The sequence below is a fragment of the Mixophyes fleayi genome, chromosome 8 (genome assembly GCF_038048845.1).
Source record: "Mixophyes fleayi isolate aMixFle1 chromosome 8, aMixFle1.hap1, whole genome shotgun sequence".
In the NCBI taxonomy this organism is placed as follows: Eukaryota; Metazoa; Chordata; class Amphibia; order Anura; family Limnodynastidae; genus Mixophyes; species Mixophyes fleayi.
The window spans coordinates 46,615,650-46,687,738 of NC_134409.1; the positions used below are offsets into that span (position 1 = coordinate 46,615,650).

Sequence of the window (72,089 nt, forward strand, 5' to 3'; positions counted from 1 at the left end):
GCTATATAAATAAATGATGATGATAATGATGATGATATCCTGATCTAGAGATAAAGGGAAACTCAATCACAGTGGTAACCTGATTCAGGGGTATCAGAACAGTTGTTATAGAGGACAGTGTAGAGGACAAGAGAGAGAGAGAGAGAGAGAGTGATTATCCCCAAGGTATGGAGTGTCAGCTTTTGGGCAACATATAAGAAACACTGTCAAGCTTCATTGTAACTACAAAGTATGTGCTGAAGGTATAAATATAAAAGTAGTCAAGAAATGGTCTAGCACCCATTTATGACAACTGAGCACTGTATTGATTTACATGTGATTTCATACTGTCTACCTGGTTTCAAACCTACATTTGCAATAAACTTTTCTACATGTTACCCACATAGCCCTGGAAAAAGAAGAGACTGAACTAATCTGATGGACTCCAGGAGATAGATGCACTGCCTATTTGTTCTCTCACACTTAAACCTTCGGAATAGAGCTATATAGTGTACAATCCAATCAGGGCCATACAGCCAACCTTTATATATTTGTACTTCGTGTATCTTTGTGTTTACGAGTGTCTGAGAAACTGAATTCTCAGAACCCAGTAATGCTGTGTATTTAAAGGTCCTAGCTCAGCAGCAGGGTTCCTCATTAGTGCAGGTCAGCTAAAATGACTGAGCAACACATTTGACACTTTGAAAGGCTGTAACGTGTGAGATTGCCGAGAATGGGATTGCATCTGGCTGTAAAATGGGTACATGTAAAGCTTGTTATCCATGTGTAAAAAAATAATGATAGCAGATTGAATTCTTTAACAGCTATTTAAGAATTATTTTCAAATTAAAGTAATTGACATAAAAATAAGTAATTCTGAGACTAATTCAGAATATTATAGAATATATAATGAATAATATAAATATCATATAGGAAATGAGGAAGCATATTTCACGCACTGAAATTAACATCCAGTCCTGTAATCCAAACAAACATACTCAGGGGACAAGAGAGAAAAAGATCCTTTGCAAACTCAGGCGCTAAATGAAAGTTCAAATGGACTTAAATGTACTTAATAGGAACAAACAGTCACTATTCTTGACCTCAAGTTCTTTCATGTTGGGACAAGCATCATTATCAACCAGGACTCATTGTAATATCCATGACAAATAATTCCTGGTTGGATTTTACCAGATGGCATTACTAGAACAGAGTCACAATTTTTCATACATGGAGTTTCACTGATTACATAATTTATGTTTATGTATATAGCGCCAATAAATATACAATCACTTTACAATATTATTTATAGTACAGGGAGATATATACATTACAATATAGGGAAATAAATTCATGTACATTGACAGACATTAATGACGTATAAGGAGGAGGTCACTGTCCCAACTGGCTCAAGGACATCTGTGACAGGTCCTCACATGGTAAGTGCAGGCATAAATGGGCACATGGATGTGAAGAGCCTTCGAAGATAGAAATCAGAGTTTGAGATGTGAGAGATTGTAATAAAGAATTGACAGATATGCTAACAATTTTTGTAAAAAATAATAATACTGATTTTTTGTTTTGACACCCAGCCGGTGCGGTGTGGACACACTATTGTTGAATGCCAGTTCCTATGACCCTACCGACTTCCAAGGAATATAGTAAACCTTGACCAGGCCCAGAAGTCAAAGTTTATGGGATCCCCATGATACACAGTGCTACATATAAATCGTGCAGTCACCAATGTAAGAGCTTTTCTAAGTGCATTTTGGTTCACATATGGGTGGTTTTCAGAATACATGAAGGAGTCACAATGTGAAAAAATAATGGTTACAGATACTAGAAAATAATAATTTTATGGTAGAATAAGTAGAAGTAATATATGGGTTAAAACATATGTTTGAAAAATTCATGGAACAATTTTAATGCTTGATGCATGGACACACTAGAAGGGTCAAGAGGTTGTTATTCATTATAAGTTCTTAAATTTGACACTTAATATATTATCATACATCTGTGCCCACATGGAATGCCTTTGAACAGACTCCTGGGGGTAAATGTATGAAACGCCGATTTCCGCAAGTCGCCGGAAATAATTTTTGCATAGACAGCTAAATGCAAACATCTCACCCTCACAAATAAAGCTCTCTCTAACTCCGCTGCTCCATATCTCTCCAACCTCATCTCCACTCATACTCCTTCTTGCCCTCTATGGTTTTCCAATGACCGCTGTCTCACCTCCCATCTGGTCACCACCTCTCATTCCTACATTCAAGACTTCTCCTGTGCTGCCCCCCTTCTCTGGAATGATCTCCTCCATCTATCAGGCTTTCCGCTAGCCTGCAAAACTTCAAATGCTCCCTTAAAACCCATCTGTTCAAGTTAGCCTACCCTTCCTCCACCTAAGCCTCCCCTCCTACAGTCCTCTTCTCTATCTTTCTTTACTTACCTTTCTATACCTTGCCCCTCCTACTTAATCCTGTGCTTCTCTCCCCCCAGTGTTCTCGTCCCTCACCCCATCTTGTCACTTTGTGTCTCCTGCCAGTCTCCCCTCACCTTTAGATTGTAAGCTGCCTTGAGCAGGGCCTCTTTACCTTTGCCTTCATTCCTTCAACACGTCTCCCCATTTTGTCACTTGACTCCTGCGCCTATCTTTCCTCTGCTCCATTGCCTCTGCTTCTCTATCTTTGCCCTGATCCTATAAGTGGTGCCCACTCTACTGGGCACATGGCACAGGCTCAATCCCTTATTCACTCTCCACCTGCCTTCTCTCCTTTTCTATCTGTACATATGAATTCACTTTTACCACGTTTCCCTGTGCACCTTTCCATGCCAAACTGGTACTTGCTTATGCCAATTGTACTTTGTTTATACTTATTGCACTTTGTTTACACTTATGACACTTTTACTGCACTTGTTTTAGTACTACCCTGTATGCCATGTATTTTTACCATGTACTTTTATCTTATGATCTATGTATGGCGTTGTGGACTCTTTGTGGCGTCTCATAAATAAAAGAAAATAATAATAACATCTCGACTTTTGGTTTATACCATTGTACTTAACATTTAGCAATATTCATAACTGTTGTAGTTATTATTATAAAGGTGCAAAATTCAGTACATGGCAAATAACAAGATAGCATTCTTTACAGATTAAGCTAAAACATAATACAGCAATTTGCTTTATAACCAAGAAGACAAATTGCTCTACTTCAGTTTTGCACACGTTATACCACTTTATACAGATAGTGGTAGAGTAACACGTTTATTGGTGTCTTAATAATTAGAAATATGACTTCAGTATCACTTTAATCATTTCTGTTGCTCTGGGAAATAGATCTGCAAAATAAACTGCATATTGGTGTCTGCTTTTCAATGAGCAAACACATTGTATTCCTTGCCAAAGAAAAGTTTCACAGCACCTTTGTTAATTGAAACTGAATCACACACCAAAAACATACTAGTAGGTTAATTGGCTGCTAACAAATTGACCCTAGTCTCTCTTTCTCTCTCTCTCTGTGTCTGTGTGTGTGTACGTTAGGGAATTTAGACTGTAAGCTCCAATGGGGCAGGGACTGATGTGAATGAGTTCTCTGTACAGCGCTGCGGAATTTGTGGCGCTATATAAATAAATGGTGGTGATGATGATGATGATGATGAAAAACCCCACTGGCATCCGGGCTCACAAGCAACCCCTGACCTTGATCGCCAAGAGCTGCATCCCTGTCCGCAGAGCACCCAGCACCCAGCACCCAGCCCACAAGCAATCCTCGACCAGGGTCACCAGAGGTGGCACGACGACAGCAAGGAAGGCAGTTCGAAACACAGGCAATCCTCATCATCATCAACATTTATTTATATAGCGCCAGCAAATTCCATAGCGCTTTACAATTGGGAACAAACACTGATAAGACAATACTGGGTAATACATACAAACAGAGAGGTAAGAGATCCCTGCTTGCAAACTTATCCCTGCTTACAATCTATAGGACAATGGGAGTTAGAAACACAAGGGCATGTGCTACATCATATTGCACAATGGACCAGCTAGAACGCAATGTTGCAATGTTGGTCAGAGGGTTGTTGTCTTGCGTTAGCAGTGTAGAGGATGGTAAAAGGGTAATCTAGGGAAATTAAGATGGTGGTTGAGGAATATCATAACCTTGTCTGAAGAGGTGGGTTTTCAGTGAACGCTTGAAAGTTTGAAGACTAGAGGAAAGTCTTATTGTGCGTGGGAGGGAATTCCACAAATTGGGTGCAATCACAGACACCTCAATATTCTGCAAGTACAAACCGTATGTGCTGAGAAACCCCAACGCGCCTCCGTGCCATAGAGCACCCCCACCAGAAGGGACGTCTGGTCTGGTGAACCAGAGAATGATCCACCCAAATTGAAACCAATCGGAAGCTGATCAAACAATCAAAACATTATATGTATAATAGAACACCCACATCGCACCAAACAACCAGAGTATGAGACTCCAAAAAATTACAACAATACAACAGTCTGTAAACAGGACCAATGGATCCCCCACAGAAACAAACAAATAAACACATTCAAGAGTAAGCAACACACAAGACAGTTAAGCACTACACACAAGATACACGTCCTCCACAACCACTCCACCAACCTCACACAAAGGTCCGATAAAGTGGCTGAGCAGATAAAGCACCATCCCAGAAAAATCAACAGTCCTGGGCCCAAGCCCCAGAAAAAAAACAAACAAATCCCAGGTCCCCAACTAGATACCTAACCCCCATAAACATCAGGGATCAAATACAACACATCCAATGACCCTATCTACAGGAGACTAGCCACCACACTGCACAAACAGCCACAATCCAAATCTGTGCATTTCACCTAAACCATCTGGCTCCAATGCACTAAAACGATGGATCTAACAAGTTCCATGAAGACAAAGGCACCGAAGTTTGCCACCCCCCCCCCCCAATGGCAGGAGGGACAGACTCCAAGCCAACCACTCTCAAAATGTGCATTATTTATTTTAATTAATGTTTAAAACATTTTTGTTTTCATATTAAAATTCTTTCCCTTTGGGAATGTGCAAGTGATTACTTTGCCACCGATACACAAATACAATCTGGTTCCATGGGACACACCCAGTGGGGGGGGGGGGCAGGACACACCCAGTAGGGGGGGGGGGGGGCAGGACACACCCAGTAGGGGAGGGGGGGCGGACACACCAAGTGGGCGGGGCAGGACACACCCAGTGGGCGGGGCAGGACACACCCAGTGGGCGGGGCAGGACACACCCAGTGGGCGGGGCAGGGCACACTAGTGTCTTTGTGATGTCATCGATGTTCTGCATTATAATGTCATACCTGCCAGGGTATAAATTGCTGTCTCCCTGCCCAGGGTTACTATTACCTGGGACAACCACCTAAGGAAATGGCTGGCATTTTCACAGAAAAATGGGAAAACAGACAATATTATTATGGAGATATACTTGTCGAGGAGACATCGGAAGAGCTTGGTGGCCCCATTTCAAGATGAGAAGAAGGAGACAGCAGACTGGAAAAACTGATAAAGAAATGCTCAGCATTATATTGTTAGAAAATATATTTTTTATTATATTATATTTTTTTATTTTATTTTATTTATATTATATTTATTTTTTATATTTACATTTTATTTATATATTTTTAGAAAGTATATTTCTTATATTATTTTTTTATTTTATATTATATTTATTATTTTATATTACATTTATTTTTTACATTTATATATTTTAAATATATTTTTTATTATATTATATATATATTTTTTTTTATTAAATTATTTTTTTATTTTATTTATATTATATTTATTTTTTACATTTATATTATATTTATATATTTTAACAAAGTATATTTTGGCCATTTAACTCTGCATAGCCTCTTAATGCCCAGAGGGAAGGGCGGTCCTCGCAGCCATGGTTCCCCAGAGGTTTCCTCCACAGGGGGTTTTTCCTCTCCTGAGTGCTGAAGGACGACTCTTTGTGAGTCCATAGGCTTCCACTTATAGGTCAAGTTTCTGAGAGCCACAGGGCAGTTTTATAATGCAGAGTACACAAAAATTATATTTTATTATTATATTATATATATTACTATATTTTACCAATAAAAAAACAAAACTAAAACATTGGTTGTCCTCAAGTTTTTGAAATTGTATTTAGCTGTGTGTTTAGATTATACAGTAAATGTGCTGTATACAGTATATATTGAGATGTGACATATAGCAGGTGATAGGATCATGGTAAAGGATCATGACTACATTGTTACCAGCTGTGTTCAGGGCCTGACTGAGGGTTCTGGATGCCCGTAGAGTGCCCCCATCCCCCACAACAAATGTATAGGCATATAGGAATACACCTGAATATTAATATGCAGGAGTATTCTCCAGCATTCAAATGTAGAAAATATATACGAGAAGGGGTATAGATGCGGGTACACCTGTTCGTGCATCCGCAAAGTTAATACTCCAAGCTCATACCCTAATGGCGCTACTGATTGGAATAAATAAATAAATAACCACAAGCTGCAGTCACAAAGGGCAGTGGGAATGACCAATTAAGAAGGAAAAAACAATGAGAAATAGGTGTCTGCGCCAAAAGCCACCACAACAAATGTAATGAGATAAAAAAAAAAGTCGCACTCCCATGTGTAGAATATACAATTGCATCCAACACTCCAAAACACAGACGCACAAAAACTCAATACAAAAACGTATCACAACAGTACAAAAGAACATATATAGAAATGAAAACAAAAGTATAACTAATAAAAGATATACAAATATCCAATAGCATCAAACAATATGTTGTCATCTAGAAGAAAGTTCAGACGTGCACACTTGCCAACAGAGTCCCGTTGCAGAACCTGCAAGTACAGAGCAGATGGAACAAGACACTACCTCCAACCATAGAGTTCAGCTGTGTACAGAAAAAGAGCACTCACCATAGTTGCACGCAGCCGCCACTCACAGCCACCGACGACCGGCAAAGCGCAGATGATCCGCGCCGATGCACCGAAGCAACCGGACAGAAGGGCCTCACAGACACGACGGCCGACCGAGCAGCCCTCCACCAAAACAAAGTCTGCAGATGCCCGCAACCGCTGCGACGTAAAGCAACGCAAAGATGCACAAGACCACACACATCCAGAATCAGCCAAACAAGCAGGCAAAAACATACTAATAGGTTAATTGGCTGCTATCAATTTGACCCTAGTCTTTTGCTGTCTCTCTGTCTGTGTGTGTTTGTATATGTTAGGGAATTTAGACTGTAAGCTCTAATGGGGCAGGGACTGATGTGAATGAGTTCTCTGTACAGCGCTGCGGAATCAGTGGCACTATATAAATAAATAATGATGACTCCAAAAACATGCTGGCAGGTTAATTGGCTGCTATCTAAATTGACCCTAGTCTCTCTCTCTCTCTCAGTCTGTCTGTTTGTGTATGTTAGGGAATTTAGACTGTAAGCTCCAATGGGGCAGGGACTGATGTGAGGGAGTTCTCTGTACAGCGCTGCGGAATCAGTGGCGCTATATAAATAAATGGTGATGATGATGATGATGGGTGGGAAATCACTTCACTTGTCAGTGGTTTTAATGTTGTGGCTAATTGGTGTATGTTTGCATTGATATGTGTTCAGTGGTAATGTGTGTTTGCGCACATAATATGAATTGGTGGGACACTACTGTGTGGCATAATAAGAATTGGGAGCACTACTGTGTTGCATAATAGGAACTGGAGGCACTACTGTGTGGCATAATAGGAACTGTGGGGGCACTTCTAGATACCCTAGGCGGTGCTAAACACGCCCTTCCAGTGGCAAGCTGCAGCGCAAAGAATGCCTCTCTGTGTTTCCCTGGGTGTACACCCTAATAAAATGTGCACAGCTATGTGGTCAGGTGCTGGGGCCACAGTTATCTATAAGCTAGGAATAAATATGAGTAATAAAATGATCGTGTGTGTAGTGGTATAAACTGGTAGAGCAAAATTGTCTGGGAAAGGATCTAATACTATTCAATGAGAACTCAAACATCCATTCCAAACATTCCATAAGCCTAGAGACAGCTTAAGAGCAGCTGACACAAAAACACATAGCTCAACAGCATACCCTTCAACCAATACAGACGCATGAGAAAGGAACTGCAAACACAACACTACCTATTTCAGTGGGTTGGAAACAGTAAATATTTAGACAGTCAGACTGCAGTCACCAAAATGACAACAGACAGACTGTCGGCAGATGCCTTCTGTCGACATGTTTAAAATGTTGACATTGTGACTGTTGACAACAATAATGTCGACATTCCAAGGGAAATGCCAGCGGACCCACCGGCATTACAGCTGGGTCCAGGAATTTAGTTGCTTCCCTGGCATTCAGAGTGGATAACACAAGAACGAGGCACTTCACTCAGAATTGAATCTCCCTCTTGGGAGTTTCTACTAACACCAATAAACATCAAAAAACGTATCAACAACATACCCAAGTAACGGGTGGCCCTCTAACTTTCAAAAGGGTCGCACATTACCCTTCGGCTCAGTAATAATTTAAAACAATTAATTTAATCACGAAGACGCCTATCTGTTAAAACATATCAGGAGGCATTTTAAAGAAATGACACTTGCTACTGTATAACAAACAAATCTGACAAAGCAGGAAGCTGCAAGTGATAGCTAGGGGGCTACCTGCTACCCATTACTGTCATATATGCTATGTTTACCATCCCTATCTCCGCAACTAACTGTAACTTAGAACACATCCATATACGGGGATGTACTAAAAGGATGATCACAGAAAGGGATGATCAGGATGATTACCTGCAGTTCACCCCCACAACACTGGGTGTCAGAATTCTGCACACTACAAGAAACATACAGCTTTTAACTATAAATCAGAATAAATTAAAAACTCTGTGAAGTACATTATCCTATATATTTTATATATATATATATTTTATATATATATATATATATATATATATATATATATTTATTTGTGGGGAGTTTGTTGTGTGTGGACCAGGCATATTATAATAAAATAATACAGCTAATCTGTATTTATAACAATCCTTAGTGTGTGATATTATGCTGTAGTGATATATTATTTGTTAATTGTATAAAAAAAAAAGCTTTCATATTTAAGTAGGATGATCACATTTTAAGCATAGATAAGTCCACTGTGGAGTGTTTTCTATGTGTTTCCAGTGGGAAGATGGCTATATCCTTTTTATTTACGTAGGATGATCACGTTTTAAGCATAGATATGTACAACTGGGAGTGTTTTCTTCGCGTTTCCAGTGGAAAGATTCCTATATATTTTTTACTTATGTGGGATGATCACGTTTTAAGCACTGCAGCTACTTATTCAAAATAATAAAAATGCTATCTGTGCCCACTTTGCCACCTGATTTTATGCCCAAAACAGTGTGGGGCCAGGCAAAAGACAGGTGCTTTATAAGTAACTGACCACCCTGTGTTGATTCCCACTGTCAAATTAGTGGCCCAATGCTCTTTAACCCTTGAAAACCGCACTTATTCAAAATTATAAGATATGGTAACTTTGCCCACTTTGTCCCCTGATCACATGGCCAAACCCTTGTTGGGTCAGGCTAAATACTATTGCAGTTTGTATAAGGGACCCCCTTTAGTGTTAATCTGATGTGAAATCGGTGATCCGACTTGATTTAATCCTTTAAAAATAAGCTTTTGTGAATAAGAAGCTGGAGCATGAATAAGAAGCTAGCTTTATGCCTCGTCTTTTCTGTGATCATCCGTTTAGTACATCCCTCCATATATCACATTATCACTGCACGTATACCACAAGCTTCATCCATTGCTAACCCTAATATTTTCATCATTTCAGTTTGAACACACATCACATATATCTACACCATGTCCAGGCCAGCTGAAACATTTAAACCACTCATCATCCCTCTACAACCAAATCCATTAAGCCATCTATCGGCCAAAGAAGAAAAAAAATATTATTATATTAAATTTAAATTATATATATATATATATATATATATATATATATATATATATATATATATATATACACACACATTTATTTGTATTATATGCAATTAATAAACCTTATACTATTTTATTATTGACTTTTATTTCATGCTATCATTGTTTGTTTTTTTATCTTAAATACATTCGGGATAGACATCCTACACAGTTCAACACAAGAAACCAATAAACCACTCTCACATCCAAACAGGTGACAACCCCTCCGTTCCCGGTTCTTCGACGCGAACACCATTGCAAACACACCCCATATCACAGCACACACCCCATATCACAGCACACACCCCATATCACAGCACACACCCCATATCACAGCACACACCACCCATCACACCCGCCAACCCTGTTCAGTTCAGCATAAGGTGCGCGCGCAACCTACCTCACTGCACACTTCAATAACATCAGAAAGCAGCCGCCATCTTCGTTAAGGGAAAGACGTAACCCGCATGCGTCCACCTCAAGCGCTGCCTTTTGACGTCACACATTTTTAAAAAGTGCCCGGTTAATAAACGCTCGTGCAAGAGACTGCGCCTGACAAGATAGTAGCGGTGATATATCGTGAGTAGCGTCAGGTCTTACCTGATCTAACTACTTAATTACCACAGTACATGTAACCAGACATGATACATTGGATTTTCTTCCCCGATCCACGTATATGAGGGACACGCGATGTTCCATATATACATAACGTGTAACAGAAAGCAACCTCCTGGATGCAGTTTATAACCTGTGACCAGGGATAAAGCACGTCTGTAATATACAGTTATTCTATGAGTTGTGCCTGACATCAGCCCCAAGCAGCTATTAATTTATGTTGTAGGAGAGTGTATAAATAGATGATGATGAGTGAAGCAAATATTAACTGCATAGAAATGACAGTTATGATTAGTGAGCAAGATAAATTATTTATTAATGAACATTTTTTAATCTTTAGAAGACAATATGGTTATGTTCTGTGTCAGTTTTGTTGGTAATACATTTTTAATTTCCTATTCTGAATACAATTTTGTATATTTTTTTGTGATATTTAGGGGTATAAATTGGTATGTTATTGCGTTCGCTTTTATGTGCATTAGTCAAAGGAAAACTTATAAAGTCATGAAAATGTAAACTTTTCTGTAATATGTCTGATTTACTTTTATATATTTTAGGCAATCCTAGAAAATTGCCATGGAATGTAATCAAATAACCTATTGAATTCTCTTCAGTTAGTCTTTCGGTCTCAACGCTCCACTGCGATTGTGTTGACTAATGTTGTCAATGATTTCATCACAACTAAAACCATTCTCTTCTAATTCTCCTGGATCTCTCTGTTGCATTTGACACTGTTGACTACTCTCTTCTCATACAAATGCTAAAATCCCTAGGTCTTCAAGACACCGTCCTATCCTGGTTCTCATCCTACCTTTCTAGTTGATCTTTCATTATTATTTTCTCTGGATCCACCTTTGCTCCGCTTCCTTTATCAGTTTGAGTACCGAAAGGCTCAGTACTAGGTCCTCTGCTGCTCTTTATCTGTACATCTTCTCTAGGAAAACTAATAAGTTCCTTTGGATTTCAGAATCAACTCTGTGTGGATGATACCCAAATTTATCTATCTTCTCGTGATCTGTCGCCACCTCTGTTGTCCCGTGTTACTGACTGTCTGCCATTTTATCTTGGATGGCTTCTCGCCAACTCAATCTTTCAAAAACAGAGTTAATAATAATCCTTGACTCGAAAGTAATATTTGTTCCCCACATCGACTCTATATGTAAATCACATTTTGTGTATTTAAAAACATTTCCAGAATACGCAAATATCTTACACATGACACTCCAAAAACTCTAGTTCATGCAGTCCTTATCCCTCGAATTGGCTATAGCAAGTCCACCCTTACTAGTCTAACCTGAAAACAGACTCTTACCCCTACAATCTATTTTTCACGCAGAGACTAGATTGATTTTCCTTTCAAATCATTCTTCATCTGCTGAATCACTCTGTTGCCTTTTTACCAAATCCAATATAAGATACTTCTATTAACCTACAAAACTGCACCAACATACATCTCCTCACTTGTCTCAAAATACCTCCCAAATCGATAACATCGTTCTGAACAAGATCTGCGTCTCTCTTCAACTCTCATGCCATCCTCCCATTCCCGTGTACAGGACTTTTTTCGAGCTGCACCCACTATGTGGATTTCCATCCCTCGCACAATAAGACTTTCCTCTGGTCTACAAACCTTCAAGCGTTCTCTGAAAACTCACCTCTTTAGGCAAGCTTATAATATTCCTCAACCACCCGCTTAACCTCAGTAAGTTACCTTATTGCCACCATTTACACAATTCACCCAAGACAACAACCCTCTGACCCCCCTGACCAACATTGCTGTGTGACTGGATCATATAGCATACAAATCACTTTATACCTTTGCAATCTGGATGGACCAAAATACAATATGTAGACTTAACCTCATGCATTCAACTCCCATTGTCCCATAGATGTAAGCTTGCGAGCTAGGCCTTCAGACCTCTCTGTCTCTATTACCCAGTATTGTCTAATACTATGTATGTCCCCAATTGTAAAGAGCTACAGAATTAGGTAGCACTATATAAATAAATGTTGATCATGATGATGCCTAGGTTGTTTCTTCACTTTTGCCAATAATAATTGTAAGTAGGTAAATAACACATCTTGTTTAGGTCCCTGGTTTTTGATGTTTATAACTTTTTTTTTTTTTTTTTTTGCATGAACTGATTTTTAAAATTGTCTTTTTCTAGGACCCAGCGTGATTCTTCCTTTTTCTGTCCACATCACTTACTGTCACAGATATGGATAAGCTGACATTTCCGATGTTTCCAGCAATAGAGCTGGTTAATTTTTTACGGCAGAATATTTTAACTGGTACCGAAGGTAAAAGCTTTACGAAAAATGATATCTATCCTAACCCGAAGGTAAGATGTGTTGCAGTCATTCTAATCTGGTTGGAATAGCCATCACCGATTTGTGTTGTAGGTTAAAATTCTAATCTTTAATTATACATTGTCATATTACTATAACAAGAATATAGTACACTACAGCATGTCGCAATACTATAGTAATCTATCAATGAGGTAGCTTCTGACCAGATCTTCTAGTATAATTTCCAAAGGTTTAGGATGAGTTTACTGTTTTATGTTTCTTGTTTTGTTTTTTTTTTTCACCCCCATTATGTAAAAGGATTATAATTAAAGAGGCATTGGCATTTTAGAATATGGTTGTAACCCAGATTTTGGAGGAAAAAAGGCAAAACCATTTAATGTTAGGGCAGGGAGCACCACATTTTGGACATTCGGTAGTTTGATCAGGTCTAAATTTAGCCAGTCTCCATGGAGTGAGGTAAGCTCTGTGGAGAATGTAAATCTGAATAGTAGTTGGTAGTTGCCTTTCGAGAACTACTGAGAAGTGTACTCTAGTCTTCATCTCGCAGGGGGCAACGGTCCTCTTCCCATTTCTCTCAAGCGTGTTAATTATAGTTATCATATTCACCTATTAAGTAGGAGTATGTGAAGGAGATGAGCCTTGAATATCCCAAGGGCTGCAATAACGTTTTCATAGGACTCCCTGTTCAAATTTGGTCAATATGACATGTTGACGTTTTAAATAGCAATAAATCACATCTTTGGGAAACCCAAATTTCTCTCTAAGGCTAGATACACACTGAAGAACTTTCCAAAGATGTGTTATCTATAACTATTGTACCTGCGACTGAAGGTCCGATCAGTCTGGCGATTCATGCATACACACTGACACAGATCTGTGTTCTTCATCTGGTCCTCCAGTCTTCAGAGAATGACGGCACAATATTCATTCATTCTTGTCACACTAATTAAAACAGCCTTGTTATAGCTATCCACATGTCCTAACAAATTTCGTTAGCTTCTGTGACCTTGAAACAAAACATTCTGTCTCAGAACGAACAATTGAATTATTCCTTCTACAGTACTCTCTACATTTATTCACCGGGACATTCATTGTTTGCATCGGCTGAAAAGAGCATGACTCTGTAATCTATGGAGATCGTAAAATATTAAACAGTACGAACAACCAAATGAGCCGACAATTGACACATTGGAACGTCTTTCGACCATCGTGTCACTATACACACTAACCCGACTTTGGTTGATTTGGATGATAATGCTCCAGTTTGTACCTAGCCTTAGTTATTCAAGGACTTGAGATGCTCATCAACATACAATTGCCCAGTGATAAAGGTACCATATTTAGAATCTAAAATATAATATAACATTTATTTATATAGCTATATTCATTTTAGTGTTTACAATTTTTTTAGCTTTGTAAATTAGTCCTTTTTTGATCTTGTAAACCTAATACCTAGATTTAACTCTATGAATTAATTTGCAGGTAGAATGGGTACAGAAGCTCTTCATGAGAGTGCTGCAGCAAGTATTCAGTCATGGAGTGGAACAGTTTTATATGGTATGGGCGTGTTTTCCAGGAGTCTAAATTGCTGAATTCTATGCCTATGTTATGTACCAATAGTAGGTGGTAATTGTAAGGATTCATATTTTTTGTGGATGTATGAATGAAAGATATGTTGGCAACGAAAGTGCATTCTGCTATTATAAACTGCCATGATCCAATGGATCCAAAATGTTCACGAATGGTCACATATGACAAATAGACCATTATGTTGTGCATACATGCACACCCCAGGTCAGTCTGTACTTGACTGTCAGGGAAAATGAAAACATTTGCAATGTGTTGCAGAGCTATAGCATTACATAGTGCATCTATTGCTATGGTAAGGAACTGCAACATTACTAAAGATGCCTTCAGGAACAAATTCTGATTAAATTCATTATCTGAAAATTCTGTGGTCCGACAGGAAAAACGTAGACTCGCCGGACTATTTGGCTCTGCTGTATAGAGCCACTGGCATTACTAGTAAATTCAGAGCGAAGGGGCCAGATAAGATATACAGTCAGGTCCATAAATATTGGGACATAGACACAATTCTCATATTTTGGGCTCTATACACCACCACAATGGATTTGAAATGAAACTAACAAGATGTTATTTACCTGCAGACTTTCAGCTTTAATTTGAGGGCATTTACATCCAAATCAGGTGAACGATGTAGGAATTACAACAGTTTCTATATGTGCCTCCCACTTTTTAAGGGACCAAAAGTAATGGGACAATCGACTCCAAAGCTATTTCATGGACATGTGTGGGCTATTCCCTCATTATTTCATCATCAATTAAGCAGGTAAAAGGTCTGGAGTTGATTCTAGGTGTGACATTTGCATTTGGAATCTGTTGCTGTCGACTCTCAATATGAGATCCAAAGAGCTGTCACTATAAGTGAAACAAGCCATCATTAGGCTGAAAAATCAAAACAAACCCATCAAAGAGATAGCAAAAACATTAGGTGTGGCCAAATCAACTGTTTGGAACATTCTTAAAAAGAAAGAACGCACCGGAGAACTCGGCAATACCAAAAGACCCGGAAGAACACGGAAAACAACTGTGTTGGATGACAGAAGAATTTTTTCCCTGGTGAAGAAAAACCCCTTCACAACAGTTGGCCAAATCAAGAACACTCTCCAGGAGGTAGGTGTATTTGTGTCAAAGTCAACAATCAAGAGAAGACTTCACAAGAGTGAATATAGAGGGTTCACCACAAGATGTAAACCATTTGTGAGCCACAAAAAACAGGAAGAACAGATTGAAGTTTGGCAAACAACATCTAAAAAAGCCATTACAGTTCTGGAACAACATCCTATGGACAGATGAAACAAAGATCAACTTGTACCAGAGTGATGGGAAGAGAAGAGTATGGAGAAGGAAAGGAACTGCTCATGATCCAAAACATACCACCTCATCAGTGAAGCATGGTGGTGGTAGTGTCATGGCGTGGACATGTATAGCTGCCAATGGAACTGGTTCCCTTGTATTTATTGATGATGTGACTGCTGACAAAAGCAGCAGGATGAATTCTGAAGTGTTTCGGGCAATATTATCTGCTCATATTCAGTCAAATGCTTCAGAACTCATTGGACGGCGCTTCACAGTGCAGATGGACAATGACCCGAAGCATACTGCAAAAGCAACCAAAGAGTTTTTTTAAGGCTAACAAGTGGAATATTATGCAATGGCCAAGTCAATCACCTGACCTGAATCCGATTGAGCATGCATTTCACTTGATGAAGACAAAACTGAAGGGAAAATGCCCCAAGAACAAGCAGGAACTGAAGACATTTGCAGTAGAGGCCTGGCAGAGCATCACCAGGGATGAAACCTAGCGTCTGGTGATGTCTTTGCGTTTCAGACTTCAGGCTGTAATTGCCTGCAAAGGATTTGCAGCAAAGTATTAAAAAGTGAAAGTTTGTAGGATTGTTTAGTTTGTCCCATTACTTTTGGTCCCTTAAAACAGTGGGAGGCACATATAGAAACTGTTGTAATTCCTACACCGTTCACCTGATTTGGATGTAAATTCCCTCAAATTAAAGCTGAAAGTCTGCAGTTAGAGCACATCTTGTTTGTTTCATTTCAAATCCATTGTGGTGGTGTATAGAGCCCAAAATATGAGAATTGTGTCGATGTCCCAATGTTTATGGACCTGACTGTATGTAAGTAGTTGCTACCTATACGGCAAATATGATGGTACTTCTGTTATAGTAATATATCATTTTAATATTTTTGTTGTAATGTAGTCGATTAACCTTTTTCTACAGCAAGTGTCTAGCATCAAATTTTGGTTGGAGACTGTTGATTTAGAGCTTTTGAGTTGGTAATATTATAGGCTGACATTTGACAAAAGTAAACTTATATGTGCAGGTACCGATGGATTTAGAAATTCCGTACCCACATCTTGTTGAAGGTTTTGCTCCAGTGGCTTATATTCTGAAACTCATGTATGTATTCCATTTCTTGTGCGAAGACAGCTGTTTTTTTTTGTTTTTTTTTTAAAGTTTAATTGTTGCTACTTTTTTCTATTTGTCAACACAAGAACCCTAGTGAATTGTTCTCAATGTGATTTAGAAATGTGTCTTAAATGCACTTTAGTTTTGTCTTGCATCTTTTGTGAGACACTGATGCTGGGGTATGGATTTTCCTTCCAGGAATTTGACTTTTAGAATATCTCTACCAAGTCTGTATTCCGCCCTGGAGTTTTTTCAATGTGCCCACAGGAGCTGGGTGCTTTTTTTTCAAAGCGGTTTGTAGCAGCTTTACTTTTAATATTAATGCTGCAGGATGACCTTATCTGACATCATGCATGAAGTTTTTTGCATGAAGGTCTTGGAAAAGATAGTCTTGATCTTCAAGATGGTGCAATTTACACTGTTCCATACGAGGGAGTTCCAGATTGAATTGTTATCAAAATGTGACAAATTACACCTTTTCTTGACCTGCCAGTTCACTGGACTGTCTTCCAAAGATGTGTCAGAAGATCCTCTGGTGGCTGAAGATGGACAACCTAAACAAAGGTTGCACCTTCACCAGTTTGGATTAGACAATTGTAACAGCAGACTCAAGCTTTTTGGACTAGGGAGCTTTGTGTGTCACACTCCATTGTTTTCAGGGCCTTTGAACTGAAGTCAAATTACCTGAGAAACCTGCTACAAAGGAGACCTGTGTAAAACGTGCTCTAGTCAAAGAACATCTGTTGCGGGAAGTGCTCTTAAACTTCAGCTAAACATTGCCTTGGCAGTGGCATGCATCTATCATTAGGGAGGCACAAAGTGCACTCTTGCTATGAGGGAATAAACATTATAATGCGTCGGGCAGAACAATATTTTAACAACAATCTCAACTGTGTTCATACTACAAGTGTAGAACTGGCAAAAAGATTTTCTTAACAGGCGTGCTCTACTCTACGGAGAATGGGCTATACATCTGGAAGTGTTTCAACCAATTGTAAAAATAAAAAGGGGTCAGCTAGATTTGGACATGATGAAAATTACCTCAGTTGTGCCACAAGGGGCAGTGATTTTGCGCAGGAACATGGGCTCCGCATATAGTTTTAGTGGGCACAATGTCTGTTTCATGGAAGTTTCATCTGATTTTCTGTTCCCTCTGTTCGCAGAAGATTGTGGTTCATGGACATTCTCAGGATGTGAGCAGGGCCATTGTGGCGTCTTCCTCTAAGGTGGAATCTGATTTGGAAGACTAATATTTCCTGGTGCAAAAAGTAGTTTTCATATGAAAAAAAGAGATGTGGTCGCACACAGATTTAGGACTAGTCATCTATTATTCAGGATTTAATATAAACTCACAAAATAGATGGGGTGCACTCTAACATGTACATAACTATGGTCAGAGAAGAGTAGATAGAGGCACTCCAGTCCCTTATCAGTTAGACATAGATATAAAACTTATTTTTTATTAGATTATATTAAAACATCAAACACAGAAACAAAATAATAGTTAAAAGTGTGTGTTGTATATGTAGTGTATTAAAATTCAAAAAGCATCCAACAGTGGCGTAAATTATGCATCACAGAGGCAAAGAACCAAAGACATTTCTTTATAGGAACGTACCATAGTAAGCACAAGGTTCCACAGATTAGTTTTATCACCAAAGTACATCCAATATCATTACTGGATCTATAGCCTACTGATAAATTGTTATATTAATAGTCACTATACAGTCAAATACATCTAACAGATGTATCCTTTCAGTTAGCCCGTTTGCTCTTTTAGTTTTCTTTCAGAAGAGAGGGGCACTCCATCTGGAAGTGCAGTGTGTTTTTGCAGGGAATGATACATGGGCAGCCTCCATACAATCCACCTATAACTTGTAATTTGAACTTGGTATTGTCTGCGCTGCAACAGCCCCACTTTAAAACTCGGTGGAGCGGAGTTTTTTTTTTATAGGCACAACTTGTTTTTTTTCTCCTGGCTATCTCCAGTGCTGAGGTTTCTGAACCAAGGGCTCTCTTGCAGATCTCCACACCTCACTTTTCTTGAGGATGGGGCTGTTCTTAGGATAGAAAGGGGAGGAGATACAGATTTTCTACAGATATTCTTAGTGTCAAGCTCCTGAAAGGACCCTCAATACCCCAGTGTCCGTGCCCCCTAGCACTGAATGCAAGTATAAAAATCCTGTGTTTCTTCTGAATGTAAAGTGAATGTATTTTTAACAGAGCAGATGTTCTTAAAATGTTTGCTATGAGCTATCAGAATAAACTTGTAGACTACCATTAAGAACTTAATACTCAAGACCATGTAATATAATGGTTTCATAATGTATACATCTATTAAAGCTCTTCTCTGTTCTTGATATATATGAAGGCCACGATTCCTGCAGATGTGTCAAGTGTATGATTTTCACCCATCTGATGTCCTGAATCCAAGTAAGTTTGATTTATGATAATAGATGAGTTGACAGCAGTCTGACAAGCTGGACATTAACCTGACAGAATGTGTCTTGTGTTTAGAAGGGAAGCGCACTCTCTATCTGCTGAGTGGGATTGTTAACTATTTTCACTTCAGGGAAACACGAAAGGAGATGTACACAGCATTCTGCATGAGCTATGTAAGCAAAAAATATATAATTTTTTTTTATCAACATTATTCATTTAAATGACACCTATTACTTTAATTTGTTATCTTTCATTTGGAAATTATACTATTGCTGTTTTCTTCTAGAAATCTGCTTTGGAGAATATGAACCAGCAGCAGAGGACGATTCAAGAGTTAGAAGCCAAGATAGAGAAACTCACGTAAGTTTGCAACTTCCTTATAGGCTTTCACAAACGGGTGCAGTACAGCCTTGCATTTTAGATCACCTGCAATGCAATCACTGGGATAAAATATGTATGTTTTAGAGCAGTGTTCTGTATCACTTCTGACTATAGAGAGATGAACCTCAATTTGGCTGATGAACGATCTTTAGAATATTTTTAAAAAAAAACAAAAGCCCTTCCAATCATACTACAACTTGGCTTTTCATTATTCCACAAGCAACTGCACACTAAAAATTAATGGAAAACACTGGTTTCGAAGTTTAGGGACCATACGTTTAAAAAGCTTTTATTTTATCTGGCTAGTAAATAAGAAGAAATGTACATCAATCCATATGACATTTTGGATGTCTGCAAATATCTACAAGCAGCCATTGTTCTTTGGGTGTTCCATCTGGTCACATAGAAGACTTCATTTCGAACGATGTACATTTATTTTACTTTCTATTTATATTGGCCAGACAAGATGAGGCTTTTTAAATTAACTATTACTTGCTAGTGCTGATCTTGTTTCATTTTACTGCAGCCCTTTTAGTTTCTAGGTTTACTTGACCACTGTGCAGTCTTCACATATTAATAAGAAACAATATAATGTATGCGCTCTTCTTTTGTAAAAATATTTTACCGTTCTTTTTATTTTTGTGTTAGAACTGTACCGCCTGAACAACAAGCAGAATTCAAAGCACTTTCTAGTGATATCCATGACTTGCAGCAGACAATAAGCCAGGAATATCGTGCAAAAGATGTAAGTGACCCCCTTTTTTTTAATTGTATTTCTGTTTTTCATGCATTCAGTTTCAGTATGACTTTATTTTTTTTATAATTTTTTTTTATTCTGGCGACCCATCTAAGTGTTTGACCAAATGATTGCTATTTTATAATAAAACGCAGCTCGTTTAAACTGCTATTAACAGGATCTGAAAATAATTCTTACCAGTGTTCTTTTTGTCACGGAGGCAGGCCAAGTATAAAAAGCAGTCATCTAACAGAGCTCTGTTACTCATATTTTTTTTTTTTTTTTCTTTTATACACTGATTTGCAAACTATTATGTTGTATACCATTGTTTTCTTTTGTAGGTGGTTTTTCAGGAAAAGATTGCACAAAAAAAAACTGATTTTGCAGAAAAAAACAAGAAACTGGTGAGTAAACTTCTCAATGGGTAAATTAGATCATCTTGGGTGAGAATACTTAGTTTTGTCATTACTGTAGCTGCAATTCATTCTCTCTAGTTCTTTTAAGACTAATGTGCATTTTTAATGCATTTTGTGTAACTGCAGATGATTGTTTGCTAATTGATTTGATTAAAATATCTCTATTTGCCACAGAACCAGTATAAGCTTACAATAGCCACCATGAAGGAAGAGCAAGAGCGCCTAAAATCCCAGATTGTGGAATCTCCAGAACAGCGCAAGAGTAAGACAGAGAGGATGAAGGAAAATGTGCAGAGACTGAAGCAAGCAAGGGTAAAAACCTGAAGAAATGTTATTTCTATAATAGCTACACATTGCATTAAGTTGACTTAGAGTACCTTCTCCTTTGTTGGATTCATTGCATGTTTCAGTTATAATACTTCTTCAACATGTTTTTACCTCCCCCGATTTGGAATACTATCCTGCTCTCCCTCTTCTTTTTTTCAAACTTTGGACCCCCCCTCATTAAATGTTTGTGCTTTATAAATAAAAATATTTAACTTTGCATTCACAGCAAGAAACAAGTGAGAATTATGACCATTACAGAGAGAGAGTGGTTGTGGCTTGTTTGTGGCAGTCAGATATAGTGGCTTACAATAAAAAACTTCACAGCATTGAAGCCAACCTGGAGACGTACAGGAGGATCCGCGAAGAGGTACAGACCAAACTTTTCTATCTACTTCTGATTATGTTTTGTGAGGAAAGGAATCCGTGCCTCACGGTAGTCACTGGCATTGTGATTGTTTTATTGCAGACTAGACAAAAAGAAGAGCAAATTGTAAATAAAAACTTGGAACTGAAGTCTGTATCTAATGAAGATGCGCAATTAAAAAGAACCATTATGATTAAGAAAGAGAAACTTTCAAAAATGGATATTAAAAACCAGAAGAAACAAGAAGATTTTGAAGAGCGCAAAAAAGAAATCTTAGAGTAAGTTTTGATTCCTCTTACATGGCTAGATAACAATGACTGTCTAAGTGGTTGTGCAGTTTTATGGAACAGTCTTATCACATGTAGAGTTTTGAATTAATTTTAAAATACCATACAGGGTACCAAAAACAAAAGTAGCTCAATAAAGTTGTAAACAATGAAAGAGCAATTCTGGTTACAGCAGTGCATGTGCTATGTATTAATATAAAAGTCTCAGTCCTATCTCCATTTATACAGGGTCTGCAGTCACATCCAAGAAAAGAGACAGGCTGTGCATGAACGGGTGTCTCATGTTCTTCAAGAAATCCAGCAAATAAGCAATAAGAAAGATCAGCTACTTGAAACAGCAGAGGAAGAGAAGAAGAAATATCAAGTAGGTTCTCTGTTGTGGATAGGCTGGGTCTTCTCTTCTGAGTACATCTTTCCCAGTAATTATTTTTGCACTCTATATGACACCACTGTGTGCTCCTTATGCAGAATGTGAAATTACATTATGATTCTGCTATAGCCAATTAAACTATACCGGACCACACCTACCTTGCAGATGCTGTTACATATATGAAGACAATGTATCTGCTTGTAAAGGAGGACACATACAGTAGTTATTTCTACTACATATACTTTTAATGAAAAAGATAGAAATCCCCCCACCTACCGTCACACTGCAGTATCCCCTGCCTACTTAACATCTCTTCCTATTATCTTTTTAGGATGTTATGACTGGTTTCAAAACTGGATTAGAAAAATACCATGACAGTTTGCAAAAAGCATCCGATCGCAGTGCTGAGCGGAGGCGCGAAAAGATATCTGAGCTGAAGCGGATGTTGAGTCGGCGGTAAAGCCGGCAATATTTCAGAATGTTTCACTTTTTTTTTTTTTTTTTTCTCTCAATTATAACTTATTCAAGTTTTCCAAAATGTTTAACGCTGTTTGTATATGTACACAATGTAAATAAATAAGTGTTCACTGAAATAGCTGTATTCAGTTATTTGAGTTTGAGTCATTTGCAGGATAGTACTCTATTAATGTAACTTATGCCAAGCATAAAGTTGTGTTTTGTTATCATGCGAAGTAGAATTAGGTCTGCATGGGCAATTTCCGACTGCTCAACCTCTCTGCCACTAGCAGTAACATTAAAATTGAATGGGAGGGTCTTGAGCTATAAAACATAATTTGAACCATGTGGTGTTTTGCAGATATCCTTGAATCTTACTTTGCGTGTTCTCGGGTTAGATTCTTGATGTAGCCTTCCCACATTTTCAAAAATGTACCTCCATTTTTTTTTTAATCTAAAATGTGAGGGATGTAGCCTTTTGGATGGATTCATTCCTTTATAGGTATGTTGGGACACACCAGAGACTGATTATCGCCGGTGAGGAATGATACATTGAGCTAAAAGTGGGGCATGGTTCAATATGAGTGTCACCTTTATTTTATGTACTTGGGGAGCCCAGTGTATCTGGACATTTGAATGTAGCCTATTCTCGATAGACCTTTGTATTTCTGTTACATCCTATGGGAGACACGGACAATGGGATATAGAGGGTCCAGGCAGAGTTTGTCATTTGAAAGTTTCTTAAGAAGTCTGAAACTCACACACCCAGTGACATACAAACAGGCTCATGGCAACCAGATGCCCCAGGGGGGTACACACAATTGCAATCAGTCTCCCAATAACTGGGACCTGCTTGAAACTGCAGTACCCCCAGTGGTAGGTTGTCAGGTGAACCCATGACTCTACTTCAGCCTGATGCTTTGCTAAGTATATAGGAGGTGTGTGTGTGTGGCCCAAAGAAAAGCAAAACAAAACCCAGGTGGTTCAGTGGTCTAATAGCCAATGACTTAAAGGGTAGTTCATGGCTGTAGCGCAGGTTCAAATCCCATTATAGGCTTAAGTGCCTTGCTGCAGTGGCATGGCTCCTGTTTGTACTGATTGGTTAACCTCAAAAGGGAAGGAGCTTAAGCTTCACATCAAGGTGGGCGTGACTTATTTATTAAACACAGTTTTTCTCTTGGATGATCTAACCAATGCATGATTCTTTGTCTCTGGAGCAGGGGTCAAAAAGAGGTCCAGCCCATCTACTGATTCAGTGGGTTCTCTGATAGAGCTAGATTCTGTGTATATGGGGAAAAAAAAGTTCTTTATGTTTTAACAATTTAGTTGTTATACCCAATATTTGATTTCGTAACATCTTCAAATGTTTAGTATGAGGTGCTACCACTAAATTGTTTAATAGCAAGGAGTAAAATACTTTATTTACTGTGGTTAGATTCTGTGTAGGATAGTGATTGAGAGATCAAGGAAGATTCCAGGATGTTTAACCTAGACTCTGCTAATGTTTTCCTCGGGCATATCACAAATCTAGGGGTGTGGATGATGCACCTGTCCCCATTACACTGCAGAATGCTCTCTTTTTAGACCATCAGGTGAAAGCTGGGGCTTTCATACCCTTTATAAGAGTGGCAAGTGTTGGATAAATACCAACCTAATATAAAGAAAATAAACCATATATATCCCTTTCAGGATGATATATCCAAATGGAGTCTTGCACCTAATATTTATTTCGCTAAAGCAAGTCGGTTGCTAAAGACCACGATTCCATTAGATGGTGGTGTCACCTGAAGGACCCTGTGGACAGAAAGATGGAGAGCTGTTTCAAAGTTACATATTACCTCAAGTCTGGCGTAGCAGTAGCTTCAGTCTCGAGAGCTCTTAGGTTATAGTTTAGTGTTTTGCATACTGACATTGAGGAAATATCAGTAGACAATATTTGTTGAAATGTATATGAATTTATGCAAAAAACCATTGATTTTATTTGTGAGACCATTCTTTTCGACTTCAGCAGTAGTAGCAAAAAGGGCTATTTGGCTATGCCCCTGGGCAAAAGACCTGCAGGCAGAAAATTGTCTGGCCACACTCCTGTTGGAAGCTACTTTTCTCTGGGGAGAAACCGGATGTTGCGATACAGATGTCTGCAGTGAGTAGATCTAACAGTCTACCTCAAGATAAAGAGGAAGACATTTTTTCTTCTAGACAACAGTTTAAGGAAGCTTGTATTTAGACCGAGGTAAACATTATTCCAGGCAGCTTTATAATAATTCTAGCCAGTCCTTGCTGCGGGCCTTTAGCAAAAACTGCAGGCAAGAGCTTCAAAGAGCGCAATGACTTCCTTCAAGGTCAACCTCTGTTTATCCCAGTAGGGGGCAGAATTGCATACTTTGCAGAGGTCTGGAAATTTACCACTCCGAATCAGTGGGTACAAGATGTTGGAAAGGGCTACAGTATATAGTTTCTCATTTTGGAATGTCTCAAATCGGTCTTCCCTCCAGGAAAAACAAGCTTTAGAACACAACCTTCAAGATCTGTTGAAAACAAAAGTTATTGTTCCTGTCCCTGCAAATAGAAGGAACAGTTTTTTATTCAAAACTTTTCTTAGTTTGGAAGTCTTCATGAGGTTTCTGAACTGTTCTAGACTTGCAAATTTCGGTCAACTCCATTCTCAATGCGGTAGGGGAAGGAGATTTGTTAACCTTGGTAGATCTACAAGACTTGAATCTTCACATCCCAATTGCAATCCAGCACCATCAATTACTGATATTCTTATCAGGATCATCATTTCCAGTTCACCAGCTTTCCTTTTGGCCTTTCCTCGTCACCTAGAACCTTCACCAAAGTTTTAGTGGTTGCTATGGTGTGACAGGATGGACCGCCTATTCCACCCTGTCTGTTGTTGCTGGGAACTGGCTGGGCTTACTTTGCCACCGTTCCTTTTCTTTATTCCAGTTTTGCCGTAGTAGGAGGGGCTTACAGTGCTGCCAACACTGGACTCCTTAACGGCATCCAGAACTGCATTCCCTTTGGGTCACTGTTGCTGCTGGTGTACCCGGTTGCTGGTACTCCTGATCACTTTCTTTAGATCAGCATTGCTGTGAATGGATTCCCCCCTGGCCTATCGCACTGGGCAGCAGGCAGAGCAGTGGTACTAAGAGCGGGGTCCAAACTTCAGAACAGTCGGAAACAGAGTGGAATTGGGTCTAATCTGTAGGTCACAGGAAATTACAGAAGGGAAAAAAATGTTTAGCAGGTCTTGAAGCAAGTATGTTTGTTTAGCTCAAGTGTCCTGACAAGGACAGTTCACACTGGTCGAAGATACCAGTGGTCAGAAAGTCAGATGGAGCAATGATACATTTCAGTACAAACCAGTGCTGTTTTCTACAATTTTGGTGACAGCCTAGTATCGGGATGTAATAAGTTTCCCCAAACATGAATTTAAATGCAATTTACACTTGACAAAATTTACACTTATCTGTGATATCCTACATCACATGATGTTTACAATGTTCAGACAGGTTCTAACACACTGGACAAAAGGTCACTCGGGAACACCAGTAACAACCTCCTTTGGTGCATTTATTCTATGTTGGTTACTCACATGAATAGACTTAATTAGCCTTAATGAGGATTTCCTCTCAAAGCTACACAACTGACTCCACAAACAAGTGCTTATTGCATCAGACATATATCTCAGAAATTAGTGTATTTCCTATACAAAGTGCCACACGGTACAACAAAATTAGTACATCTACAATTATATAATTACGCGCCCTGCGCTATTTCCTTTAAATAAATTTAAACCATAAGTTATTTATACGTGATCCAGCCACATATGGCTGTTCTAAGAAAGCGTGACATAACCATGTGGCAATATCTGGACGACACCTTGGTCATAGCATTGAGGGATGAGTTGAGCTTTCTTTATCCCTAGGTTTTCCTATTGGTTGTGTATGCTGCTCCTTATAGTTATTCTCAGATTTTAAACGTCGATTGGAGCTCAAAACCTCTGGTATGTTTGTTTACGTGGGACTTTCATATAACTAATTCCTAATACTCTCAGCCTTTCAAGGATTGCAAAATGGTCCCTCTACTGTTGGCAACATCCAAGGTTAAGAAGTCAATGTATAACCCTTTCAGAACCAGTGTGGACAATGCTTACAACAGACTCCAGTGCTACAGATGGGAGAGTCCATCTGCATATAGAAATAATTCAAGGCACCTGGCTAAAGGAGGATAAGCATCTCCAAAGGAATGTTCCAGATATGAGAGTAGTGTGCATTAACTTCAGCACTTTCAATCCTGCTTACAGTTCAAACATCTGAAGAAACTTTTCAAAAACAGAACTGTACTTGCTTTCATAAACAAACAAGGGGGCACCAGAAGCAGGTCAATATTGTCAGAAGTAACAGCTCAGATATTATATGCATAAAAATATCTGAAATCATGTAGCGGGCAAAGACAGTGCCATAGCAGATTATCTCAGCAGATTTCAAATCCTCCTAGAGGAAAGGGCCTTACATGAGTCTCTTTGCCTACTAGGCCAGAAATTTGGGATCCCCGAGATCGGTTTGATGACAGCCCAGAATGCCAAGAAGCCTCCGTTCTATTTCCATCACAGAGACAACAGGGCACTAGCAGTAGACGTCCTATCAGTACTGTGAAATTTCAAACTGGGTTATGTGTTCCTTCCTTTCCCCATTATTGTTAACATTCTATTGTAAGTCAAGAAAGAGATGGTAGAAGTACGTGCAATTCTCTTATTTTGGCCTCGCCATCACTGGTTTGCAGTAGCTTGGAGAATGCTTCTGCCAGGCAGGCTAGATCATCTGCATCAAGGTCCAGTCCTTCACCTAAATCTGGACTCGCTCTCTTTGATGACATGGAGGTTGAGCGGTCGATTTTAAATTACAAAAGGTGCCTCGGATGAAATTTAATAATAAATACTAGAGAATAATTCTTCTAGTATTATTACAGAGATTAGAACAAGTTCATTTTGTGTTCAAAACATAGGATAGAGGATCCTATGTCGGCCAGTATCCCAGTTATTCTAGAATTTCTTAAAGATGGTTTTGTTAAGGGTCTGGCTCTCTCTACACTGAAAGTACAAATGTCTGCACTAAGTATTCTTCTTGATGCCAAGTTGGCATCTCAGAGCCTCATTTACCAATTTATTTCAAGCAGTAAAAAGATTGCGGCCACTAATTAAAAATTTTGTGGCACCCTAGGATCTCAACATTGGTTTGGATTCCTTAACCTCAGGTCTGTTTTAACATCTGCAAGATGTTTCCCTCAAATGGCTCACCCTTTCAATATTGTTTCTAGTAACAATTACATCTGCTCGCCGAGTAGGAGATCTACAGGCTTAATGGTGTAAAGGGCCTTTCTTAAACATCTTACCGATAAAGAGAATACACCATAGGAGAGAGCTGCAGGGTATGTAGTGTTGGAAAAGGTAAGTGTGGTTTCTATAATTAAAGGAGGTTGAGGGACTTTCAAATAAATAGCTCTTGGATGGATACAAACACACCTCAAGTGCCAGAGTGCATAGGCAAAGGGAATGGAGAAATGGACAGTTATGTAACTATGTGGGCCCCATTGGAACATTTTGTAGGGCCCCCCATGTACCCAAGGGTGAAAAAAAACACATGTACACATGGGGAGGTGGGCCCCTCCCAGCTGAGGGCCCTGGGAAAGCTGCACCCCGTTCTACTATGATACTTATGCCTTTGGATGTGGATAAGGTTAAAGGGATTGGAAGTATGAGGTTGATGGGAAGTTTTGGGGAGGAATGAGGAGCGGAAGTAGATAGTGGGGGTTGCACATGATTTGGTAAAATGTCGTCAGCACCCATGAGAAGGATCAGATTTGTGGGTGTAAGGTTTGTTTCTGAATGTTTGGCGAGTGAAGCAGGCTCACAAAACAAAATAGTTCACAGGTAAAGACCAGCGTGGGGGATGGTAAGGAGTTAGAGATAATGATGGGGAGGATGGAAAAAGAGGATGTTGGAGAGAGAAGAGAAGTTTGGAGAGAAGTAGGGTGAAAGTGAGCAGGAGAAAACAACAAGATACATTGAATAGGTCCATTGTGGAGTAATGTAAGAGATGTGGATGAATGTGAAACAATTTATCTAGGCAGTGCAGGCCCAACCTGCCCCCGTCACTTTCTTTGCTTATTTTTCACTATGATTATGACTCTGCAAAAAAGTTAACCCTCAGAGAAACTCAATTAAGTGAAATGTTTTGTAACCATAATGAAAGAGAAAAATAAATAACAATTTTTACAGATCATCTTATGATTATTTGGCGATTCTTTTATAGAAATCCCTACTAACAAGCCCTGCAGGCATTATGTTTGTGCAATTATAAATTGTGGCTAAATGTTACAATGGATACAAAAATGGTGAACAAAAAGGATCAATAAAGCCATCATCTTATAGTACAAGAAGATTTCTAAGTGTTTAACATCGGATTTATTATTATTTTGTGGCTGTGAAGCAAGAGGCAGGTACAAATGAAATGAAGCATCTGGGTGCAATAGTAGCAACTAATGTTCCCCATCTCTTTTTCTTTTTTCTTTTACATAGACTACTATGGTGTCAAAAAATTTGGAGGAAATTTATGAGGTGAAAACCAGCTTTGGACCCACTATGTCCCTCAATTAGCGCAAGTGCACCTACATTTCTGCCGATGCATATGGTGCAATGGAGCAAGATGGCAGCTATTGCGGAAGAGCAGAAGTATTAGTAAAGGCGTTCCTTGCACCAGTACACCAAGTTCTGCAAACAGTGCAAACATGAGATTTCATTTGCCAAGTAAGATTATTAAAACCAGATAAAAGGGTGTAGAATAAGGCGTTCCACATAATCATATCCTTAGCTTGATTTTTATAGCTTGATTTGTATATGTTTAACTAAGATAAGCTGTCATGGTGAGAAGACCTCTAACAGAGCTCGGCATAGGGATCATCTATCCCAACACAAAAGATGAACTTTTACTTGACACAAGCATGGATACTGAGCCATAGATGCAAGTGCAAAATGCATCCATTGCAGTCATGTAATGCTTTTGTGCTATGATCCTTATGCTTAGCTCTTTAATAGCACTCTGTTTACTGCTTATTGAATGTGGAGTAGACTGGAAGGAACTCTGACATCCACGTGCACTAACCCTTACAGTTGGATGGAATGCAGCTTGCATTTTCTGTATATTAGTCCTTTCACACAATCCCACCTGCCATTTGTACTTAAAGGTCAGCAGTCGATGTGCTTTGGGCTGACCAGGCATATACAAGATACATTTTTTTAAATTATTCCTTGCTACCATATCAAAGCATTCTGCAATATGCACTTTCAAAGTAATGACACCATCAGAGAGTAGATTTTGCTCTCAGGAACAGATCCAGTATAGCCCGGTAAGTAGTGTGGCATGTTAGCTGCTATTATATCCAGACTTAGCTGAATCTATCAAGGGAGATCTATCACAGTAGTCACTGGCTTACAACATTATTGTTATAAAATGGGAAAAATAAATGTTATACTTTTTCTTTTACAAGTCTTGTAACTGCATCAACCCATGTATAACATATGCACATATTATGATCCTTTATTGTTTTAGCTTCTATCCTTGCTAATTTAATTTATATCTGTAAATTTCACTTCCATTAGTAAACATATTAAACTACGATAATAAATGCCTCTTCTTATATCATTGCAAATTATAAGCATAATCACTGCAAAAGAAGTCATTTCACAGTGATGCAAAGTTCCAACGATGCAGTCTTCAAGTTCTGTTTTTATTTCACACTTCCGTGTTATGCGATTCTGCACTGTATTTATAAATTCACATTTCACACGATATATAGCCTGTGAATAGAGCAAGGAACCAAATTAAATGAAAATTTCACTAAGCTCTACACATTATGAAGCAGTGCTACCATCTAGTGGTCAGTTCTTAGCACACCAGTTTTTGTATTCAATCAGCAATCATAAAACTTCATTTCCAAATAGAAAAAATGCGAGGAACAAAATGCATTGTATTGAGAAAGTATTATTTTGTAGAGATGAAATGTCCTACCTGTATTAAAAATAATGTCTCTGGGGCGTGGCCTGGCACCCGAGATGGCAGCAAGCAGTTTCTAGGAACTCTGTGTGCCCAAATTCTTTTTCCCAGAGAACCCACCTCTCTAGGTTTCTATTTTACCCTAAACTGCTGCCCCAGAATTGGCGAGAGAGAGGGACCTCCTGGCTGAGGGACTTGTTGGACCAAAGAGACTGTTTTTGCTCCTGCTCGGGACCCGGCGGGCCACCATCTTCCCGTGTTCCTCCCCAGACTCCTGTCTCTTCCTCCGCGAGCTGCATGCCTCCTGTCTGGACCCCTGAAGCCGCGCACTACATCACCAGCTATTAACGGGGTACCTGTGAGCCTGGGTTATAGAGGGCGCACCCGGACCGCAACGAGCTCACTTCCGGTTGGCTGGCTCAGTGATTCGGGAGCTCGACTCCTAGCTGCGCCTCCTATTTAGACCCCCGAGGCTGCGCACTACACCAGCTGCTAACAGGTTCCCTGTGAGGCTGGATCGATGGGGGTCCGCTTTCCTGGCACCTGAACCTCAATAAGATCACGGTCGGCCCTGTGACTCGGGACCCTGCACCTCCTGCCTTGAGGCTTGTCTTTCTCCTGACTGCATCATCTGACAAGCTGTCATCGCCTGCTCGTCATCCAGCAGAATCACTCCCAAAGTCTCCTGCTCCATCTGAGATGACTGCAGCAACTGCGATCCTCCACACCCTGTCCATACCTTTCTCAAGGGGAGTCTACTCCACACACCCTGGTGAAGGCTTGGGCCTACCTCATCTCTCCTGCCCTCACTGGGCCTCAAAGTCTCCCTACCTAGGGGACCCACGCTGCAGAAGTCCCTTTGCCCATATACTACTGTCCTCCAGTGCTGAGTTCACTCCAACCGAATCTCACGCTTGACTACTTGGCACAACGCCTGTCATACAGTGACTGTTCAATAGTCCATCGGCTTGGACTATGGCTCCTTCTCGCCAAGTTGTCCTCCTGCCTGCTTACCTGTTCCGTTGCCTGACTCAACTCTCTCAAATGACTTCTAACTATGCCTTTGTGCCCCTCTGGACCCTGAGCTGCACCCTGTGGAACAACCGGGTTCCCTCCATCTTTTTTGCCTCCATATGCTTCTTTTTTGTCTCCTATTCCAAAATGCCTAAAGGGAAGAAATTTACGGGGAGGGACCTTCTCCTTTATCTATCCAAGCAAAAAATCCAAGCTAGATCTGGTGAACATTCTGATTCAGTGTCCGACGAAGACGACTCCTCCCCTATCACCCGCTGAGACTTCCTGTCTCTCCTCAAAGAGGTGAAAGACGTTAAAGCCTCAGTGCAGGCCCTCCATTCACTAAAGACAGATATCGCGGATATTGGGAACAGAACAGACCATCTTGAACACCATGTTGAAGAGGTGGTGTGGTATCAGCAAACACTTGGTACAGATTTGGGCCAAGTCTGCCAAGATATTCTCCAGCAGCAGAAGGGCCAGGAGGACCAAACAACAGGGCCAGACGCAACAATATGAGAATTCGGGGAATACCTGAACATGTCAAGTCTGTCCACTTGGAAATTTATCTCAAAAAATTTTCACCCAGCGTTCCCCCCCAAACCCCTGAAGACCATCTCCTTCTGAATCGCGCCCCTCGTGTACTCAGACCCCGCCCTCAAGACCCGTCCCTACCCAGGGACATCATCCTTAGAATGCACTATTTTACGGCAAAGGAACCCATCATGAAGGAGGTACGCCAACTTTCCTCGATCACCTACGATAACGCTACCCTATAAATCTTCCAAGATCTCTCTCGACAGTCACTGGCCAAGCGGAGAGACTTCAAACCTACTACCGCCCTTCTTTGCCAAAAGGAAATTAAGTATCGTTGGGGCTTCCCTTTCCGTCTCCTAATCTGGCATCAAGGCTCTATACTTGGCTCTATATGTCCAGAACTCTCACTGAAGCCCAGGCTCTACTTCCCAAACTTGGCATTACTACAGGACTTCCTGTTCTTCCTGATGCTTCTCCCCTCCCTCAGAGGCCGTCTAAACAGTCGTCGCGTTTAGCCCCAGGATCGAGTGGACCACGATCCCATTGTCTTCATCATCATCCTCTCCGCAAACCATTGAACCTTCTGGGACCTGACTTGCTATACCAGGTTTACTCTTTGTGTTTTTCTTCTATTTTTACTTGTCTCTCCATCTTTTTCTTTTGCTGAGGTCTGGTCCGAGGCCATGAACCTAGTGAAAACTTCCATGCTCCCATATGTTGACGCTGCCCGGGCGTGTCATACGAGAACTTTATTGAGTTTAGTTGTGCTGCTTTACCGATTATTATGCTTGTTTTACTTACCTGTTGGCTTGTTCCCGACATATATGGTTCCTATGCACCTTTGTTGTTGGATCCCGGCTCCTCTTGACTGCTTACCCTATTAGGGGGTGCACTCTCCAGTATCTGGGATCCTTGACTTATATCATGTTATGTTATGCTATACAATGTTAAGCCTTCTTATTTCACCCTCCTCTTGGCTGTCCCCGGTTCGCGATCCCCACCTTAATTGCCACCCAAGTTGCTATCCCGGTATTTTTCAGGCCAATTACTACTCCACTCGTGGCCACCCTGGAGTGACTATGACTCCGGGGATATCTTGCCCAGTTTGAAGGTCTATTGTTCTATGTTATTGTTGTTGTTCTATGTTATTTTTGATGTTTATCTCCTCCTACACTTTTCGCTATCCTGAAACTACACGCGGGCGATTTATTTTTCTGCAAGAGACACATTTCCAACACAACTCCCATCCCGTGCTCCGTTCCAAAGCATACCCCGACACATACCATGCATGCAATCATTCAACCAAAAAACGAGGGCTAGCGATTTTATTTGCCCGCCACCTTATTTTCGAGCCCATTGACTCCCTTGCAGACAGAGAGGGTCGGTACGTCATTTTGGTAGGTAAACATAATAACAATCTTTGCACTCGGATTAATGTTTATGCTCCCAACCAATATCAGAATTGTTTTTTTTCTAAACTAGATGTCTTATTGTCCCGTCTTCGCCAGGGGGACCTTATCGTAACGGGAAACTTCAATACTGTCTTGAATCACTCCTTAGACTGTTTCTCCCCTGTGGCCGCACCCCGTACCGCTTCTGACCCATTATCCTCTAACTCGCTCCTCAGCCTCATGAAATCCCAGCTTCTCTACCACTCCTGGCGAGTGAAGGAACCGTCCACATATTACTCCCCACCTCATCATTCATACTCACGCATTGACATGATCCTGCTCAGCCATAATTTTGCATTAAACCTCCAGGCGGTTCAAATTCACCCGATGATTTGGTCTGATCGCGCTCCCATTTTTATAGACCTCTGTGGCCTCTCAGACCGCCCCCGCCCCATGATGTGGCGTCTCAACGACACTATGCTCCATAATGTGGATATACTCTCCCAGCTTGGGGCTTGCCTCAAAGAGTTTTTCGAGCTCAACGACCACCCAGATATTTCTAGAACCACTCTATGGAGGACACACAAGGCGGTCCTGAGTGGACACTTGCTTAGCATTGCCTGCAGGAAGAAAAAATAAACTCTTACCATGACTAATGAATTATCTTTTAAGCTACAATCTCTGGAAGCCAAACACAAGGCTACTCCAGATCCTTCCATTTTGCTAGTCCTCCGCGAGACCAAAGCCCAACTTGATTTCCTTCTCTCCAAGCAGGTCTCCAAACGCCTTAAATGGCTCCGACAATAGTTTTATGAAAGGGGGGACAAGGCAGACAAAATTCTCGCTGCACGGCTTAGATCAGCCAGAACCCACCAAAATATTATATTGATTTGTGATTCTAATAACCAACTCCTCCGCGACCCTGTTGCTATCAGAGATGTTTTCCAGTAATACTATTCCGCCCTTTACAATCTCCCATCTCCCCCTGTCTCTTCCTCACAGCAGTCCAATGCCATGCTGATCTCAGACTTCCTTGCTAAATCTAAACTCCCTAAGCTATCCCCTCAGGCCCTCCAATACCTCAATGAAGAAATCTCATTAGATGAAATTTAACTTACTATTAAATCTCAAACAAATGGTAAATCCCTAGGCCTGAACAGATTTACATTAGCCTATTATAAAAAATGTCAAGCTTGCCCCCCACCTGCACTCCCTGTATAATGGCGCCCTTTAAGAAGTTTCTTTCCCACCTGAAATCTTCAAAGCAAGAATTGTAGTGATCCACAAAGATGGAAAGGACCCACTTCATTGCACCAGCTACAGACCCATATCCCTCCTCAACCTAGACTTAAAGATATTCGCTAAAATTCTGGCAAATCGTCTAAATATATTTCTTCCCTCGGTGACCCACTACGATCAGGTGGAGTTTATCCCGAGGCGCCAGGCGAGGGATAACACCAGAAGAGACATTGATATTATCCACATTGCAAACACCAGGAGATCTCCCACTATAATCCTCTTTCTGGACGCTGAAAAAGCAAGTTCCCTATTGACTAGACTAAAAGAAACATCCTATAAAATCTACTATCGCTCTGACCCTCGTAGTGGCCCATGTGCAGCGGGTAGGATCCTGCACCTGCTCTACCACCCTTTTACCTCTTGACATTTACACATTATCTTCTTTCTGACTACACTCTTGCTTTAACCTTTGTGGTCTTCCCTCCCCTCCCCCTTCTTATTCCCCTTCACCCCCACCCTATTTTTGTATTATTGTCTGTTATACTTAAAGAAAAGCAAAAAATAACGAAAAAATTGTCAATTGATGTTCCAAGGTTTCTGTGGACGTCTTATCTGGATTTCATTAAAATGTTGAATGTCCTTTTATGTACACACTGTTACTTTCATACTTTGTATTTTGCATGCCTTTTATTGCTTGACCATTCAAAATAAAGAATTAAAAAAATATATAGAAAAAAAAATGATTCTGGCACACAGAGCTTAGTAGTGATTCTCATTACCAAGTAGCAGGGCCGGACTGGGACTAAAAATCAGCCCTGGCATTTCAAGCATACAGGCCCATCTCTGTTGATGAGCATGAAAAAACTGGGTGCCACTAAGGGCGTGGCCACATTATGCAGGGGGCGTGGTCAACATGGGGCATTGATACATACATTACATACATTATAACAAAACATTACATTTATCAGGCCCTCCCTATCATGCCACCCCTCCACCCCAGAAACACATTACAACACCCCCAGTCCACTGTACTTATCTATGCTTCTGATGCTGCTGACATCCATCAGAGTGGGAACGTCCTGTAGAGTGAGCAGGGAAACTCTTAGTCTCACAAGATTAATAAATCTCATGAGACTTAGAGCTCCTCGGCTTGCTCTGCAGGCTGTGTCCTGTTCGGAAACTGGGAGTAGCGATCCGCTCCCTCCTGCTAACCAGAGCTGGACTTAGTCTCAGGGGGCCCTATGCACTTAAGACAGGGGGCTCCTATTATGTAATATGGTTATTAGACACATTTTCAACAAATACATAGGCAATACTTTGAGCTTTACTGTTAGGTGCACACAGTTCTGCCTTCACAAGCAGTACAATGTAAAGTAGGACATACCTCCCAACTGTCCTTGCAGTCAGACCAAATCCTGACTAAGCGGGACAGTCATCCACCAAATTCAGGACAGTTGGCAGACTGTCCTGCTCTCTCTTACCTTTCTTGTCATTGTCACCACTTGTGGCTGCTGGTGTCTTTAGATCAGTTGCTGCTTGTCTGGATCCTGGCATGTTGGGGGCCCTATTTGGAAAAAAATGGGTACATGAAAGTTAGAAAACTCCAAACAGCACCGATGTTAACTCAATATAGCACCCACGTTATAAAATTAGGCCTCACCCCAGCCCCAACATTAAAATAATAGTATTCCAATTTAATAAATAAATCTATTTCCCTCCCTCCAAACAACCTCAGCAAGAAATTAAATAGCATTTATGTTTAATAAAAAAAAACCCTTTCCCACAAACATCCCAAGGAATTAAATAATTCATAATCACATTTAATAATTAGACCTTATTTTCCCCAAACAGCCCCACATTCACTTAATAGCACACATTATAGTCATAAACTGTCCCCTACACACATTATAGTCATATACTGTCCACCACACACATTGGCCATTTTTATTTTCCCCCTCCTACAGCCATTGCCCCCCCCTGCACATATTTTCAATCACCCCCTCTCCCCCCCTGCTGACATTTATTGCTCCTCTTTCCCCCCCCCCCCCGCAGACATTTACTGCCCCTCTCCCTCCCCCTGCACACATATTCCGTTTCTCTCCCCCCCTCCCTGCACACATATTCCGTTTCTCTCCCCCCCTCCCTGCACACATACTGCGTTTCTCTCCCCCCCTCCCTGCACACATACTGCGTTTGTCTCCCCCCCCCTCCACACATACTGCGTTTGTCTCCCCCCCCCTCTCCACACATACTGCGTTTGTCTCCCCCCCTCCCTGCACACATATTCCGTTTGTCTCCACCCCCTCCCTGCACACATATTCCGTTTGTCTACCCCCCCTCCCTGCACACATACTGCGTTTGTCCCCCCCCTCCCTGCACACATACTGCGTTTGTCTCCCCCCTCCCTGCACACATATTCCGTTTGTCTCCCCCCCTCCCTGCACACATACTGCGTTTGTCTCTCCCCCCCTCCCTGCACATATATTCTGTTTGTCTCCCCCCCTCTCCACACATACTGCGTTTGTCTCCCCCCCCTCCCTGCACACATATTCCGTTTGTCTCCCCCCCCCTCCCTGCACATATATTCTGTTTGTCTCCCCCCCTCTCCACACATACTGCGTTTGTCTCCCCCCCCCTCCCTGCACACATATTCCGTTTGTCTCCCCCCCCCTCCCTGCACATATATTCTGTTTGTCTCCCCCCCTCTCCACACATACTGCGTTTGTCTCCCCCCTCACTGCCCACATACTGCATTTGCCTCCCCCCCCCCCCTCCCTGCACACATATTCCGTTTGTCTCCCCCCCTCCCTGCACACATACTGCGTTTGTCTCTCCCCCCCTCCCTGCACACATACTGCGTTTGTCTCCCCCCCCTCCCTGCACACATATGCCGCCTGTCTCCCCCCCCCCTCCCTGCACACATATGCCGCCTGTCTCCCCCCCCCCTCCCTGCACACACATTCCGTTTGTCTCCCCCTACTCCCTGCAGACATATTCTGTTTGTCTCCCCCCCCCTCCCTGCACACATACTGCGTTTATCTCCCCCCCCCTCTCCACGCATACTGCATTTGTCTCCCCCCCTCCCTGCACACATATTCCGTTTGTCTCCCCTCCCTCCCTGCACACATATTCTGTTTGTCTCCCCTCCCTCCCTGCACACATATTCTGTTTGTCTCCCCCCCTCCCTGCACACATATTCCGTTTGTCTCCCCCCCCCTCCCTGCACACATATTCCGTTTGTCTCCCCCCCCTCCCTGCACACATATTCCGTTTGTCTCCCCCCCTTCCCTGCACACATACTGCGTTTGTCTCCCCCTCCCTCCCTGCACACATATTCTCTACACTTACCAAAGCACTGACAGCTGCCTCCACTGCAGCTAGTCCTACGCGGGAGCCGGGCCGGCGCACAGAGCCGTCATGACGTCACACGTCATGACGGCTACACACAAAAAAATAAAAAAAATATTTTTTTATTTAATCTGGGTATCGCAGGGACCCGGACCGGCCCACACTGCCATCGGCCCTTCTGGCATTTGCCAGAAGTGCCAGATGGCCAGTCCGGCCCTGCCAAGTAGTACTAAACCATGGAGTTACATTTTCTGACATTTTAGGCAATTCTATCAGTGCTATCCCATACACTTCCATCAATGTAGTTCCCTATGGTGCAAACCACGGCAGCATCCTATCTTACAAATTATGTAAATGGAAAATAATTCAGAACAATCTGAGTGTAATTTAATGTGAATACTAGGCAAAGAGTAACTTATTAATATATACAAAAAAAAAGGAATGATAAGCAAATTGAGCAGAGTGTTGCCCCTGCTGCCTTGGACCCAAGTGTATGTGGTCTTTTCACAAATACAGACTTGGCAGTAGCAGTACTGGCCAATAAGATATCCAGCAGTAGCAGCAATGGAGAGTAATAGTAATGCTCAGCAATATGCACAGTAGTAGTATTAGTAGTAATGCATAAGAATATACCCACACTTTGCAGTAGGCCCATTGGAGCAGTTATGTCCAGCAGTAAGCAACAATGGCAAATAAACAGCATGGTCACGCCTGTAATAAAGTTGTGGGTACCCAGCCAGTGTATTCTGCATCACGTCCTCTCCATCCTTCCTCTGTGGGCTCTGGATGTGCAGGAAGGTGTGAGCGGTATGTGGGGAGGTATGAGGAGCATGTGGGGAAATCTGACTAGTTTGTGAGGAGCATGTGGATGTCTGAGTGACATAAGGGGCATGTGGGGAAGTCTGAGTGGCATATGAAGGGCATGTAGGGAAATCTGAATGACATGTGAGGGCCATGCGGGAAGGTCTATGTGGCATGTGGGTAGGACTAACTGGCATGTGATAGGCATGTGGGGAGGTATGAGGGGCATGCAAGACTTGTGGGGGAGTTTCTGATGAGATTTTGAGCCAAGTGGGGGTCTGAGGGCCTATGAGGCGATTTTGGAGCAGATGGCAGGTCTGAGTGGCAAGGGGTAGAATTTTGGAGCAAGTGAGCATGTTGGTGTGTCTTGGGATGAGTGAGGTAGGGATGCTGATGGTGTTTTTGGGCTTTGTTTTATTCTTGAAGTTAAGGGTAATGTGCGGTCTTCCAACCTCTAGACGGGCTGCACATTACCCTTAATTTCAAGAATTTGGCCCCTAAAGTAAATTGGTTTGCCCATCACTGCTGTAATATGAGCAACAGTACTCAGACTTGATTGTAGTGTTGCCCCAGGCTGCTCTGCAATAAGCCCTTCACCCCCTTAAAACCCATGAATCATTTCAGTTAGTAGGAAAAAGGAGCAGGTACAAAATAAATAAATAAAATATAAATGATTATGAGTAATTAGTAATTTTACTTGGCTACGTGCACAGGATGAATAGTGGTGTCACAATGGAGGAGGCACAGTTAAAGTAGAAATCAGTCTGGTTAGAACCACATAATCCTATAGGCATCTCTCCCAATGATAAAGGAAAATGGATAAATGAACCTCAATGATGCTTTAAAGTTCTCTAATACCCCACCTGAGGTTTATACACATATAGACAATCAGAGCGGCTTTCTCATGCTCTAAACAATCAGAGCAAAATCGCACTAGATTGGTTACTTGCTGACAGGCCCTCAGCCTGTCATTTATGCTGTAGTTCTGCAAAGAGCAATTCTCGTTGTCTATAAGGGCTTTTTTATTTTTTAACTATTGGATTACCACAGCAGAAAAGAAGATGGAAAAGAAGAGGAAAGAAAAAAGTCCCATAGGATTTACGAGTATAATAAAGAACAACAATATACCCAAGCAATTTATGGCTACCAATGTTGGCTGGTGCCAAAGATTAAAATACTGTACAATTTTTTACACATTACAATAAGTGCCCCAACACCCACCATCTTGAGGTGTTGAGATGAGCCCCAGGGCTGGTTTTTCATAGGGTAGATGGGCTACATTATTTTGTGCTTCCAATTCCCCTAGGGAATTCAGCCTGCGTTCCATCCTGACAGGGGGACCGCACTCGGTGAGGTTCCCTATTCTAGCTTTACCAGCCTGTCATATACTGGTGCTGGGTGTTGCTTATAGTGTGCGGGTGTGACCCCACGCTGTTTGTCCCCACATCAGTGGTAACCAGCCCAGGATATGACCACTGTGCTTGGCTCACTTTTGGGAGGAGTGGGCACATTTATTTTCTTTTTTCTCTATAATATACATTAAATTGCGAGTTGATAATGGATGGTGCATCATGTATGCGGCTACACCATGATGCACTTTAAATGTATCTTGATGCAGCCTCATTCGATGACATTATGTTAGTTTGCACGTATCTTAAGATATGTGAAACTTAACAGAACCACTTAAGAGCATAATATTTGAAGTCCGCAATTTACGTGTATGTTCAGCCCGCAAACAGGGGCGGGCTGGCCTGGGGGGCAGGGGGGCATCGCTCCCCCGGGCCGCTCAGTTTATCCATTGTTAGGGCCGGCTGCCCAGCTCCACCCCACCCCCGGCTGAACTATAACTATTAATTATTACCGGGGGCCACATCACATGTCATGTGACGCGCTCCCCTCAGCGCACAGGTGGGCGCGTCACTTGCCAGCCCGCACCTGCCCGCAAATTGCACTGAATTGTACATGAGCCCCATTGAGTGCACTTTGGAGCGATGTCCAAGCCCAAAACTGTTCAGTCAACTCATTGAGTGACTAGACTGTGAAGCCAGGAATCCTGAGCATAACAATAGACCACAGGTACCTATAGTCTGTGTAACTCCAAAAACATACTAGTAGGTTAATTGGCTGCTATCAAAATTAACCCTAGTCTCTCCCTTTGTCTGTCTGTCTCCCTCTCTGTCTGTCTGTCTGTCTGTCTGTGTGTGAGTGTGTGTCTATCCTAGGGAATTTAGACTGTAAGCTCCAATGGGGCAGGGACTGATGTGAATGAGTTCTCTGTACAGCGCTGCGTAATTAGTGGCGCTATATAAATAAATGATGATGATAATGATGATGATATCCTGATCTAGAGATAAAGGGAAACCCAATCACAGTGGTAACCTGATTCAGGGGTATCAGAACAGTTGTTATAGAGGACAGTGTAGAGGACAAGAGAGAGAGAGAGAGAGAGAGAGTGATTATCCCCAAGGTAAGTGTCAGCTTTTGGGCAACATATAAGAAACACTGTCAAGCTTCATTGTAACTACAAAGTATGTGCTGAAGGTATAAATATAAAAGTAGTCAAGAAATGGTCTAGCACCCATTTATGACAACTGAGCACTGTATTGATTTACATGTGATTTCATACTGTCTACCTGGTTTCAAACCTACATTTGCAATAAACTTTTCTACATGTTACCCACATAGCCCTGGAAAAAGAAGAGACTGAACTAATCTGATGGACTCCAGGAGATAGATGCACTGCCTATTTGTTCTCTCACACTTAAACCTTCGGAATAGAGCTATATAGTGTACAATCCAATCAGGGCCATACAGCCAACCTTTATATATTTGTACTTCGTGTATCTTTGTGTTTACGAGTGTCTGAGAAACTGAATTCTCAGAACCCAGTAATGCTGTGTATTTAAAGGTCCTAGCTCAGCAGCAGGGTTCCTCATTAGTGCAGGTCAGCTAAAATGACTGAGCAACACATTTGACACTTTGAAAGGCTGTAACGTGTGAGATTGCCGAGAATGGGATTGCATCTGGCTGTAAAATGGGTACATGTAAAGCTTGTTATCCATGTGTAAAAAAATAATGATAGCAGATTGAATTCTTTAACAGCTATTTAAGAATTATTTTCAAATTAAAGTAATTGACATAAAAATAAGTAATTCTGAGACTAATTCAGAATATTATAGAATATATAATGAATAATATAAATATCATATAGGAAATGAGGAAGCATATTTCACGCACTGAAATTAACATCCAGTCCTGTAATCCAAACAAACATACTCAGGGGACAAGAGAGAAAAAGATCCTTTGCAAACTCAGGCGCTAAATGAAAGTTCAAATGGACTTAAATGTACTTAATAGGAACAAACAGTCACTATTCTTGACCTCAAGTTCTTTCATGTTGGGACAAGCATCATTATCAACCAGGACTCATTGTAATATCCATGACAAATAATTCCTGGTTGGATTTTACCAGATGGCATTACTAGAACAGAGTCACAATTTTTCATACATGGAGTTTCACTGATTACATAATTTATGTTTATGTATATAGCGCCAATAAATATACAATCACTTTACAATATTATTTATAGTACAGGGAGATATATACATTACAATATAGGGAAATAAATTCATGTACATTGACAGACATTAATGACGTATAAGGAGGAGGTCACTGTCCCAACTGGCTCAAGGACATCTGTGACAGGTCCTCACATGGTAAGTGCAGGCATAAATGGGCACATGGATGTGAAGAGCCTTCGAAGATAGAAATCAGAGTTTGAGATGTGAGAGATTGTAATAAAGAATTGACAGATATGCTAACAATTTTTGTAAAAAATAATAATACTGATTTTTTGTTTTGACACCCAGCCGGTGCGGTGTGGACACACTATTGTTGAATGCCAGTTCCTATGACCCTACCGACTTCCAAGGAATATAGTAAACCTTGACCAGGCCCAGAAGTCAAAGTTTATGGGATCCCCATGATACACAGTGCTACATATAAATCGTGCAGTCACCAATGTAAGAGCTTTTCTAAGTGCATTTTGGTTCACATATGGGTGGTTTTCAGAATACATGAAGGAGTCACAATGTGAAAAAATAATGGTTACAGATACTAGAAAATAATAATTTTATGGTAGAATAAGTAGAAGTAATATATGGGTTAAAACATATGTTTGAAAAATTCATGGAACAATTTTAATGCTTGATGCATGGACACACTAGAAGGGTCAAGAGGTTGTTATTCATTATAAGTTCTTAAATTTGACACTTAATATATTATCATACATCTGTGCCCACATGGAATGCCTTTGAACAGACTCCTGGGGGTAAATGTATGAAACGCCGATTTCCGCAAGTCGCCGGAAATAATTTTTGCATAGACAGCTAAATGCAAACATCTCACCCTCACAAATAAAGCTCTCTCTAACTCCGCTGCTCCATATCTCTCCAACCTCATCTCCACTCATACTCCTTCTTGCCCTCTATGGTTTTCCAATGACCGCTGTCTCACCTCCCATCTGGTCACCACCTCTCATTCCTACATTCAAGACTTCTCCTGTGCTGCCCCCCTTCTCTGGAATGATCTCCTCCATCTATCAGGCTTTCCGCTAGCCTGCAAAACTTCAAATGCTCCCTTAAAACCCATCTGTTCAAGTTAGCCTACCCTTCCTCCACCTAAGCCTCCCCTCCTACAGTCCTCTTCTCTATCTTTCTTTACTTACCTTTCTATACCTTGCCCCTCCTACTTAATCCTGTGCTTCTCTCCCCCCAGTGTTCTCGTCCCTCACCCCATCTTGTCACTTTGTGTCTCCTGCCAGTCTCCCCTCACCTTTAGATTGTAAGCTGCCTTGAGCAGGGCCTCTTTACCTTTGCCTTCATTCCTTCAACACGTCTCCCCATTTTGTCACTTGACTCCTGCGCCTATCTTTCCTCTGCTCCATTGCCTCTGCTTCTCTATCTTTGCCCTGATCCTATAAGTGGTGCCCACTCTACTGGGCACATGGCACAGGCTCAATCCCTTATTCACTCTCCACCTGCCTTCTCTCCTTTTCTATCTGTACATATGAATTCACTTTTACCACGTTTCCCTGTGCACCTTTCCATGCCAAACTGGTACTTGCTTATGCCAATTGTACTTTGTTTACACTTATGACACTTTTACTGCACTTGTTTTAGTACTACCCTGTATGCCATGTATTTTTACCATGTACTTTTATCTTATGATCTATGTATGGCGTTGTGGACTCTTTGTGGCGTCTCATAAATAAAAGAAAATAATAATAACATCTCGACTTTTGGTTTATACCATTGTACTTAACATTTAGCAATATTCATAACTGTTGTAGTTATTATTATAAAGGTGCAAAATTCAGTACATGGCAAATAACAAGATAGCATTCTTTACAGATTAAGCTAAAACATAATACAGCAATTTGCTTTATAACCAAGGAGACAAATTGCTCTACTTCAGTTTTGCACACGTTATACCACTTTATACAGATAGTGGTAGAGTAACACGTTTATTGGTGTCTTAATAATTAGAAATATGACTTCAGTATCACTTTAATCATTTCTGTTGCTCTGGGAAATAGATCTGCAAAATAAACTGCATATTGGTGTCTGCTTTTCAATGAGCAAACACATTGTATTCCTTGCTAAAGAAAAGTTTCACAGCACCTTTGTTAATTGAAACTGAATCACACACCAAAAACATACTAGTAGGTTAATTGGCTGCTAACAAATTGACCCTAGTTTCTCTTTCTCTCTCTCTCTGTGTCTGTGTGTGTGTACGTTAGGGAATTTAGACTGTAAGCTCCAATGGGGCAGGGACTGATGTGAATGAGTTCTCTGTACAGCGCTGCGGAATTTGTGGCGCTATATAAATAAATGGTGGTGATGATGATGATGATGAAAAACCCCACTGGCATCCGGGCTCACAAGCAACCCCTGACCTTGATCGCCAAGAGCTGCATCCCTGTCCGCAGAGCACCCAGCACCCAGCCCACAAGCAATCCTCGACCAGGGTCACCAGAGGTGGCACGACGACAGCAAGGAAGGCAGTTCGAAACACAGGCAATCCTCATCATCATCAACATTTATTTATATAGCGCCAGCAAATTCCATAGCGCTTTACAATTGGGAACAAACACTGATAAGACAATACTGGGTAATACATACAGACAGAGAGGTAAGAGATCCCTGCTTGCAAGATTATCCCTGCTTACAATATATAGGACAATGGGAGTTAGAAACACAAGGGCATGTACTACATCATATTGCACAATGGACCAGCTAGAACGCAATGTTGCAATGTTGGTCAGAGGGTTGTTGTCTTGCGTTAGCAATGTAGAGGATGGTAAAAGGGTAATCTAGGGAAATTAAGATGGTGGTTGAGGAATATCATAACCTTGTCTGAAGAGGTGGGTTTTCAGTGAACGCTTGAAAGTTTGAAGACTAGAGGAAAGTCTTATTGTGCGTGGGAGGGAATTCCACAAATTGGGTGCAATCACAGACACCTCAATATTCTGCAAGTGCAAACCGTATGTGCTGAGAAACCCCAACGCGCCTCCGTGCCATAGAGCACCCCCACCAGAAGGGACGTCTGGTCTGGTGAACCAGAGAATGATCCACCCAAATTGAAACCAATCGGAAGCTGATCAAACAATCAAAACATCATATGTATAATAGAACACCCACATCGCACCAAACAACCAGAGTATGAGACTCCAAAAAATTACAACAATACAACAGTCTGTAAACAGGACCAATGGATCCCCCACAGAAACAAACAAATAAACACATTCAAGAGTAAGCAACACACAAGACAGTTAAGCACTACACACAAGATACACGTCCTCCACAACCACTCCACCAACCTCACACAAAGGTCCGATAAAGTGGCTGAGCAGATAAAGCACCATCCCAGAAAAATCAACAGTCCTGGGCCCAAGCCCCAGAAAAAAAAAAACAAATCCCAGGTCCCCAACTAGATACCTAACCCCCATAAACATCAGGGATCAAATACAACACATCCAATGACCCTATCTACAGGAGACTAGCCACCACACTGCACAAACAGCCACAATCCAAATCTGTGCATTTCACCTAAACCATCTGGCTCCAATGCACTAAAACGATGGATCTAACAAGTTCCATGAAGACAAAGGCACCGAAGTTTGCCACCCCCCCCAATGGCAGGAGGGACAGACTCCAAGCCAACCACTCTCAAAATGTGCATTATTTATTTTAATTAATGTTTAAAACATTTTTGTTTTCATATTAAAATTCTTTCACTTTGGGAATGTGCAAGTGATTACTTTGCCACCGATACACAAATACAATCTGGTTCCATGGGACACACCCAGTGGGGGGGGGGCAGGACACACCCAGTAGGGGGGGGGGCAGGACACACCCAGTAGGGGGGGGCAGGACACACCCAGTGGTGGGGGCAGGACACACCAAGTGGGCGGGGCAGGACACACCCAGTGGGCGGGGCAGGGCAGGGCACACTAGTGTCTTTGTGATGTCATCGATGTTCTGCATTATAATGTCATACCTGCCAGGGTATAAATTGCTGTCTCCCTGCCCAGGGTTACTATTACCTGGGACAACCACCTAAGGAAATGGCTGGCATTTTCACAGAAAAATGGGAAAACAGACAATATTATTATGGAGATATACTTGTCGAGGAGACATCGGAAGAGCTTGGTGGCCCCATTTCAAGATGAGAAGAAGGAGACAGCAGACTGGAAAAACTGATAAAGAAATGCTCAGCATTATATTGTTAGAAAATATATTTTTTATTATATTATATTTTTTTTATTTATTTATATTATATTTATTTTTTATATTTACATTTTATTTATATATTTTTAGAAAGTATATTTCTTATTATATTATTTTTTTATTTTATTTTATATTTATTATTTTATATTACATTTATTTTTTACATTTATATATTTTAAATATATTTTTTATTATATTATATATATATTTTTTTATTAAATTATTTTTTTATTTTATTTATATTATATTTATTTTTTACATTTATATTATATTTATATATTTTAACAAAGTATATTTTGGCCATTTAACTCTGCATAGCCTCTTAATGCCCAGAGGGAAGGGCGGTCCTCGCAGCCATGGTTCCCCAGAGGTTTCCTCCACAGGGGGTTTTTCCTCTCCTGAGTGCTGAAGGACGACTCTTTGTGAGTCCATAGGCTTCCACTTATAGGTCAAGTTTCTGAGAGCCACAGGGCAGTTTTATAATGCAGAGTACACAAAAATTATATTTTATTATTATATTATATATATTACTATATTTTACCAATAAAAAAACAAAATTAAAACATTGGTTGTCCTCAAGTTTTTGAAATTGTATTTAACTGTGTGTTTAGATTATACAGTAAATGTGCTGTATACAGTATATATTGAGATGTGACATATAGCAGGTGATAGGATCATGGTAAAGGATCATGACTACATTGTTACCAGCTGTGTTCAGGGCCTGACTGAGGGTTCTGGATGCCCGTAGAGTGCCCCCATCCCCCACAACAAATGTATAGGCATATAGGAATACACCTGAATATTAATATGCAGGAGTATTCTCCAGCATTCAAATGTAGAAAATATATACGAGAAGGGGTATAGATGCGGGTACACCTGTTAGTGCATCCGCAAAGTTAATACTCCAAGCTCATACCCTAATGGCGCTACTGATTGGAATAAATAAATAAATAACCACAAGCTGCAGTCACAAAGGGCAGTGGGAATGACCAATTAAGAAGGAAAAAACAATGAGAAATAGGTGTCTGCGCCAAAAGCCACCACAACAAATGTAATGAGATAAAAAAAAAAGTCGCACTCCCATGTGTAGAATATACAATTGCATCCAACACTCCAAAACACAGACACACAAAAACTCAATACAAAAACGTATCACAACAGTACAAAAGAACATATATAGAAATGAAAACAAAAGTATAACTAATAAAAGATATACAAATATCCAATAGCATCAAACAATATGTTGTCATCTAGAAGAAAGTTCAGACGTGCACACTTGCCAACAGAGTCCCGTTGCAGAACCTGCAAGTACAGAGCAGATGGAACAAGACACTACCTCCAACCATAGAGTTCAGCTGTGTACAGAAAAAGAGCACTCACCATAGTTGCACGCAGCCGGCCACTCACAGCCACCGACGACCGGCAAAGCGCAGATGATCCGCGCCGATGCACCGAAGCGCAGATGGACCACCTGAGCAACCGGACAGAAGGGCCTCACAGACACGACGGCCGACCGAGCAGCCCTCCACCAAAACAAAGTCTGCAGATGCCCGCAACCGCTGCGACGTAAAGCAACGCAAAGATGCACAAGACCACACACATCCAGAATCAGCCAAACAAGCAGGCAAAAACATACTAATAGGTTAATTGGCTGCTATCAATTTGACCCTAGTCTTTCGCTGTCTCTCTGTCTGTGTGTGTTTGTATATGTTAGGGAATTTAGACTGTAAGCTCTAATGGGGCAGGGACTGATGTGAATGAGTTCTCTGTACAGCGCTGCGGAATCAGTGGCACTATATAAATAAATAATGATGACTCCAAAAACATGCTGGCAGGTTAATTGGCTGCTATCTAAATTGACCCTAGTCTCTCTCTCTCTCTCAGTCTGTCTGTTTGTGTATGTTAGGGAATTTAGACTGTAAGCTCCAATGGGGCAGGGACTGATGTGAATGAGTTCTCTGTACAGCGCTGCGGAATCAGTGGAACTATATAAATAAATAATGATGACTCCAAAAACATGCTGGCAGGTTAATTGGCTGCTATCTAAATTGACCCTAGTCTCTCTCTCTCTCTCAGTCTGTCTGTTTGTGTATGTTAGGGAATTTAGACTGTAAGCTCCAATGGGGCAGGGACTGATGTGAGGGAGTTCTCTGTACAGCGCTGCGGAATCAGTGGCGCTATATAAATAAATGGTGATGATGATGATGATGATGGGTGGGAAATCAATGTGTCTTATTAGCATCCATGTTGACGTTGTTCTTCAATGTTTAACCAAGATTTGAATTTCTGCAAAACATCAAACTTGTTTACTGCATCTTTGTTGATAGGGAAAACCACTAATGAAGTATAACTGTATTCCTAGAGTTGCCTGAATAAATGGAAAAACCACATCCTTTAGTTTTAAGGATGTGAATGATAATTTAATCATGTAGTAAAGTACATCCTGTTACTTTACACAGAAATACATTGTATTAACATAGTATGATAGCTCATTGTTGTTGCATTTCAGAATGTTTGAAACCATCTAATAATTTTGCTGCAAACAATCTGGCTGTATAACATGTCCTACTATGCTGTTTTTGAAATACATTTTTCTGTCTTCAAGGATACCGGACTTCCGATTATCTGATTTTCTAATAAGATGCTGATCTGGACTAGTAGAAAATGCATTTATGACTGTGCTTTCACTATCCTACTGCATGAGCCGTGTCCCATGGAATTCAGCCATCCGGTCTGACACGTGGCGTGACATGGCGTGTGTATATGTGTATGTATATATATATATATATATATATATATATATATATATATATATATATATATATATATATATATATACACACACACACGCATACATATATAAAACTACATGAATCCCGGAGCACTACAACCCTATCATGTAATTTCCATTGAGTTGTGATTATAAGATATTTGTTTCACTTTAAATATGAACAAGAAAATGTGCACCTTGGCCCTTAGGATGTAAGCTTGTATGAGCAGGGCCCATCTTCCCTCCTGTCTCCATACCTGTTCTTCCGCTCCGTCTCTACTGTATTTGCCTGCCTGGAGTTTCTGAAGTACTGGTACTTTGTGTTCATTGTTCTGTACTGTTTTACCCTGTATAGTCTACTGTTTGTACCATGTACGGCACTGCAGAAACCTTGTGGCGCCTTACAAATAAACAATAATAATAATAACTATGCTGCACTGCTGGACAGCAAAGTCATACTTGATCAACCTAAAGTACTGTCCGGGAGCCTGCCATATTTCAGGCAGTTCAGACCTCCAGCAGACCTCCAGGGGTTTTTTTCACTCCCAATTCACAGGGGCCTCCTTATGCACATCCTGGGTGAGTTGGCTTAATTACTGCACTTTGCTACAGTGGCAGGGTCAAAGTTGGCAAGTATGAGCAAATTTAAAAAGTGTGGACAGAGTTGGCAGGGAGCATGTCCCAGCTCAACTCTAAATTGCAGTGTCATCATCATCCGCCATTTGTATGTGTGTGCTACATGCAAAAGCAGACAGTATTTTCCCTTTTCAAGACCCAGAGAGGTCTGGAAAAGGAGATAATGAGCTACTCAATTCCAAACCCTGTAAACAAAATTGTTTCTCCCATATCAATTTCACGTTAAAATATAATACAGCGTGAGATGTCTCTTTAATGTGGTGGAGGCATGTTGGTGTGTTGAATAGATAAAATAAATGTACAGATAAGGTTAGAGGTTTGAAGTAAATGTGCTTATGTAATATATAACATAATAATGTATAGTATAGTATAGACATCTATATTTTTTATTTCATGTCAAATCAACTGCATGGCTATTGAATGCTGGTTTTATATTTTGTGCATTACTCGGCAAGGTTCTGTGGAGTACTCTCCCTGCAGAGTTAATTGTTGTGTTAATTCTGTAGACTCGCCCATCAGCAGCCTGTCTGTTTGCTATGCCACTAGACATGTCAGGCTTGCTTCAAAAAGTCAGGTTCTTATATCATATGATGGTTAAAGTGGAGACCAAGTCAGTGGTACAAACCTGTACATGTTTTATTTCATATATGACACCCCAGTAATAAAATACATCTTTACATCTCCATCTCCACACCACTACGTCTCAATTAACACACCAGCCTTCAGCTTTCTTTATATACATCTTACTTATTCCCACTTCCTGCAAACTCCTTTCTCTAACATTGTAATATTTCTCCTCCTTCAAATTTGAATGTGAGATCTCCTGAAGGCTTTTTGTGTTATACACGGCATAATGTTTATGCTTTGTCATATGCCGACCTTCAACAATAAATTGCATATTTTGGTAACATCTTCTAAATTCATAACAATTATATAAATGGATAACTTTTATTCTATTGTGTACATATATATTATAATGATTAACGGTAATCAACAATAAACCAATTGTGTATGGTGTTTTCTACAATACAATACAAATGCAGCTTTAAAATCACTTTTGGATAAGTCACAGATATCAAACAGGCTGTTAGTGTTTACTTGCCATAGACATGAACAACTATTTATGGGCAGGATTTTTCAACCCTGGCATTGATCCTGCCTATATACCATGCATGCCTTGCATTGATTAGTAGCAATACGTACTTTACAATTGAATTGCAGGTGAACTTCAGAGGGCGAAGTAAAAAAAAATTGGTGCCAAGTCAGCTGATCTTCATTTAATTTACTTTTGATACAGATTTTATATATTGTACTGTTAGTGATGTACTGTATTAACCCCTTCTCTGTTGAGGCTTTTTTCACACCTGTGCGGAGCCTGTTTTGGAACTTTTGAGGTGAACACGTTCCAACATCATTAGGAGCCATAGAGCCATTTTTCTGTGCTGTATCCACACAAATTATACCTTGTGTTTTCAGAAGAATTTGCATTTTCAGAAAATATCATTGTTTTGTTTAGAATCCTTGACACAGTAAAGAAAAATGGACAAAAAGTTTTTTTTAATTGAAATTGAAAAAAAGTGCAGAAATAATATGGGTAGCCCAACAAACAATACCAGTGGGAAAAACTGGGAAACTTACTGCATCAAATCCATAGTTAATGAATACACAGTAGTGTCCGGAAAGATGCATAGTAGCAAGAAATAACGCTGTTTCTGGTGAAACTATTTCAGGTTCTCTCAGGTTGCAAGGAGTTAAAGAGTTGTGACCACAAAGTTCAAATATCAATCTTTTATTGCAAACAAGTAAAAATATAGTAATAAGGTATGTAGCTTTCATAGTTCCCTTAGTAATATGTTTAATCAGCAATTTTCCAGGGCCCCATTCTCTCTCTCTTCTTGAGCTGGATAGACAAATGATTGGCACCATTATCGGCGGTCCAGGGTGAGAAAACTTGTGTAGCAGCAAAACCAGCTTTTATAGAGAGGAAACTAAGGGTGCCGGATATCACTAACATATAAGGTATAATTATAATTAAGAACTTTATATTGGTACAGCTATGAGTATTAAACTGTTTCACTTTCCAGTACATGCACAGTTAGCACTGGGACAACGCCAAGCAGAGATATCCCTGCTTTGCCTTGGTTTCGTCAGCATTTCAAAATACACACAACAAAAGTACAAGAACAATAAAATGGGGTTCAGCGGACATTTTGCCTGGCCTGTCACAAACGCATTTTTCATTTATTAACCAACAAAAAAAATTCAGCTGCTGAAAATTAGGAATTGTCCTACCTTTATTTAAATGTGCCATCTTGTGGTCAATCGAAAAACTGCATTTGAAAGTCCATTTAGTTCACCTCATAAAGCACTAAGATCTCTGCATATAATTATATCCCAAATATAGTTATATTAATGTAAACAGTAGCAAATATACAACTCAACCACAAAAAACACATATTCTCAAGTGGAGGCTATCAACCATGGACCACTACATATACACTATGTCCTCCACATAGTAATAGTAGAAAAAGTTATACATTTGTAGCATTGGATCGCTGTAAATGATACCTTTAGTCCTACAGATCAAAATCTTGGACGGTGTTACATTGGAGATATGCTGTGTCATTGTGGACGGTGAGGTATGGGTGTGGGCATAGGATGTGCCTTGAAATCTTTGTCATGTTTCTCAAACCATTCCTGAACAATTTCTGCTGTGTGGAAGGGCACATGATCCTGCTGAAAGAGGCCACTGACATCAGGGAATACCGTTGCCGTGAAGGGATGTACTTGGTCTGCAACAATGTTTAGGTAGGTGGTACGTGTCAAAGTAACAATCACATGAATGCCAGGACCCAAGGCCCAGAGCATCAAACTGCCTCAGCCAGCTTGCCATCTTCCCTTAGCACATTCTGGTGCCATCTCTTCCCCAGGCAAACGACACACAGGCACCAGGCCGTCCATATGATTTTAAAAAGAAAACGTGATTCATCAGATGAGGCCACATTCTTCCATTGCTCCACAGTCCATTTCTGGTGCTCATGTGCCCATTGTAGGCACTTTCGGCAGGAGATAGGGGTCAGCATGGGCACTCTGACCGGTCTGCGGCTACACAACTCCATATGCGGCAAGCTGCAATGCACTTTGTGTTCTGACACCTTTTTGTAATAGTCAGCATTAACTTTTTCAGGAATTTGTGCTACAGTAGATTTACAGTGGTATTGGACCAGACCGGCGGCTAGTCTTTGCTCCTCACAATCATCAATGAGCCTTGGGCACCCATGACCCTGTCACAGATTGTCCTTCCTTGGAACACTTTTGGTAGGTACTAACCATGGAATAATGGGAACACCCCACAAGACCTGCTGTTTTAGAAATGCTGACCCAATTTGTCTAGCCATCACAATTTGGTCCTTGCCAAAGTCACTCATATCCTTACACTTGCCAATTTTTCCTACTTCCAACATCAAGTTCAAGACCTGACTGTTCATCTGCTGCCTAATATATCCCATCCCTTGACTAGTGCCATTGTAATAAAAATAATCAATGTTATTCACTTCACTTGTCAGTGGTTTTAATGTTGTGGCTAATTGGTGTATGTTTGCATTGATATGTGTTCAGTGGTAATGTGTGTTTGCGCACATAATATGAATTGGTGGGACACTACTGTGTGGCATAATAAGAATTGGGAGCACTACTGTGTTGCATAATAGGAACTGGAGGCACTACTGTGTGGCATAATAGGAACTGTGGGGGCACTTCTAGATACCCTAGGCGGTGCTAAACACGCCCTTCCAGTGGCAAGCTGCAGCGCAAAGAATGCCTCTCTGTGTTTCCCTGGGTGTACACCCTAATAAAATGTGCACAGCTATGTGGTCAGGTGCTGGGGCCACAGTTATCTATAAGCTAGGAATAAATATGAGTAATAAAATGATCGTGTGTGTGTAGTGGTATAAACTGGTAGAGCAAAATTGTCTGGGAAAGGATCTAATACTATTCAATGAGAACTCAAACATCCATTCCAAACATTCCATAAGCCTAGAGACAGCTTAAGAGCAGCTGACACAAAAACACATAGCTCAACAGCATACCCTTCAACCAATACAGACGCATAAGAAAGGAACTGCAAACACAACACTACCTATTTCAGTGGGTTGGAAACAGTAAATATTTAGACAGTCAGACTGCAGTCACCAAAATGACAACAGACAGACTGTCGGCAGATGCCTTCTGTCGACATGTTTAAAATGTTGACATTGTGACTGTTGACAACAATAATGTCGACATTCCAAGGGAAATGCCAGCGGACCCACCGGCATTACAGCTGGGTCCAGGAATTTAATTGCTTCCCTGGCATTCAGAGTGGATAACACAAGAACGAGGCACTTCACTCAGAATTGAATCTCCCTCTTGGGAGTTTCTACTAACACCAATAAACATCATCAACAACATACCCAAGTAACGGGTGGCCCTCTAACTTTCAAAAGGGTCGCACATTACCCTTCGGCTCAGTAATAATTTAAAACAATTAATTTAATCACGAAGACGCCTATCTGTTAAAACATATCAGGAGGCATTTTAAAGAAATTACACTTGCTACTGTATAACAAACAAATCTGACAAAGCAGGAAGCTGCAAGTGATAGCTAGGGGGCTACCTGCTACCCATTACTGTCATATATGCTATGTTTACCATCCCTATCTCCGCAACTAACTGTAACTTAGAACACATCCATATACGGGGATGTACTAAAAGGATGATCACAGAAAGGGATGATCAGGATGATTACCTGCAGTTCACCCCCACAACACTGGGTGTCAGAATTCTGCACACTACAAGAAACATACAGCTTTTAACTATAAATCAGAATAAATTAAAAACTCTGTGAAGTACATTATCCTATATATTTTATATATATATATATATATATATATATTTATTTGTGGGGAGTTTGTTGTGTGTGGACCAGGCATATTATAATAAAATAATACAGCTAATCTGTATTTATAACAATCCTTAGTGTGTGATATTATGCTGTAGTGATATATTATTTGTTAATTGTATAAAAAAAAAAGCTTTCATATTTAAGTAGGATGATCACATTTTAAGCATAGATAAGTCCACTGTGGAGTGTTTTCTATGTGTTTCCAGTGGGAAGATCGCTATATCCTTTTTATTTACGTAGGATGATCACGTTTTAAGCATAGATATCAAATTAGTGGCCCAATGCTCTTTTACCCTTGAAAACCACACTTATTCAAAATTATAAGATATGGTAACTTTGCCCACTTTGTCCCCTGATCACATGGCCAAACCCTTGTTGGGTCAGGCTAAATACTATTGCAGTTTGTATAAGGGACCCCCTTTAGTGTTAATCTGATGCGAAATCGGTGATCCGACTTGATTTAATCCTTTAAAAATAAGCTTTTGTGAATAAGAAGCTGGAGCATGAATAAGAAGCTAGCTTTATGCCTCGTCTTTTCTGTGATCATCCGTTTAGTACATCCCTCCATATATCACATTATCACTGCACGTATACCACAAGCTTCATCCATTGCTAACCCTAATATTTTCATCATTTCAGTTTGAACACACATCACATATATCTACACCATGTCCAGGCCAGCTGAAACATTTAAACCACTCATCATCCACTTTCCCTCTACAACCAAATCCATTAAGCCATCCATCGGCCAAAGAAGAAAAAAAAATATTATTATATTAAATTTAAAATATATATATATATATATATATATATATATATATATATATACACACACATTTATTTGTATTATATGCAATTAATAAACCTTATACTATTTTATTATTGACTTTTATTTCATGCTATCATTGTTTGTTTTTTTTATCTTAAATACATTCGGGATAGACATCCTACACAGTTCAACACAAGAAACCAATAAACCACTCTCACATCCAAACAGGTGACAACCCCTCCGTTCCCGGTTCTTCGACGCGAACACCATTGCAAACACACCCCGTATCACAGCACACCCCGTATCACAGCACACCCCGTATCACAGCACACCCCGTATCACAGCACACACCACCCATCACACCCGCCAACCCTGTCCAGTTCAGCATAAGGTGCGCGCGCAACCTACCTCACTGCACACTTCAATAACATCAGAAAGCAGCCGCCATCTTCATTAAGGGAAAGACGTAACCCGCATGCGTCCACCTCAAGCGCTGCCTTTTGACGTCACACATTTTTAAAAAGTGCCAGGTTAATAAACGCTCGTGCAAGAGACTGCGCCTGACAAGATAGTAGCGGTGATATATCGTGAGTAGCGTCAGGTCTTACCTGATCTAACTACTTAATTACCACAGTACATGTAACCAGACATGATACATTGGATTTTCTTCCCCGATCCACGTATATGAGGGACACGCGATGTTCCATATATACATAACGTGTAACAGAAAGCAACCTCCTGGATGCAGTTTATAACCTGTGACCAGGGATAAAGCACGTCTGTAATATACAGTTATTCTATGAGTTGTGCCTGACATCAGCCCCAAGCAGCTATTAATTTATGTTGTACGAGAGTGTATAAATAGATGATGATGAGTGAAGCAAATATTAACTGCATAGAAATGACAGTTATGATTAGTGAGCAAGATAAATTATTTATTAATGAACATTTTTTAATCTTTAGAAGACAATATGGTTATGTTCTGTGTCAGTTTTGTTGGTAATACATTTTTAATTTCCTATTCTGAATACAATTTTGTATATTTTTTTGTGATATTTAGGGGTATAAATTGGTATGTTATTGCGTTCGCTTTTATGTGCATTAGTCAAAGGAAAACTTATAAAGTCATGAAAATGTAAACTTTTCTGTAATATGTCTGATTTACTTTTATATATTTTAGGCAATCCTAGAAAATTGCCATGGAATGTAATCAAATAACCTATTGAATTCTCTTCAGTTAGTCTTTCGGTCTCAACGCTCCACTGCGATTGTGTTGACTAATGTTGTCAATGATTTCATCACAACTAAAACCATTCTCTTCTAATTCTCCTGGATCTCTCTGTTGCATTTGACACTGTTGACTACTCTCTTCTCATACAAATGCTAAAATCCCTAGGTCTTCAAGACACCGTCCTATCCTGGTTCTCATCCTACCTTTCTAGTTGATCTTTCATTATTATTTTCTCTGGATCCACCTTTGCTCCGCTTCCTTTATCAGTTCGAGTACCGAAAGGCTCAGTACTAGGTCCTCTGCTGCTCTTTATCTGTACATCTTCTCTAGGAAAACTAATAAGTTCCTTTGGATTTCAGAATCAACTCTGTGTGGATGATACCCAAATTTATCTATCTTCTCGTGATCTGTCGCCACCTCTGTTGTCCCGTGTTACTGACTGTCTGCCATTTTATCTTGGATGGCTTCTCGCCAACTCAATCTTTCAAAAACAGAGTTAATAATAATCCTTGACTCGAAAGTAATATTTGTTCCCCACATCGACTCTATATGTAAATCACATTTTGTGTATTTAAAAACATTTCCAGAATACGCAAATATCTTACACATGACACTCCAAAAACTCTAGTTCATGCAGTCCTTATCCCTCGAATTGGCTATAGCAAGTCCACCCTTACTAGTCTAACCTGAAAACAGACTCTTACCCCTACAATCTATTTTTCACGCAGAGACTAGATTGATTTTCCTTTCAAATCATTCTTCATCTGCTGAATCACTCTGTTGCCTTTTTACCAAATCCAATATAAGATACTTCTATTAACCTACAAAACTGCACCAACATACATCTCCTCACTTGTCTCAAAATACCTCCCAAATCGATAACATCATTCTGAACAAGATCTGCGTCTCTCTTCAACTCTCATGCCATCCTCCCATTCCCGTGTACAGGACTTTTTTCGAGCTGCACCCACTATGTGGATTTCCATCCCTCGCACAATAAGACTTTCCTCTGGTCTACAAACCTTCAAGCGTTCTCTGAAAACTCACCTCTTTAGGCAAGCTTATAATATTCCTCAACCACCCGCTTAACCTCAGTAAGTTACCTTATTGCCACCATTTACACAATTCACCCAAGACAACAACCCTCTGACCCCCCTGACCAACATTGCTGTGTGACTGGATCATATAGCATACAAATCACTTTATACCTTTGCAATCTGGATGGACCAAAATACAATATGTAGACTTAACCTCATGCATTCAACTCCCATTGTCCCATAGATTGTAAGCTTGCGAGCTAGGCCTTCAGACCTCTCTGTCTCTATTACCCAGTATTGTCTAATACTATGTATGTCCCCAATTGTAAAGAGCTACAGAATTAGGTAGCACTATATAAATAAATGTTGATCATGATGATGCCTAGGTTGTTTCTTCACTTTTGCCAATAATAATTGTAAGTAGGTAAATAACACATCTTGTTTAGGTCCCTGGTTTTTGATGTTTATAACTTTTTTTTTTTTTTTTTTTTGCATGAACTGATTTTTAAAATTGTCTTTTTCTAGGACCCAGCGTGATTCTTCCTTTTTCTGTCCACATCACTTACTGTCACAGATATGGATAAGCTGACATTTCCGATGTTTCCAGCAATAGAGCTGGTTAATTTTTTACGGCAGAATATTTTAACTGGTACCGAAGGTAAAAGCTTTACGAAAAATGATATCTATCCTAACCCGAAGGTAAGATGTGTTGCAGTCATTCTAATCTGGTTGGAATAGCCATCACCGATTTGTGTTGTAGGTTAAAATTCTAATCTTTAATTATACATTGTCATATTACTATAACAAGAATATAGTACACTACAGCATGTCACAATACTATAGTAATCTATCAATGAGGTAGCTTCTGACCAGTTCTTCTAGTATAATTTACATAGGTTTAGGATGAGTTTACTGTTTTATGTTTCTTGTTTTTTTTCACCCACATAATGTAAAAGGATTATAATTAAAGAGGAATTGGCATTTTACAATATGGTTAGAACCCAGATTTTGGAGGGAAAAAAGGCAAAACCATTTAATGTTAGGGCATTGTCGCAGGGAGCACCACATTTTGGACATTCGGTAGCTTGATCAGGTCTAAATTTGGCCAGTCTCCATGGAGTGAGGTATGCTCTGTGGAGAATGTAAATCTGAATAGTAGTTGGTAGTTGCCTTTCAAAAACTACTGAGAAGTGTACTCTAGTCTTCATCTCGCAGGGGGCAACGGTCCTCTTCCCATTTCTCTCAAGTGTGTTAATTATAGTTATCATATTCACCTATTAAGTAGGAGTATGTGAAGGAGATGAGCCTCGAATATCCCAAGGGCTGCAATAACGTTTTCATAGGACTCCCTGTTCAAATTTGGTCAATATGACATGTTGACGTTTTAAATAGCAATAAATTACATCTTTGGGAAACCCAAATTTCTCTCTAAGATACACACTGAAGAACTTTCCAACCGATGTGTTATCTATAACTATTGTACCTGCGACTGAAGGTCCGATCAGTCTGGCGATTCATGCATACACACTGACACAGATCTGTGTTCTTCATCTGGTCCTCCAGTCTTCAGAGAATGACGGCACAATATTCATTCATTCTTGTCACACTAATTAAAACAGCCTTGTTATAGCTATCCACATGTCCTAACAAATTTCGTTTGCTTCTGTGACCTTAAAACAAAACATTCTGTCTCAGAACGAACAATTGAATTATTCCTTCTACAGTACTCTCTACATTTATTCCCCGGGACATTCATTGTTTGCATCGGCTGAAAAGAGTACGACTCTGTAATCTATGGAGATCGTGAAATATTAAACAGTACAACCAACCAAATGAGCCCACAATCGACACATTGGAACGTCTTTCGACCATCGTGTCACTATACACACTAACCCGACTTTGGTTGATTTGCCCGATTATTGGACGATAATGCTCCAGTTTGTACCTAGCCTTAGTTATTCAAGGACTTGAGATGCTCATCAACATACAATTGCCCAGTGGTAAAGGTACCATATTTAGAATCTAAAATATAATATAACATTTATTTATATAGCTATATTCATTTTTGTGTTTACAATTTTTTTGCTTTGTAAATTAGTCCTTTTTTGATCTCGTAAACCTAATACCTAGATTTAACTCAATGAATTAATTTGCAGGTAGAATGGGTACAGAAGCTCTTCATGAGAGTGCTGCAGCAAGTATTCAGTCATGGAGTGGAACAGTTTTATATGGTACGGACGTGTTTTCCATGAGTCTACATTGCTGTATTCTATGCCTATGTTATGTACCAATAGTAGGCGGTAATTGTAAGGATTCATATTTTTTGTGGATGTATGAATGAAAGATATGTTGGCAACGAAAGTGCATTCTGCTATTATAAACTGCCATAAACCAATGGATCCAAAATGTTCACAAATGGACCATTATTCTGTGCCATACATGCACACCCCAGGTCAGTCTGTACTTGACTGTCAGGTAAAATGAAAACATTCGCAATGTGTTGCAGAGCTGTAGCATCACATAGTGCATCTATTGCTATGGTAAGGAACTGCTACATTGGTAAAGTTGCTTTCAGGAACAAATTCTGATTAAATTCATTATCTGAAAATTAAACGTAGACTCGCCAGACTATTTGGCTCTACTGTATAGAGCAACTGGCATTACTAGTAAATTCAGAGCGAAGGGGCCAGGTAAGATATATGTAAGTAGTTGCTACCTATACGGCAAATATGATGGTACTGCTGTTATAGTAATATATCATCTTAATATTTTTGTTGTAATGTGGTCGATTAACCTTTTTCTACAGCAAGTGTCTAGCATCAAATTTTGGTTGGAGACTGTTAATTTAGAGCTTTTGAGTTGCTAATATTATAGGCTGACATTTGACAAAAGTAAACTTATATGTTGCAGGTACCGATGGATTTAGAAATTCCGTACCCACATCTTGTTGAAGGTTTTGCTCCAGTGGCTTATATTCTGAAACTCATGTATGTATTCCATTTCTTGTGCGAAGACAGCTGTTTTTTTTGTTTGTTTTTTTAAAGTTTAATTGTTGCTACTTTTTTCTATTTGTCAACACAAGAACCCTAGTGAATTGTTCTCAATGTGATTTAGAAATGTGTCTTAAATGCACTTTAGTTTTGTCTTGCATCTTTTGTGAGACACTGATGCTGGGGTATGGATTTTCCTTCCAGGAATTTGACTTTTAGAATATCTCTACCAAGTCTGTATTCCGCCCTGGAGTTTTTTCGATGTGCCCACAGGGGCTGGGTGCTTTTTTTTCAAAGCGGTTTGTAGCAGCTTTACTTTTAATAATAATGCTGCAGGATGACCTTATCTGACATCATGCATGAAGTTTTTTGCATGAAGGTCTTGGAAAAGATGGTCTTGATCTTCAAGATGGTGCAATTTACACTGTTCCATACGAGGGAGTTCCAGATTGAATTGTTATCAAAATGTGACAAATTACACCTTTTCTTGACCTGCCAGTTCACTGGACTGTCTTACAAAGATGTGTCAGAAGCTCCTCTGGTGGCTGAAGATGGACAACCTAAACAAAGGTTGCACCTTCACCAGTTTGGATTAGACAATTGTAACAGCAGACTCAAGCTTTTTGGACTAGGGAGCTTTGTGTGTCACAGTGCAGTGTTTTCAGGGCCTTTGAACTGAAGTCAAATTACCTGAGATACCTGCTACAAAGGAGACCTGTGTAAAACGTGCTCTAGTCAAAGAACATCTGTTGCGGGAAGTGGTCTTAAACTTCAGCTAAACATTGCCGTGGCAGTGGCATGCATCTATCATTAGGGAGGCACAAAGTGCACTCTTGCTATGAGGGAATAAACATTATAATGCGTCGGGCAGAACAATATTTTAACAACAATCTCAACTGTGTTCATACTACAAGTGTAGAACTGGCAAAAAGATTTTCTTAACAGGCGTGCTCTACTCTACGGAGAATGGGCTATACATCTGGAAGTGTTTCAACAAATTGTAAAAATAAAAAGGGGTCAGCTAGATTTGGACATGATGAAAATGGCCTCAGTTGTGCCACAAGGGGCAGTGATTTTGCGCAGGAACATGGGCTCCGCAGATAGTTTTAGTGGGCACAATGTCTGTTTCATGGAAGTTTCATCTGATTTTCTGTTCCCTCTGTTCGCAGAAGATTGTGGTTCATGGACATTCTCAGGATGTGAGCAGGGCCATTGTGGCGTCTTCCTCTAAGGTGGAATCTGATTTGGAAGACTAATATTTCCTGGTGCAAAAAGTAGTTTTCATATGAAAAAAAGAGATGTGGTCGCACACAGATTTAGGACTAGTCATCTATTATTCAGGATTTAATATAAACTCACAAAATAGATGGGGTGCACTCTAACATGTACATAACTATGGTCAGAGAAGAGTAGATAGAGGCACTCCAGTCCCTTATCAGTTAGACATAGATATAAAACTTATTTTTTATTAGATTATATTAAAACATCAAACACAGAAACAAAATAATAGTTAAAAGTGTGTGTTGTATATGTAGTGTATTAAAATTCAAAAAGCATCCAACAGTGGCGTAAATTATGCATCACAGAGGCAAAGAACCAAAGACATTTCTGTATAGGAACGTACCATAGCAAGCACAAGGTTCCACAGATTAGTTTTATCACCAAAGTACATCCAATATCATTACTGGATCTATAGCCTACTGATAAATTGTTATATTAATAGTCCCTATACAGTCAAATATATCTAACAGATGTATCCTTTCAGTTAGCCAGTTTGGTCTTTTAGTTTTCTTTCAGAAGAGAGTGGCACTCCATCTGGAAGTGCAGTGTGTTTTTGCAGGGAATGATACATGGGCAGCCTCCATACAATCCACCTACAACTTGTGATTTGAACTTGGTATTGTCTGCGCTGCAACAGCCCCACTTTAAAACTCGGTGGAGCGGAGTGTTTTTTATAGGAACAACTGTTTTTTTTTTCTCCTGGCTATCTCCAGTGCTGAGGTTCTGAACCATGGGCTCTCTTGCAGATCTCCACACCTCACTTTTCTTGAGGATGGGGCTGCTCTTAGGATAGAAAGGGGAGGAGATACAGATTTTCTTAGTGTCAAGCTCCTGAAAGGACCCTCAATACCCCAGTGTCCGTGCCCCCTAGCAGACCCCGAAAAACGCACTGAATGCAAGTATAAAAATCCTGTGTTTCTTCTGAATGTAAAGTGAATGTATTTTTAACAGAGCAGATGTTCTTAAAATGTTTGCTATGAGCTATCAGAATAAACTTATAGACTACTATTAACAACTTAATACTCAAGACCATGTAATATAATGGTTTCATAATGTATACATCTATTAAAGCTCTTCTCTGTTCTTGATATATATGAAGGCCACGATTCCTGCAGATGTGTCAAGTGTATGATTTTCACCCATCTGATGTTCTGAATCCAAGTAAGTTTGATTTATGATAATAGATGAGTTGACAGCAGTCTGACAAGCTGGACATTAACCTGACAGAATGTGTCTTGTGTTTAGAAGGGAAGCGCACTCTCTATCTGCTGAGTGGGATTGTTAACTATTTTCACTTCAGGGAAACACGAAAGGAGATGTACACAGCATTCTGCATGAGCTATGTAAGCAAAAAATATATAATTTTTTTTTTATTAATATTATTCATTTAAATGACACCTATTACTTTAATTTGTTATCTTTCATTTGGAAATTATACTATTGCTGTTTTCTTCTAGAAATCTGCTTTGGAGAATATGAACCAGCAGCAGAGGACGATTCAAGAGTTAGAAGCCAAGATAGAGAAACTCACGTAAGTTTGCAACTTCCTTATAGGCTTTCACAAACGGGTGCAGTACAGCCTTGCATTTTAGATCACCTGCAATGCAATCACTGGGATAAAATATGTATGTTTTAGAGCAGTGTTCTGTATCACTTCTGACTATAGAGAAATGAACCTCAATTTGGCTGATGAACGATCTTTAGAATATTTTTTTTAAAAAAAACAAAAGCCCTTCCAATCATACTACAACTTGGCTTTTCATTATTCCACAAGCAACTGCACACTAAAAATTAATGGAAAACACTGGTTTCGAAGTTTAGGGACCATACGTTTAAAAAGCTTTTATTTTATCTGGCTAGTAAATAAGAAGAAATGTACATCAATTCATATGACATTTTGGATGTCTGCAAATATCTACAAGCAGCCATTGTTCTTTGGGTGTTCCATCTGGTCACATAGAAGACTTCATTTCGAACGATGTACATTTATTTTACTTTCTATTTATATTGGCCAGACAAGATGAGGCTTTTTAAATTAACTATTACTTGCTAGTGCTGATCTTGTTTCATTTTACTGCAGCCCTTTTAGTTTCTAGGTTTACTTGACCACTGTGCAGTCTTCACATATTAATAAGAAACAATATAATGTATGCGCTCTTCTTTTGTAAAAATATTTTACCGTTCTTTTTATTTTTGTGTTAGAACTGTACCGCCTGAACAACAAGCAGAATTCAAAGCACTTTCTAGTGATATCCATGACTTGCAGCAGACAATAAGCCAGGAATATCGTGCAAAAGATGTAAGTGACCCCCCTTTTTTTTAATTGTATTTCTGTTTTTCATGCATTCAGTTTCAGTATGACTTTATTTTTTTTATAATTTTTTTTTATTCTGGCGACCCATCTAAGTGTTTGACCAAATGATTGCTATTTTATAATAAAACGCAGCTCGTTTAAACTGCTATTAACAGGATCTGAAAATAATTCTTACCAGTGTTCTTTTTGTCACGGAGGCAGGCCAAGAACTGATGCCTCCAAATATAAAAAGCAGTCATCTAACAGAGCTCTGTTACTCATATCTTTCTTTTTTTTTTTTTTTTTCTTTTATACACTGATTTGCAAACTATTATGTTGTATACCATTGTTTTCTTTTGTAGGTGGTTTTTCAGGAAAAGATTGCACAAAAAAAAACTGATTTTGCAGAAAAAAACAAGAAACTGGTGAGTAAACTTCTCAATGGGTAAATTAGATCATCTTGGGTGAGAATACTTAGTTTTGTCATTACTGTAGCTGCAATTCATTCTCTCTAGTTCTTTTAAGACTAATGTGCATTTTTAATGCATTTTGTGTAACTGCAGATGATTGTTTGCTAATTGATTTGATTAAAATATCTCTATTTGCCACAGAACCAGTATAAGCTTACAATAGCCACCATGAAGGAAGAGCAAGAGCGCCTAAAATCCCAGATTGTGGAATCTCCAGAACAGCGCAAGAGTAAGACAGAGAGGATGAAGGAAAATGTGCAGAGACTGAAGCAAGCAAGGGTAAAAACTTGAAGAAATGTTATTTCTATAATAGCTACACATTGCATTAAGTTGACTTGGAGTACCTTCTCCTTTGTTTGATTCATTGCATGTTTCAGTTATAATACTTCTTCAACATGTTTTTACCTCCCCCGATTTGGAATACTATCCTGCTCTCCCTCTTCTTTTTTTTCAAACTATGGACCCCCCCTCATTAAATGTTTGTGCTTTAGAAATAAAAATATTTGACTTTGCATTCACAGCAAGAAACAAGTGAGAATTATGACCATTACAGAGAGAGAGTGGCTGTGGCTTGTTTGTGGCAGTCAGATATAGTGGCTTACAATAAAAAACTCCACAGCATTGAAGCCAACCTGGAGACGTACAGGAAGATCCGCGAAGAGGTACACACCAAACTTTTCTATCTACTCCTGATTATGTTTTGTGAGGAAAGGAATCCGTGCCTTACGGTAGTCACTGGCATTGTGATTGTTTTATTGCAGACTAGACAAAAAGAAGAGCAAATTGTAAATAAAAACTTGGAACTGAAGTCTGTATCTAATGAAGATGCGCAATTAAAAAGAACCATTATGATTAAGAAAGAGAAACTTTCAAAAATGGATATTAAAAACCAGAAGAAACAAGAAGATTTTGAAGAGCGCAAAAAAGAAATCTTAGAGTAAGTTTTGATTCCTCTTACATGGCTAGATAACAATGACTGTCTAAGTGGTTGTGCAGTTTTATGGAACAGTCTTATCACATGTAGAGTTTTGAATTAATTTTAAAATACCATACAGGGTACCAAAAACAAAAGTAGCTCAATAAAGTTGTAAACAATGAAAGAGCAATTCTGGTTACAGCAGTGCATGTGCTATGTATTAATATAAAAGTCTCAGTCCTATCTCCATTTATACAGGGTCTGCAGTCACATCCAAGAAAAGAGACAGGCTGTGCATGAACGGGTGTCTCATGTTCTTCAAGAAATCCAGCAAATAAGCAATAAGAAAGATCAGCTACTTGAAACAGCAGAGGAAGAGAAGAAGAAATATCAAGTAGGTTCTCTGTTGTGGATAGGCTGGGTCTTCTCTTCTGAGTACATCTTTCCCAGTAATTATTTTTGCACTCTATATGACACCACTGTATGCTCCTTATGCAGAATGTGAAATTACATTATGATTCTGCTATAGCCAATTAAACTATACCGGACCACACCTACCTTGCAGATGCTGTTACATATATGAAGACAATGTATCTGCTTGTAAAGGAGGACACATACAGTAGTTATTTCTACTACATATACTTTTAATGAAAAAGATAGAAATCCCCCCACCTACCGTCACACTGCAGTATCCCCTGCCTACTTAACATCTCTTCCTATTATCTTTTTAGGATGTTATGACTGGTTTCAAAACTGGATTAGAAAAATACCATGACAGTTTGCAAAAAGCATCCGATCGCAGTGCTGAGCGGAGGCGCGAAAAGATATCTGAGCTGAAGCGGATGTTGAGTCGGCGGTAAAGCCGGCAATATTTCAGAATGTTTCACTTTTTTTTTTTTTTTTTCTCTCAATTATAACTTATTCAAGTTTTCCAAAATGTTTAACGCTGTTTGTATATGTACACAATGTAAATAAATAAGTGTTCACTGAAATAGCTGTATTCAGTTATTTGAGTTTGAGTCATTTGCAGGATAGTACTCTATTAATGTAACTTATGCCAAGCATAAAGTTGTGTTTTGTTATCATGCGAAGTAGAATTAGGTCTGCATGGGCAATTTCCGACTGCTCAACCTCTCTGCCACTAGCAGTAACATTAAAATTGAATGGGAGGGTCTTGAGCTATAAAACATAATTTGAACCATGTGGTGTTTTGCAGATATCCTTGAATCTTACTTTGCGTGTTCTCGGGTTAGATTCTTGATGTAGCCTTCCCACATTTTCAAAAATGTACCTCCATTTTTTTTTTAATCTAAAATGTGAGGGATGTAGCCTTTTGGATGGATTCATTCCTTTATAGGTATGTTGGGACACACCAGAGACTGATTATCGCCGGTGAGGAATGATACATTGAGCTAAAAGTGGGGCATGGTTCAATATGAGTGTCACCTTTATTTTATGTACTTGGGGAGCCCAGTGTATCTGGACATTTGAATGTAGCCTATTCTCGATAGACCTTTGTATTTCTGTTACATCCTATGGGAGACACGGACAATGGGATATAGAGGGTCCAGGCAGAGTTTGTCATTTGAAAGTTTCTTAAGAAGTCTGAAACTCACACACCCAGTGACATACAAACAGGCTCATGGCAACCAGATGCCCCAGGGGGGTACACACAATTGCAATCAGTCTCCCAATAACTGGGACCTGCTTGAAACTGCAGTACCCCCAGTGGTAGGTTGTCAGGTGAACCCATGACTCTACTTCAGCCTGATGCTTTGCTAAGTATATAGGAGGTGTGTGTGTGTGGCCCAAAGAAAAGCAAAACAAAACCCAGGTGGTTCAGTGGTCTAATAGCCAATGACTTAAAGGGTAGTTCATGGCTGTAGCGCAGGTTCAAATCCCATTATAGGCTTAAGTGCCTTGCTGCAGTGGCATGGCTCCTGTTTGTACTGATTGGTTAACCTCAAAAGGGAAGGAGCTTAAGCTTCACATCAAGGTGGGCGTGACTTATTTATTAAACACAGTTTTTCTCTTGGATGATCTAACCAATGCATGATTCTTTGTCTCTGGAGCAGGGGTCAAAAAGAGGTCCAGCCCATCTACTGATTCAGTGGGTTCTCTGATAGAGCTAGATTCTGTGTATATGGGGAAAAAAAAGTTCTTTATGTTTTAACAATTTAGTTGTTATACCCAATATTTGATTTCGTAACATCTTCAAATGTTTAGTATGAGGTGCTACCACTAAATTGTTTAATAGCAAGAAGGAGTAAAATACTTTATTTACTGTGGTTAGATTCTGTGTAGGATAGTGATTGAGAGATCAAGGAAGATTCCAGGATGTTTAACCTAGACTCTGCTAATGTTTTCCTCGGGCATATCACAAATCTAGGGGTGTGGATGATGCACCTGTCCCCATTACACTGCAGAATGCTCTCTTTTTAGACCATCAGGTGAAAGCTGGGGCTTTCATACCCTTTATAAGAGTGGCAAGTGTTGGATAAATACCAACCTAATATAAAGAAAATAAACCATATATATCCCTTTCAGGATGATATATCCAAATGGAGTCTTGCACCTAATATTTATTTCGCTAAAGCAAGTCGGTTGCTAAAGACCACGATTCCATTAGATGGTGGTGTCACCTGAAGGACCCTGTGGACAGAAAGATGGAGAGCTGTTTCAAAGTTACATATTTCCTCAAGTCTGGCGTAGCAGTAGCTTCAGTCTCGAGAGCTCTTAGGTTATAGTTTAGTGTTTTGCATACTGACATTGAGGAAATATCAGTAGACAATATTTGTTGAAATGTATATGAATTTATGCAAAAAACCATTGATTTTATTTGTGAGACCATTCTTTTCGACTTCAGCAGTAGTAGCAAAAAGGGCTATTTGGCTATGCCCCTGGGCAAAAGACCTGCAGGCAGAAAATTGTCTGGCCACACTCCTGTTGGAAGCTACTTTTCTCTGGGGAGAAACCGGATGTTGCGATACAGATGTCTGCAGTGAGTAGATCTAACAGTCTACCTCAAGATAAAGAGGAAGACATTTTTTCTTCTAGACAACAGTTTAAGGAAGCTTGTATTTAGACCGAGGTAAACATTATTCCAGGCAGTTTTATAATAATTCTAGCCAGTCCTTGCTGCGGGCCTTTAGCAAAAACTGCAGGCAAGAGCTTCAAAGAGCGCAATGACTTCCTTCAAGGTCAACCTCTGTTTATCCCAGTAGGGGGCAGAATTGCATACTTTGCAGAGGTCTGGAAATTTACCACTCCGAATCAGTGGGTACAAGATGTTGGAAAGGGCTACAGTATATAGTTTCTCATTTTGGAATGTCTCAAATCGGTCTTCCCTCCAGGAAAAACAAGCTTTAGAACACAACCTTCAAGATCTGTTGAAAACAAAAGTTATTGTTCCTGTCCCTGCAAATAGAAGGAACAGTTTTTTATTCAAAACTTTTCTTAGTTTGGAAGTCTTCATGAGGTTTCTGAACTGTTCTAGACTTGCAAATTTCGGTCAACTCCATTCTCAATGCGGTAGGGGAAGGAGATTTGTTAACCTTGGTAGATCTACAAGACTTGAATCTTCACATCCCAATTGCAATCCAGCACCATCAATTACTGATATTCTTATCAGGATCATCATTTCCAGTTCACCAGCTTTCCTTTTGGCCTTTCCTCGTCACCTAGAACCTTCACCAAAGTTTTAGTGGTTGCTATGGTGTGACAGGATGGACCGCCTATTCCACCCTGTCTGTTGTTGCTGGGAACTGGCTGGGCTTACTTTGCCACCGTTCCTTTTCTTTATTCCAGTTTTGCCGTAGTAGGAGGGGCTTACAGTGCTGCCAACACTGGACTCCTTAACGGCATCCAGAACTGCATTCCCTTTGGGTCACTGTTGCTGCTGGTGTACCCGGTTGCTGGTACTCCTGATCACTTTCTTTAGATCAGCATTGCTGTGAATGGATTCCCCCCTGGCCTATCGCACTGGGCAGCAGGCAGAGCAGTGGTACTAAGAGCGGGGTCCAAACTTCAGAACAGTCGGAAACAGAGTGGAATTGGGTCTAATCTGTAGGTCACAGGAAATTACAGAAGGGAAAAAAATGTTTAGCAGGTCTTGAAGCAAGTATGTTTGTTTAGCTCAAGTGTCCTGACAAGGACAGTTCACACTGGTCGAAGATACCAGTGGTCAGAAAGTCAGATGGAGCAATGATACATTTCAGTACAAACCAGTGCTGTTTTCTACAATTTTGGTGACAGCCTAGTATCGGGATGTAATAAGTTTCCCCAAACATGAATTTAAATGCAATTTACACTTGACAAAATTTACACTTATCTGTGATATCCTACATCACATGATGTTTACAATGTTCAGACAGGTTCTAACACACTGGACAAAAGGTCACTCGGGAACACCAGTAACAACCTCCTTTGGTGCATTTATTCTATGTTGGTTACTCACATGAATAGACTTAATTAGCCTTAATGAGGATTTCCTCTCAAAGCTACACAACTGACTCCACAAACAAGTGCTTATTGCATCAGACATATACCTCAGAAATTAGTGTATTTCCTATACAAAGTGCCACACGGTACAACAAAATTAGTACATCTACAATTATATAATTACGCGCCCTGCGCTATTTCCTTTAAATAAATTTAAACCATAAGTTATTTATACGTGATCCAGCCACATATGGCTGTTCTAAGAAAGCGTGACATAACCATGTGGCAATATCTGGACGACACCTTGGTCATAGCATTGAGGGATGAGTTGAGCTTTCTTTATCCCTAGGTTTTCCTATTGGTTGTGTATGCTGCTTCTTATAGTTATTCTCAGATTTTAAACGTCGATTGGAGCTCAAAACCTCTGGTATGTTTGTTTACGTGGGACTTTCATATAACTAATTCCTAATACTGCTTACAGTTCAAACATCTGAAGAAACTTTTCAACAACAGAACTGTACTTGCTTACATAAACAAACAAGGGGGCACCAGAAGCAGGTCAATATTGTCAGAAGTAACAGCTCAGATATTATATGCATAAAAATATCTGAAATCATGTAGCGGGCAAAGACAGTGCCATAGCAGATTATCTCAGCAGATTTCAAATCCTCCTAGAGGAAAGGGCCTTACATGAGTCTCTTTGCCTACTAGGCCAGAAATTTGGGATCCCCGAGATCGGTTTGATGACAGCCCAGAATGCCAAGAAGCCTCCGTTCTATTTCCATCACAGAGACAACAGGGCACTAGCAGTAGACGTCCTATCAGTACTGTGAAATTTCAAACTGGGTTATGTGTTCCTTCCTTTCCCCATCATTGTTAACATTCTATTGTAAGTCAAGAAAGAGATGGTAGAAGTACGTGCAATTCTCTTATTTTGGCCTCGCCATCACTGGTTTGCAGTAGCTTGGAGAATGCTTCTGCCAGGCAGGCTAGATCATCTGCATCAAGGTCCAGTCCTTCACCTAAATCTGGACTCGCTCTCTTTGATGACATGGAGGTTGAGCGGTCGATTTTAAATTACAAAAGGTGCCTCGGATGAAATTTAATAATAAATACTAGAGAATAATTCTTCTAGTATTATTACAGAGATTAGAACAAGTTCATTTTGTGTTCAAAACATAGGATAGAGGATCCTATGTCGGCCAGTATCCCAGTTATTCTAGAATTTCTTAAAGATGGTTTTGTTAAGGGTCTGGCTCTCTCTACACTGAAAGTACAAATGTCTGCACTAAGTATTCTTCTTGATGCCAAGTTGGCATCTCAGAGCCTCATTTACCAATTTATTTCAAGCAGTAAAAAGATTGCGGCCACTAATTAAAATTTTTGTGGCACCCTAGGATCTCAACATTGGTTTGGATTCCTT

The 72,089-nt window shown here is 40.0% G+C and overlaps 2 protein-coding genes across 2 annotated transcripts; both read left to right on the forward strand.

Annotated features, from left to right (window-relative positions):
* Nucleotides 1–12,785: 12,785 nt before the first annotated feature.
* Nucleotides 12,786–22,858, forward strand: LOC142099248 (kinetochore protein Nuf2-A-like). The gene is made up of 13 exons (XM_075182509.1): nucleotides 12,786–12,959; nucleotides 14,410–14,484; nucleotides 16,849–16,925; nucleotides 19,306–19,367; nucleotides 19,452–19,549; nucleotides 19,663–19,736; nucleotides 20,406–20,502; nucleotides 20,835–20,897; nucleotides 21,084–21,221; nucleotides 21,463–21,603; nucleotides 21,703–21,878; nucleotides 22,116–22,251; nucleotides 22,589–22,858. The coding sequence occupies exons 1-13, from the start codon at nucleotides 12,837–12,839 to the stop codon at nucleotides 22,715–22,717; spliced, it is 1,389 nt and encodes a 462-aa protein (XP_075038610.1). The 5' UTR covers nucleotides 12,786–12,836; the 3' UTR covers nucleotides 22,718–22,858.
* A 33,718-nt stretch (nucleotides 22,859–56,576) lies between these two features.
* Nucleotides 56,577–67,226, forward strand: LOC142099249 (kinetochore protein Nuf2-A-like). Its single transcript, XM_075182510.1, has 14 exons — nucleotides 56,577–56,595; nucleotides 58,802–58,975; nucleotides 60,433–60,507; nucleotides 61,187–61,263; nucleotides 63,647–63,708; nucleotides 63,793–63,890; nucleotides 64,005–64,078; nucleotides 64,750–64,846; nucleotides 65,203–65,265; nucleotides 65,452–65,589; nucleotides 65,832–65,972; nucleotides 66,072–66,247; nucleotides 66,485–66,620; nucleotides 66,958–67,226. The coding sequence occupies exons 2-14, from the start codon at nucleotides 58,853–58,855 to the stop codon at nucleotides 67,084–67,086; spliced, it is 1,389 nt and encodes a 462-aa protein (XP_075038611.1). The 5' UTR covers nucleotides 56,577–56,595; nucleotides 58,802–58,852; the 3' UTR covers nucleotides 67,087–67,226.
* The last annotated feature ends 4,863 nt before the right edge of the window (nucleotides 67,227–72,089 follow it).

Excerpts from the sequence above, each read along its gene's own strand:
- LOC142099248 (XM_075182509.1), top strand. The coding sequence starts at position 12,837 with ATGGATAAGCTGACATTTCCGATGTTTCCAGCAATAGAGCTGGTTAAT. Across the intron at positions 14,485-16,848 it reads GAGTGGAACAGTTTTATATG|GTACCGATGGATTTAGAAAT; the intron begins GTATGGGCGTGT and ends TTATATGTGCAG. Across the intron at positions 20,503-20,834 it reads AGGAATATCGTGCAAAAGAT|GTGGTTTTTCAGGAAAAGAT; the intron begins GTAAGTGACCCC and ends TTTCTTTTGTAG.
- LOC142099249 (XM_075182510.1), top strand. The coding sequence starts at position 58,853 with ATGGATAAGCTGACATTTCCGATGTTTCCAGCAATAGAGCTGGTTAAT. Across the intron at positions 60,508-61,186 it reads GAGTGGAACAGTTTTATATG|GTACCGATGGATTTAGAAAT; the intron begins GTACGGACGTGT and ends TATATGTTGCAG. Across the intron at positions 63,891-64,004 it reads CAGCATTCTGCATGAGCTAT|AAATCTGCTTTGGAGAATAT; the intron begins GTAAGCAAAAAA and ends GTTTTCTTCTAG.